The sequence below is a fragment of the Apteryx mantelli genome, chromosome 27 (assembly GCF_036417845.1).
Source record: "Apteryx mantelli isolate bAptMan1 chromosome 27, bAptMan1.hap1, whole genome shotgun sequence".
Classification (NCBI taxonomy): domain Eukaryota; kingdom Metazoa; phylum Chordata; class Aves; order Apterygiformes; family Apterygidae; genus Apteryx; species Apteryx mantelli.
The window spans coordinates 4,421,198-4,481,357 of record NC_090004.1 but is presented as its reverse complement, the minus strand read 5'-3'; the positions used below and the strand labels follow the sequence as shown (position 1 = coordinate 4,481,357).

The 60,160-nt window shown below is 55.3% G+C and overlaps 6 protein-coding genes across 9 annotated transcripts; 2 read left to right on the top strand and 4 right to left on the bottom strand.

The window, feature by feature from the left end:
- The first annotated feature begins 3,146 nt into the window (after positions 1 to 3,146).
- SFN (stratifin) lies at positions 3,147 to 4,306 on the top strand. The gene has a single exon (XM_013944000.2). The coding sequence runs from the start codon at positions 3,324 to 3,326 to the stop codon at positions 4,062 to 4,064; it is 741 nt and encodes a 246-aa protein (XP_013799454.2). The 5' UTR covers positions 3,147 to 3,323; the 3' UTR covers positions 4,065 to 4,306.
- Positions 4,307 to 8,550: 4,244 nt separating this feature from the next.
- On the bottom strand, positions 8,551 to 14,289 carry GPN2 (GPN-loop GTPase 2). 2 transcript variants are annotated; one of them, XM_067311697.1, is made up of 6 exons: positions 14,224 to 14,289; positions 13,093 to 13,538; positions 11,418 to 11,574; positions 10,536 to 10,696; positions 9,714 to 9,844; positions 8,551 to 9,195 (listed from the first exon to the last, which is right to left on the bottom strand). In XM_067311697.1, exons 2-6 carry the CDS (start codon positions 13,507 to 13,509, stop codon positions 9,123 to 9,125), a joined length of 939 nt encoding a protein of 312 aa, XP_067167798.1. In that variant the 5' UTR covers positions 13,510 to 13,538; positions 14,224 to 14,289; the 3' UTR covers positions 8,551 to 9,122. The 2 variants fall into 2 exon arrangements, with proteins under 2 accessions (XP_067167798.1, XP_067167797.1); XM_067311696.1 differs by having other exon boundaries at positions 13,093 to 13,678; positions 14,224 to 14,280.
- Positions 14,290 to 15,578: 1,289 nt separating this feature from the next.
- GPATCH3 (G-patch domain containing 3) lies at positions 15,579 to 20,307 on the bottom strand. The gene is made up of 7 exons (XM_067311694.1): positions 19,937 to 20,307; positions 19,149 to 19,570; positions 17,609 to 17,783; positions 17,154 to 17,213; positions 16,763 to 16,884; positions 16,381 to 16,508; positions 15,579 to 15,910 (listed from the first exon to the last, which is right to left on the bottom strand). The coding sequence occupies exons 1-7, from the start codon at positions 20,289 to 20,291 to the stop codon at positions 15,691 to 15,693; spliced, it is 1,482 nt and encodes a 493-aa protein (XP_067167795.1). The 5' UTR covers positions 20,292 to 20,307; the 3' UTR covers positions 15,579 to 15,690.
- A 2,849-nt stretch (positions 20,308 to 23,156) lies between these two features.
- On the bottom strand, positions 23,157 to 24,551 carry NR0B2 (nuclear receptor subfamily 0 group B member 2). The gene is made up of 2 exons (XM_013944002.2): positions 23,930 to 24,551; positions 23,157 to 23,437 (listed from the first exon to the last, which is right to left on the bottom strand). The coding sequence occupies exons 1-2, from the start codon at positions 24,471 to 24,473 to the stop codon at positions 23,157 to 23,159; spliced, it is 825 nt and encodes a 274-aa protein (XP_013799456.1). The 5' UTR covers positions 24,474 to 24,551.
- A 1,668-nt stretch (positions 24,552 to 26,219) lies between these two features.
- On the top strand, positions 26,220 to 36,829 carry NUDC (nuclear distribution C, dynein complex regulator). The gene is made up of 9 exons (XM_067311695.1): positions 26,220 to 26,369; positions 27,910 to 27,987; positions 30,845 to 31,048; positions 31,514 to 31,597; positions 31,959 to 32,072; positions 32,544 to 32,738; positions 33,350 to 33,433; positions 33,754 to 33,872; positions 35,684 to 36,829. Exons 1-9 carry the CDS (start codon positions 26,274 to 26,276, stop codon positions 35,733 to 35,735), a joined length of 1,026 nt encoding a protein of 341 aa, XP_067167796.1. The 5' UTR covers positions 26,220 to 26,273; the 3' UTR covers positions 35,736 to 36,829.
- A 6,300-nt stretch (positions 36,830 to 43,129) lies between these two features.
- On the bottom strand, positions 43,130 to 49,530 carry KDF1 (keratinocyte differentiation factor 1). Of its 3 annotated transcripts, none has more exons than XR_010886446.1 (4): positions 46,164 to 47,450; positions 45,174 to 45,248; positions 43,464 to 44,477; positions 43,130 to 43,254 (listed from the first exon to the last, which is right to left on the bottom strand). XR_010886446.1 is itself a non-coding variant. In XM_067311478.1 (4 exons), exons 2-4 carry the CDS (start codon positions 47,257 to 47,259, stop codon positions 44,395 to 44,397), a joined length of 1,254 nt encoding a protein of 417 aa, XP_067167579.1. In that variant the 5' UTR covers positions 47,260 to 47,277; positions 49,335 to 49,530; the 3' UTR covers positions 43,130 to 44,394. The 3 variants fall into 3 exon arrangements, 2 of the variants coding, with proteins under 2 accessions (XP_067167579.1, XP_067167580.1); XM_067311478.1 differs by adding an exon at positions 49,335 to 49,530 and having other exon boundaries at positions 43,130 to 44,477; positions 46,164 to 47,277; XM_067311479.1 differs by lacking the exons at positions 43,130 to 43,254; positions 43,464 to 44,477 and having other exon boundaries at positions 45,184 to 45,726.
- Between the last annotated feature and the right edge of the window lie 10,630 nt (positions 49,531 to 60,160).

The following is a 60,160-nucleotide window of genomic DNA, read 5'->3' as shown; positions in this document are numbered from 1 at the left end:
AGAGACTGGTGCAGCTGAGCCGAGGCCCTAGGTGGCCCCCGTGACTAGCCTTACTCCGCAGCGAAGGCGTCTCCCCGCCAGCACATCCTGGAAGATACCGGCTCGTATTCGAGCGGGCTTTCAAAACCAGCGGCTTCACGCAAGCGCGTCTACGGCCGAGGCCGCGGCCCGTTACGCAGCCGCTGCCCTTCGGAGAGCCCGTCGGAGCCGCTTCCGCCGCGTCCATGCGCCCGCAGGACTCCTCTCTCCAAGGCAGTTAGCGCGTGTTGAGAGTTTACCCTCCGAAACACTTTCCAGCGAGCTCTGTGTTTTCCGTTTTGTCTTAGCGCAGCTCTAGTTTTAGGGCGAAGGGGTTCGAGCCCCGTAGCAGCTTGACTGGTCGTCTCGGTGTAGGCTCTGCCCTTTCCCCGCTGCGCAGGCGGCAGCGCTGGAAGGACGCAGCGGAGGCTGGGTCCTCCGGCCGCAAACGCACCCGGTTCTCCAGCTGCAGCACAGCTGGACTTAACCCGCCAGCACAGCTTAGAGTCCAGTAGGATTTGCAATCTATTTTTGCCTCTTACTTTTGTAACAAAAATAAAGTTTCTCCTATTTACTGTACGCCAGCGTCTGGCTTCTGCTTTAGCAGGGCAGGGGAGTTCCTCCCCGCGGCTCGTGGCCGTGCACGCTCGCCCCGCGCAGGGTGGGGGAGCCGAGCCCCGCGGAGCCGGAGAGGCTTTGCCTGCCTCCGCCTCGGGCTGCGGCGGCCCAGGGCCGGGAGCCAAGAACTCCCTAAACTCGGCTTCGGCCCTAGCTGTGGCCTTAAGGCAAGTCTCGGCCTTCCTTAGCTTTGCATCCCCCTGCGAAGGGGGAAGGGGCGCAGGGAGAAGGAGGCTCGGAGCCCGGCCCCAGCTTGCCCGGAGCAGCGCGGAGACGTGCGGTGTCCCGCGCTCTCCCGCGGTCGGGACGCTCGGAGGTGCTTTCCGGGGTGAGCTCAGCGCGCTGATACTGTAGCTGAGCCGGCCCTGCAGCCTTTGCCTTAGTGGGACACACGGATCCGGGCTCTTCCCGTGGCCCAGCCTCTTGCTTTCATGAAACCGGTAGAGCAGAATGTTTTTGCAGCCTCTTAGCCAATTCCAGCCCAGTTTGGCAGCGGTTCAGCCCTGTTGGCAGGGGCTAATGGGAGACACCTGAGCTGTGGCCGAGCCCTCGAATGCCTTGTACCAGCTAGCTGCGCCGGGGGGGCCCCGGGGGTCTCCTCTCGGCTGGCCCCGGCGGAGAGGTCCCGGTCAGGGCAGAGCTGCCCGGCATGGATAAAGAGCCGGGCTAAGTGTTTCCCCCCATCCCCTGCGCGGGAGCGTTTTGCACTTCCTCGCAGAGCAGCAGAGCTGTTCTCCTGGGGTTTCCACAGGTCTCGCGCGTTTTCGGAGTGCGGCGGCTCCATGCTCGAGGCTACGGCGAGCCCCGCGCCTGCCGTCCCCTCCGGAGCGCGTCCCCGAGCGGGCGGGCAGGAAACGCGCTCGCTTAAAGCCAAATTGCCTCCTGCTTTCCCAAAGTGCCTCCGTGCGGTTTAGCGCTGGGTAATCTACTCCCGCGGCAGATTACGCTGAGCTGGGGCAGGATCCCTAATTGCCCGCCGAGGCTCCGCACGTGGTGCTCCTCTGGTGAGCGGCTGGAAAAAGCAGCGGGAAGGGCGGGCTGGAGCCGCCAGGAGGGTGTTGGACCCCTCCGGCAGGCAGGAATACGGCAAGGCCCAGCCGCCTTCTCCGGGTGCCCGGAGACTTATCTGGGCGGAGAGGTCCCGAATCCCCCTTGCCCCAGCGGGAAAGGCAGCGGTGGGAAGGGAGCGGGTGGTCTCGCTGCCGGAGGGATGGATGCAGCGGGAGCCGAGCAGCCGGGGTCTCACCGGGCCGGGGCGGCGCGGGGGGGGGGGAGACGCTGGCAGGGATGAGTCACGCAGCGAGCGACGCTGCTGAAACACCTCGCCTTGGCCCGGCGCCCCGCCGCGCGCCCGCCCCACCCTGCCCTTCCCGCACGGCTCCCGCACGGCAGCCGATAGCGCCGCCGATGAAAGCCGGCTCCGCCGCCCGGCGTTGGCCGCCGCGGAGCGTCCTGCCAGCAGCGGCGAGCGGCAGCCAGCGCCCTGCGTGTGGGAACAGGCTTAATCAGGCCGAGAGCGAAACTGCGGTGTAATGCGAAGCGCAGATCCTAATCTGGGCCGCGCGTTTCCAGGGGCGGCCGAGCACTGACAGCCAGGCTTGGTTTAAAAAAAAAAAGAAAAAGAAAGAAAAAGAAAAAGAAAAAGAAAAAGAAAAAGAAAAAGAAAAGAAAAAGAGAAAAAGAAAAAAAGGAAAGGAAAGGAAAGGAAAGGAAAGGAAAGGAAAGGAAAGGAAAGGAAAGGAAAGGAAAGGAAAGGAAAGGAAAGGAAAAATAAAAGCTCTTCAGTGGCCTTTTGAAGCGCTCCGAGAAGCCCCTGGCGAGCCGCTCGCCCGGCGGTGCCGACGTGGGACTTGCAGCCCCCGGGGCGCGGGAAAGTGCCGAAATGCCCCGCACAACCCCCCCCCCCCCACCCCCACCCCGGGAGCGCTGCCGGAGCCCGGCCGGCTTCTCCCTGCTGCGCTCCTCGTGTTCGGAGCTACGAGGCAGGTTCTGGTCGGGTCCGTCCTGCTGCCTGGCGGGCTGAAGAAAGGAGCCGCTTTCACCTTTAATTTGGGGGGGGGGGCCGGGAACGTCGCGGCCCCGGGACGGTGGCTGGGGCGGGTGGCCAGCCTCTGTGTCCCCATCCGTGGGAATAAACTCCTGCCCCTCCGGCCGTGGCGATTTCCAGGCAGTTAAGCACCGGAGCAAACCGGCACCGATTTGGGGGGGAGGGGGGGGAAAAAAACCCAAAAACCCTTTTGACGCCCTGGCCGCCCCCCCCGTGCCCCGTTTCCCGCGGCGAGCCAGGGGCGCCCCGCTCCCGCGACAGCTCCCGCCTGCCCCGCGTCCCCCGTTTCTCCCCCCGCGCCGGCGGGACGAGGACAGGGGGGTTCGGGAAAGCCCCCGCCGGCACCGGCCGCCCCGGAGCCAGGGCAGGGCGCGGGGCCGCCCCTCTCGCCCCTCTCGCTTTTTTTGCCCGGGGGGGGGTGTGGGGGGGGGATGAATCAGGGCAATTTGCCTTTTAAGGGGCGGCTGCGCGCGGCGGCCTCGTGGCTCCTCCCGCTCTCGCTCGGGGCTCCGACGCCCGGCCAAAAGCGAATCCCGGCGGCGGCGCTCGGCACAGGCTCCGACGGCTCCCCAAGGCGACCGGCCCGCTCCTCGCCGCTCCGTCTTCCCGCCCGCGTGTCCCCCCCGCACCGTCGCCGGCCATGGCAAGAAACCACCAGGTGCAGAAAGCCAAGCTGGCCGAGCAGGCTGAGCGCTACGAGGACATGGCGGACTTCATGAAGGCCGTGGTGGAGCACGGGGACGAGCTGTCCAACGAGGAGCGCAACCTGCTCTCCGTCGCCTACAAGAACGTGGTGGGCTGCCAGCGCTCCGCCTGGAGGGTCATCTCCAGCATCGAGCACAAGACCGAGGAGGGCGACGACAAAGCGCAGCTGGTGAACGAGTACCGGGAGAAGGTGGAAGGGGAGCTGAAGGGCGTCTGCAACGTCGTCCTGGGGCTGCTGGACAAGTATCTCGTCAAGAAGGCCGGCGACGCGGAGAGCAAGGTCTTCTACCTGAAGATGAAGGGCGACTACTTCCGATACCTGGCCGAGGTGGCCACCGGGGACGACCGCAAGGAGACGATAGACAGCGCCCAGAAAGCCTACCAAGAGGCCATGGACATCAGCAAAAAGGAGATGCAGCCCACGAACCCCATCCGCCTGGGGCTGGCGCTCAACTTCTCCGTCTTCCACTACGAGATCGCCAACGCCCCCGAGCAGGCCATCTCGCTGGCCAAGACCACCTTCGACGAGGCCATGGGGGACCTGCACACGCTCAGCGAAGACTCCTACAAGGACAGCACCCTCATCATGCAGCTGCTCAGGGACAACCTCACGTTATGGACAGCCGAGTGCGCCGGCGAAGACGGCGGCGAGGCCGGCGAAGAGCCCAAGAACTGAACGGCCCCCGCGGAGCCGCGGCCCGGCTCCCACCTCCTGCCTCCTCTGTTCTTCCGTCTTCTACTATAATTCCCTTTTTTTTTTTTTGTTTTTTTTTTTGGGGGGGAGGGGGCAAGGTGTCTCGGCTCCCAGCCGCTCTGCCTGCGGGTCCGGGCTCTCCAGCACCACCACGCCACCTCCAGCACCTTGTCCCGGGGAAACGGAGTGGGAGAGGGAGGTGGGATGCTCACATCCCCCCCCCCCCCCCCGAATTGCTGGCTCCCTGCGGTTTAACATTTCGGAGCCGGGGCTGGGGAGGGGGGAAAAGCCCGGCGGCTGCGGGGCGGCGCTGCGCTGCGCTTCGCTTGCTGTCGTGCCTTGCTCTGCGGCTTCCCCTTGCAGCGGGAGGAGGGGACGGGCCGGGGCCGAGCGGGTGCCCGAAGCCCCTGGGCGTCTCCAATAAAACTTCACGTGCACGGCTGCCTCTGGGCTCCGCGTCCTCTCTGCGCCCGCCGCCGCGCCGAGGAGGAGGAGGAGGAGGAGGAGGAGGAGGAAGGACATGGGGGAGTGGGGGTGGTGGGCCGGGGAGGGGGAAAAGGGCTTCCCAGAGGTTGGGGGGGGGGGGCACGATTGAGGTGCCCCTGGAGTGGGCTGCAGTGATTTCCCTCCCGCCCGGCCGAGGCGGCTTTTCCCGGTGATGCCCGTCCCCGTTTTCCCGCCGTGGCCCCCTCCCTGCCCGCGCGCAGGGCACCGCTCCCCCGAGCCGCGCAGGTCTCGGCACGAAAAATAATTAAGCGGCAAAGGGAGTCACGCCACCCCGGGCGAGCGATGAGCTCATCGGCTCAGCGCGGCAGGGCGGCAGAGGGATTTTGGTGGGAAAAGCCGGGCTGCCGGGAGCGGCCTGCCCGTGACTCAGCCCAGGCACCCCAGCCGCTCAGCAGCCCCGGCTCCGCGAGCGCATGGGCCCCGGAGCACCCCAAGACCCCCAACCCCCAGCGCCCGCCAGCCAGAGCAGGGCTTCTCCGCTGGGGAAACTGAGGCACAGCCGGGGCAGTGACCTGCACCCTTCCTACGGTGGCAGGGTGCAAAACTGCCCCCCCCTCGCGGGATGCTCAGCGGGGCCAGGCTGTGCTGGCTGCCCCTCTTGGCCCCCCCCCCCCCCCCCCCCGGGGAGCTGCCCCAGGTGTAACGAGGTTTGCGAGTGCTCTGCAGGGCCCGGCCTTGTGGGAACCCGCTTGCTGACGAAATGCTGTGGGAGCCGGGACTGCGCGAACCAGAACCTGTTTGCCCAGGATGTGGCGTCCCGCTCCGACCAATGCTGGGATTAACCCCTGAGACCCCCCCCCCCCACACACACACAGACACCCCCTGCTTTGCCCCCAGCTCCTGCCCCCCCCCCCCCCCAGCCCCGTCTCCCAGGCCCTTTTAGGAGCCCGGTCACAAAGCCGGGCGCTGCCTTTGCTGCGATTTGCCTGGTCCCAGCAAATCCGACTGGTTCCTGGGGGAAGCCAGCAAGGGACCTGAGCACACCCAGCCTGGGACCCAGCGGAAGCCTTGCAATTAGCCAAACTGGGCCAGCGTTGGCGATAACGAGCCAAAGGCCCACGGCTAAACCAGCGCCGGGTGCAAGGCCTGGAGGCGAGGGGGCAAACGGGGCCGGGGGGGGGGGGGTGTTTTTCGGTGCTTCCCGGGGTGCGCGGGCAGCTCTGCGCGGCGGGGCGGCTGCGTTGCACCCGGTGCTCGCGGCGGCTGTGCGATCCCGGCAGGATGCCGGGGCTCCCGCCGGCCGCTGAGGAGTTAACCGGGTGCCGCGCTGCAGCCTGATTTCGACAGCGCCGAAATTGCAGCGTGGCTGGGCCGTGTGGGAGGGAGGGATGTGCCGGTCCGGCAGCTTTTCGGGGCTGGGAAGGAACCCCAGGCCCCCGCGCCGCCTCCCGCGCATGGGGCGCTCCCGGGGCCGGCATGGGCAAGCTGAGGGAGCCTCTCGGCATCCCGGGAATCCGTGCCTGGCCCGGCTGCCAAATGCACAGCTATTTCGGTGCCTTGCTCTGCAATGCAGGCGCGAGGCTCGTGCCCTGCAGCACTGGGGGGGGGGGGTTCAGCCCTGCAAGGGAGCAGCTTTTGGGGTGCCGGTGGGAGCTGTGTGCAGAGCGCAGGGTGCTGCCCCATTTGAGGGGGCTACGAAAAGCAGCAGGAGCCGGTGAGGCAGGACTTTGCCCTGGTTGTGGAGCCGGGTCTGGGGCCGGCCGGCTCCTGGGAGCCACCTGTGGATCGCGGGGTGCCCGAGGGCTTTTGACGCCTCTGGGGCAAGCACCAGCCTCTGGCGGCAACGACAGGGAAAATTCTGGCTCTGTCCTGCCTTTCCGGACCAAGGGGAGGGGGATGCTCAAACCGCAGCTCCCCCATCCCAAAAAGCCCTAACTGCTGGGTGCAACCAGCGGCCGGGAGGGATGCGCTGGGCGCGCGCGAGGTCAGGGTGGGCTCCCCCCCCCCCCCGGCACCGTGCTTCCAGGGGCCTGGGCAGCCAGCACCAGCTCTGCAGAAATCCTGCCCCCTCCCCAGGGATTTGCCTCAATCCGGTGACTAATCCCGGTCGTTCGCCCCAGCCGGTTGCTCAACGAGAGCGAGAGGAGCCGGGCTGTCGCCTCCCTCGGCCCATCCCATCCCCGAGCAGGGAGGGTCCGGTTCAGACCCTGCTCCGGCCTCGCCACGGCCGTTTGCTTCGGTCGGGACCCCCCCCCCCCCCCAAATCTCCGAGCACGGGGAGCGACTGGCCGCGGCAGGGAGAAGAGAGGGAGCAAAGCGTCGAGTCAGCATTACCGGCGGCGCTTCAGCCGCTCGCTGAGCTGGGGCCGCGCAGGGCCCCTCCGTGCAAAACTGCTGAACCTCGCAGGATTTAGCTCGCTTGACCTCCGCGTTTCGCGGCTGGGACAAGGCAGAGGTTCTCTGAGCGCCAGGGTTTGTAGGCACCTTCGGTTTTCGTTTTCTCCGACACTGGCACAGCACCGCAGGGCTGGGGGGCAGATGCTGCGTGGGTATTAAAATAAAAGAGCCCAGCTGCCGCAAAAGCTTTGATGGCTCTTTCATAACTCCGGTTTGACCTGACAATACCCTTTTAAGCCTCCAAATCTCTCAAAGCCATCAAAATCAGCCATAAAATTCTCATTTTATAATCACTTCTCCCATCCCTTTGCAGCAACCACAGGGCTCAAAGACAAATGGGACAGAAGTCCGCGAGGCTGAAATGCAAGGGTGGAGTTTCAGCTCCGGTTTTTAGACTGGCTTTCAGCCTTTCAGCCTGAGATTGCACTGAAATGCAGCCACTGCGACCAGGAATACCCAGGAAAGTCCCTGTGTTTTTAGGAAAAGAGCTTAGGAACTGACAACAGAGAGCAGACAGGAATTTGACTTTTCTTTTTGAAATGGCCACGTAGCCTTTTAGCATGACTGAGCCGGTTGAAGTGCAAGTGTGTGTGTATGTGTGTATGCACAGCAGCGTGTGTCTTCTCACCCCGACCACCTCCTTGTTTGAATTTCCCCAAGTTCTGGTCACAAAGCTGTGAGATGCAAGAAAACGTAGTTTTAATTCTGTGCCTAGCTGCAGTCGCTGCCAGGCAAGACTCCACTCGCATTCACACGAACAGCGGCCCGCGATCGCTCTGCTGAGGGACTCGCCCCAGCTAAACTGTTCTGCAAGAAGCAGTCGTGTTATTTTATGCAAGATCTCAGGTAAAAAGCGAGGCGGAGGGGGCTGAGCACATTGCTGGGAGCCGGGATTCTCGTCTGCTCGCATCCGACACGCTGCGCGCAGGCTGCCAGGAGGTGCTTGCAGGGGCTCTGCGGGACACCTCGCCGCTCGAAGCACCCCGATTTACAAGAACCACCCCAGTTTACAGCACTGACTGTCCCAAGCGGCTGCCTGCAGCGGGGATGCAGGGTAGGTGGCACGTGAGGCCTGGCAGCAGCCGCCGTCACTGCCAGGAGGTGCAGCCAGCCGGCGAGAGGGAATGACGCAGGGAGCAGGGAAAGTCCCAGGACTTGGGATCTGAAGAAGCTGCTGTAAAAAGCAAGCCCAGAAAAAGGAAGGCAGACGAGGGCAGGCAACGCAGCAGCTGGGAAAGGGCCTTCATGCAAATGATGTGCTCCAACCTCCTGCTGACTCACACAGGGTCTTTCCTAATCAAAAGCCTACAAAAGCCGAGCTGGCAGTTTGTGCGTCGCTGTCAGCTCGCTGGGCGCACACCAAACGCCAGCGTTCAGCCCCTGGATAAGAGCGCACGGGAAGTGACCTGCTTTCACATCCCACACTCGCTCTTCCCCGCTCCCTCCAGCAAACGATTTGTCTGTTCTCAGGTAGATCATAGAGAAACGCGACGTCGCAAGCACGGAGCGTTTCTGCAAAGTACACAACACAACAGCTGCTGTGAAGTTCCCACCACAGGCTTTTTAGCCCCAGGCTTTGTAGCACTCTTAGTTTTATTTATTCAGGTTCAGCAAACTCGCCAGATGAAAGCGAGATGGAGAAGTGTTTTATTAAGAAAGAGTCCATCATTATTTACAAAAAAAGAAAAACAACCATCTTTCTGTCCTCCTTGGGACAGATTGGAGGCTTCTTAGCCTGGATGCTCCTCTCAGTATGAGGACCATGCAGGCCCCTCCTATGCAGTAAACCAAGAACTTCTGTTACAAGTCTCACTGTAGAAGAGATAGCTCAAACTGATTTTTCTCTCTCTGGATCTACCTTAGTCATGATGGGGAGGAGGAGACTTGGCAAAGGTCAGTCTCCTCTATCTTGCTTCTCTTCTCTTGCTAACCATGCCTTAACCTGGCTAAATATCTCTTGTTCCTAAGGAAAGACCTGGCTCGCCTTGCCCTCAGCCGTGGTGTGTCTGTAAACATGTTGCTCTGTGCTTTGGGGCGGAAGCACTAGAGGTCGAACCCTTACTGAAAGGGAGTCCAACTGCTGCCTGGAAAGGCTTTCACTTGGCCCGAGTCGCACGACACAGAGAATCCCTTAAACTCCTGGTAGGAAAAGGAGAGACGTTAAAAAAGCGAGCAGCTGTGGGAGAGGCAGGTGTGCTATATATCCATCACTTCTTCTTCCACGGCCTTGTCCTGAGATTGCACATACTTCTCCTGCACTGCAAGCGTGCTGATAACTCGCAAATCAAGGAAAACAAGACAGCAGGGGCTGGGCTCAAAGCACTCCTTTCTGCAAGGAGTTCTAACGCTCTCAGCAAGGAACCAACCCCAACATTAGCCTAAAGGCTGGCAGGAAGGCAGCAGTACTGGTAACAACATGCATCAGCTGAGTTATTTCTGGCTCTGGCTGATCACAAACCTGACAACTACGGAGGAATCGATTATATGGTTTGGACAAAGTAGAATAAAACAGTCCAAGTGAGCATGAATAAGAGGGAAGTTGTCAAAAGATTCCTCCCACATTTAAGATATTAATTAGCAACAAATGTGGTGGCTTTGGTGTGGACAACTGTCTGCCAAGATCTGGGCTGAGCCCTACCAACCTGTTGCACACATATCACCAAACAGCACCATGTTATGTTGCTAATAACCTGGGCCTGCAAACTGCCAGGTCCACGTTCAGCCCCCTTCCCCCAACCCATGAGAGATCAAAACTCAAAGCAATGGAGGATCGGTGGAGAAGGATACGAAGTAAAGTGGAAATCAGCTCCCACTGCTGCTGACATCAGAGCTTCAAGGCTCCTGTGCTCCTGGTCTCCGAAGGAATAGCCGTTGGCTTTGTCCACTGCCTGCATCACCCGCCGCATGCTCTCCTTATCCTGAAAGTAAAGGAGGTGACACACAGGGAGACTGATCCTTCCCTGGGGGCAAGAGCTAACACTATTTGCACTGGAGAGTGCGCCGATGAGCGTAATGTCGAGAAGCAAAAGGGACTGAACTGCAGACCGGGCTTCACCACAGATTTTCTCTGAGGCACTGAATACACGAGGTGCTGACACCCGCCGCCCTCTCACCTCCTTCTACCACCTCTCAGCGCATCTCCCTCTGTTGCCACTTCGGCAAATGATAAAATTAACATCTTAGCCCTTCCTCACAAATGTATCCCTCCCATCTTCTAATTATCTTGTGCTCCCTAATTTAACAATGTTTTAAGTAATACTTTGCCCAGAATTGAAATGCAGGTGCAGAAGAGATGTCCACTCCAGGACACAAGGCCTCCTTAGCCCCAATCTCATTAGCTTTTTCTTTTCCTTCGGCTGTCACAAACCATTTACAAGTCTGGGTGCATTTCACTGTCCTTCTCCACCCCTGTGTCTCCTAATATGGCTCTATTTCCTACAGCCAGGATTTTGGGGGCAGAGGCAGTGAGGGATTCTGGTGCATGACCTTGAAGATGCACCCTTTCTCCTGCCTGTCGGAAGCCCAGACATAACCTAGCTGCTACCGAATGTGCTGGCTACACGTCCAATGCTCCCTGTTCTCTCTACCCCACTCCTCCTGCTGCATCACCTGGACGTTGAGTGGAACGAAGGACACCAGGCTGTAGTCTTCAATCACCTCCACCAGCTTCTCATTGAGGCGGCGGTAATTTTTAAAGAAGGGGTCAGAAGCTAAATGGTCAACCAAGTAGGAGAGGTCCAGCACTTCTGTGTAATAATCCAGGTTGAAGGCTGCAAGGAAACACCAGCGAAGGACCTTCCAGCACCTGTCTCCAGAGCACAGCACCTCCAGAGCGTGATTCAGATCTCACATGGGCTAAACACACCCCAGAGGTGCCCATCTTTCTGCATGCACTAGAGCTTAGCATAACTGTGCTCCTAACTTATGATTAGGCGGGCCGGGGCCTTCCCCGCTGCGAGGCAGCACAAAGCCCTTCCAGGCTCTTCAGCAGGTGGGTTTCGGCAATGGGGATTCTCCCACAGCAACATGCACCTGATAAAGTGCAAATTGCAGCTTTGCCTTGCACACTCCTGCCAAATTTGGCTCACTTAGTTTAAATTAGTAGCAAGTATGGATGTTAAGGGGATCAAAAGCAGACAAGAAGTGCACCAGGCGGAGATTCAGTTACCCCAGCAGCACTGAGGCTGGGCAAAGTGAGAGAGCAGCAGCTGGTGACCGTGAGAAAAAGCAGACCGTGACACACACTGGTCTGATGCGCTGCCACTGTACCCTTTGTCAGTGCTGTTTCTCCTGCTTCCTGAGCAAGTACTTCTGAAGGCACTTTGCAGATATTGGGGCTTCCCCAGCCAGAACATGCCACCAAGAACCCAGCAAAATTTATACCCGTTCCCCGACCATCTTCCAGTCACACCGGTGCAATGCTGCAGCCGAGCAGCTAGTCTGCGTCTGACCCAGCCCAACTCCACGTCTCTCTCTGGCAAAGGCTCTTACCCAGCTTGCCATATTGTTCAATCAGGTCCATCTTGGAGAGGACGTTAACGTGGGGCAGTTCCACGTGCAGCATGGTGGAGAGCGAGGTGCAGAGGACAGAGATGAACTTGCCAGGATCCGTGCAGTAGTGGGAATCCACCAAGTGAACTGCAGCCAGCTGGACGGCAGAGGCACAAGGGGAGAGCACAAGGTCAGACACAGCGAAGAGTCCCTCCACTCGCTTTTGGGACAATCTAAGAAGTGGCTACAGGACAATCTGTTCAGACCCGATTACAACCACATAGGTTCCCACATAATGATATATATGTATATACGTGTGTATATATATATCCACATTTACACACATGGACCACCCAGGGAATTCAGGATCAAGGGTGCCGGCAAACAGAAAGGCCTGTGAGAAGACTTATACAGGAGTTAAGCTCCACCAGCAGTACTGAAAGACACTTCAACTTGCTACTGCTCTCCTGTTTCTCAGGACTTCTTTCTTTTGCGGGTGAAGCAAGGAAACACGCTTGTCTGAACTCTGCAGGTTTCTGGGGGTGGGAGTCGGGGTTAACTCTCATTTTGAATTACAGGGCTGCCGTGAGATTTCCACCTTCCCCACAGGAATGTTCACGCACGGTGTGCACTCAGTAGCAGTAACTGTAGTGCATCAGGCTCTGCTGGGAGAAACAATTGTCTTGTGGTTTGAAATAATAATTAATAATTAAATTAATGAGCAGTTTGATTCCCTGTGTTTCATGCAGCTGTAACAACGTGGTCTAAGATCTCTGTTAAGTTACTGCTTGTTACACAACATTGCTCAAACTCAGGGCTCTGTAGTCGAGTGTGGTTGAGTCACAGCTATGCTTCTGCAGCAGAAAAAGCAAGTTTAAAGCTCACAGGCAGGTGTAAGCACTAAACTGACCATCAAAAAAGGAGTGTAACTATCTCTTTTTAGCAACTGGAATTTCATGTCCATTTATTTGAATAAAAATCAATTCTAATGTGCAGATTCCCAGTGACATTCTCAGGCAAATGAACCTGCCTTTCTTGCTCGCACCATACATGGTTTGCACATTCATGGTTTGGCCCAAATGCAAAACAAATGCAACGTAGGCAAGTTAGCTTGGTTATGGGACTCTTCTCACCTACATTTCCTAATTTGCATCTTCCATTGTGCAAGAAAACACCCGGCACGTATTACAACGTGCACAGCGATTCGGGTTGGCTGCAGGAGTGGCAGGCAGGGCCTGAGATGACGCCCGACTTTCTCACAGTGCAGTGCCAAGGATTCCCACTTCCCCAGCACATGCATCTACCTCCCTGCTCCAGGATATAGCCCCACCTCAGATAAAACACATGAGCTCTGTAGAAAGGACCTGCGAGCAAAGCGAGAGTCTGGGAGGAAAGAATCCATGTTTCTACCCCTGCTAATGCCACTGTCAAAGTCCTGAACAAGTCACTGTTGTTGCCAATCCCTCCAAGCATAAAATGGGGGCAAAACTCCTCTTCTTCCCTGATAAACCCCTTCAACATGAAAGGACGAAGAGGTTAGTAAAGAAAACAGTCATTATTACCCGCATCCACAACCAAAAGCTCCAACCACATGGTATAAAACTCCTGAGTCCTTTGCATGAGCACGCACGGGTCCAGGTGGTGAACCCAGCCCCCTGCGAAGCCCCAAACCTACCCTGAAGTTCCACTTGGTCAACTGTGCGAAGACGTTCTTCAGGGCGTCGTGGTGGGTGTAGAGCTCCACCTGCCCCGGACAGTCAAACAAGTAGTAGTGACCCCTGAAGGCGGCCAGCTTCTCCTGCAGCCAGTCGAAGTTGGCTTCCAGGTACTCCATGCAGTAGATCAACCCGCCGTTGGGTCCCAGCTTCAAACTCTCCATCACGTCGGGCAGGGTGATGAGCTCGGAGATATCCACGGCGCATTGGTAGGGCGTCACCTCGTTGGCGGGGTCCAGGTTCACCACGACCACCCGGCGCCCGATCCTGGCCATGAACTCCTGCATGCCGTGGCAGTAGGTCGTCTTCCCCGAGCCCGGAGGCCCAATCACTACCTGCCCGAAGGCCAGGGAGGCCCCTTGGCTGTTTTCAGACATGTCGGCTCATTTCCTTCTCCTCCTATTAACTGCAAAAGGAGCAGCTCGGATTTACCGTTTTATTTGTGTTTATAAGAATGTGATCTGTTGGCCCTGAGCTCAGCAGGGAATTTGCACTCCGGGAGCAGGCAGAGGGGCAGGGAAAGCGCCGCTGCGTGACTGTGGCCACCTGCAGGACACAGCCCCGTGTCACGGCCGGGACATTATCCTGTGTCCCCTGTCACCCCCGTTATCCTGCCCAGCCTCTCCAGCAACGCCGCCGCCGCCAAATGCAGGTGCAAAACCCCAACGAGACCCCTGGGATGGTGCCTGGGGGACATGGGTTCCTGCCCGGGTTTGGGGGTGCCTTTTGCCCCGGCTGGGTCCTTCCTGACGTGACAACCCCCGTGTGTCCCTTCCCTGGCCCCAGCACATCCCCAGTCCCCTCTCCCCTTTTCCACCGTGTCCCCAGGCCGTTCCTGTGCCCCCATGTCCCCCCCTCCACCTCCCCTCTTCTCCATGTCCCCACGTCCCCCCTCCACATCCCCTCTTCTTCTCCATGTCCCCGTGTCCCTCGTCCCCCGATGTCCCTTCTCCACCCCCATGTCCCCTCCGCCCCCCACATCCTCCCCTGTCCCTTCTCCACCCCCATGTCCCCTCCGTCCCCCACATCCGCCCTGTCCCCGCTGCCCCCTGCCCCGCACCCGCCCCCGCAGGCCGCTCCCCGCCGCTCACCCCCCGCCGGCGGCCCGGGCCCGCTGCCGCCGCCGCCGCCGCGCCGGTGCCCCCGGCCCCACGTCCGGGCGGCCCCGCGGGCCCCGCGCGCCGCGTTCCGCCCGCCGGAGGCCGCCACCGCGGCGCCCCCTGGCGGCCGGCGGGACGCGCCGCTGCCGCTGCCGCCGCGGGACCCGAGGGCGCCGCGGGACGCCGAGCCCCGACCCCAGGGCGGCGGGTTCGCGTCCCGGCCCCGCCCGCGGGTGGCTGCGGCCCTCGCGGCGCTACGAAACAGAAGTTTCCCGCAAGGCCCCCAGATCCAGCGCCCCCCCCTTCACACAGGGGTCTGGTACAGCCCAGCGGGACAGAGCAGCTCAGCCGCGCTTCCCCTCGCAGGAGGGGTCCCAGCAGGGGAAAGACCCCACAGAGGTGACTTTCGTTACAGATTTTTCTTCCCAAAATATGAGAGCAGCAGGAGCAGGCTGCAAGCGACAGGACCAGCCCAAAGGCTCTGCAACAGCAGCCCAGCCCCGGATTTCAGGACCGACCAAGATAAACCCACCAGGGCTTGGGATTAGGAGCAGGCAGCCCCAGGGAGGGCACGGCGAGGAATACAGGGTTTTCCACAGCAAGAGTCATAACCTCCCCTCGAAGAGAGGCCTCAGCTTGCAAAGAAAAGGGAAACTGCTCTCTGCATGGTTCCCAATATGGCTAGAGCCTTAATGAAAGAGTCTGGAGTGCCTGGCCAGTCTAACGTGGCCAAGCCACAGCCTGCAGGCAGGGAGAATGCTAATGCATGTCTAATGCTGCAGTACAGGGTCACAAGGATGAAGGCTCTCACCAGAGGAGAGACTGGGGACTCTGCAGCCTGGGAAAGACTGCCTGTGTCAGGGAAATGGGCAGAACGTGGCCCTGCACGTCTGAGAGCCATGGAAGGAAGCACCGCTACGCCCAACCGCAGGGAGACGCCTCCCGCAGAACTCCTCCAAAGGCTGCCCTGACGTGTCTTTCATCAAGGCAAATTTCTCCTGGAATTGTAGGATCGTCACACCCAGGCAATGTGAGGCTGCGGGCCAGCAGCAAGCTTTCTGCAGGACAGTTACTGTGCCATGTCTGGCCTTGTCTGTACTTGTCCTCCCCTGGGTCTCAGGCAGCCATGAACTACGAGCTCCGATCTTCAGGCTGAACTGGCTACAGACCTAGAATACAAGCTTGGCTAATCCAGGCAGCAGCCCTCCTCCTAGTTTTGGCTTTAAAGCACCAGTCAGACACTCCCCATTCCCACTGAACAAATGGGATAAGCAGTGTTTCCCCTGGCTTGAAATGGTTCAAGTAAGGGGAAAAACCCACAAAGGCAATTTTTGTTACAACTCCATTTCTTCCAAAAATAAATATATTAACACCCTGCTCCAGATCCAAGACCAGCAGGAGCCAGCCTGCTGCCGGAGGGAGGCAGGACCAGTACAAAGGCTCTGTGATAGTCTGTGCTCAGTGCGATTGGGCACCGGGTCTCTCCTGAGCGCCACATGACGCCCGGACAAATGGCATGTCCTGTCTGTACTTCATGGCAGTGGGCGGCTGGCGCCTGAGCAGCAGATCACCACTGTCCATTGGCTCGGGGTCATCGTAGATGGTGGAGATGAGGATGGGACCATCCCGTCGGGGCTTCTTTACCTTGCTGAAGGTCGGCAGTTTCTCCCCATGGTACCTAGAGGGAAGCAGGAAGCATTGAGTCAGCACTGCTGAGGCAGTGGGAAACTCCTTTATACCCCAGCTCGTCTCCTTCACATTCTACAAGGTAGGAGCAGGCTGACACAGGGAGAAAAGGATTCTTGTCCTATTCCTGGCTGTGCGATGGCTCTGGAACAAAAGCCAGCCCTCACAGCATAACACAGTAATGCAACGGTTCCAGTCCTCCTGCTCTAATACCAAAAGCCCAGGGCATCGCAAGCCCCTTTCAAAGAGAGCTGGACTGTCAGACTCCGGGTCAGAAATGCAGTGCGCTGTGCTCCAGAGCACTGCGGCAGACCCTACTGCCTGCCGCACAGAGGAAGGCAGATCCCTGGGATGGCCTTCCAGTTCTGGCTCACACTCTGCTCCTTTCGCTGCCAGTTATCTGCCCTATCAACCCAGGGAAAGTCTTGAACACGCGCCGGCAGGACAGGGTTGGGTACTTACCCCAGCCCCCTCTTGCATCTGGGATTCTGACCCTCGTTGTCCAAAGCTTCGGCCATTCCCGAGTTGCTGCTCCCCAGGCCCAGCCCCTCAGTCCAGCCCTGCTGCTCTAGCACCTTCCTGCCAATGCCCTGGGAGGAGAAAAAGTTGATCCATGTTAGCTTGCCCCAGTTCCAAGGCAGGACGAGCCCAGTTATGATCCAGGGTGACTTCAGGAGTTCTGCAGAGATGCTGGACAAATCCCCATCCTCACCTGCCCAGAACCCTTCTCCCCCACCACATGTCCAAGCCCTTTGCTCCCCCAAGACCCACATCCTTTAAGCATCACCACCGCAGCCATTCCTGGCCTGCCCCATCCACACCAGAGTGCATATCCAAAGCTCACCTTGGTGTATTTCTCAAAGGTCCCAACCTGTTGCCCTGAAACAGATCCATCCTCCAAGCCGTCACGGAGTCTCTGCTCCAGCCACATCTGGACCGAGTCCCGAGCATCCTTATCTCCCCCATCTAGGAAGAAAGAAGCTAAAATCAGAGCAGCACAGCTCGGAAAACTCTTTCACTGCTGTGACTTCCCCCAGAGCGCCAAGCAGCAAGGAGGCAGAACCTGTTCCTTTTGGCAAGTCTCACTGCCAGACAAGAAAAATGTTGTTTTAACTACTCTGACATCTTGGACGCTTTCAAAGGATGACAGAGCCAGAGGTCCCCATTGCAGAAATTCTGCAGGCTCAGAATTCCCTATTTCCACCATTTCCTAGGAGGGTTTTCAGTTCAGATACCTTTGTCATAGTAGATGCTCATGTCCACGTCCCAGTCGTCCGCAGTCTGCTCATCGAAGTCTGCCAAGAGAAGGAAACTGTCAGTTTTGGTGATAACTGTGAAAGCCTGATACAGAAGACCAGTCTGATAGGTGCAGAGCCCCCCATTTTCCCCAGCAAAATGAAAAGGAAAGGGTATTCGGGATGCCACAAACCACAGTGTCTACATAAAAGGCTGCCAGTAGGACCAGAGGGGTCTCTGGCCATTGGATCAAACGACTACATGCTTTGTGAGAAAGGGAAGGTTTAAAACATGCTGGCAAGGTGCCTGCATCTGCAGCTGAACAGGAATAATCATACAGGGTTACATCTGATTTACCTGCTACTGCAGGACTAGGCCCCCAAGCCAGTCTGGGCACCCAGACTGTGGCAGCTAGTTTGTGGCTCAGTCTTGAGACAAACACCATCGACATTACCTCCGTTCTCCTCCTGCCAGTACTGAGCATCTGTGTAGAAGACCAGCCCAGAGCCGCCCTTCTCCCACTTCAGCTCAATCTCCTCTTCAAAGAGCCGCTCCTCCATGCGGTCCTGTTTGGTCACATCCTCATGCAGAGCCTCGTGTCGCTCCCATTCCTCACAGGTATCGTTGTCCTGCAAAAGAACCAGTGAAAGGTGAGTGATAGCGACAGCACACGGCCCAGCCTCCTCCCCGTTTCCCTGACCCTCACGGTCCATCGCAATGCCTTCCCTGCGAAACAGCTTCGTCAACAGAGCGCGTTCCAGCCTGCTGTTTTCAGGCACTAACATGACTGGCACTGATGACCTGATTCCGCTGACTAATGCCATCTTCAGAGTCAGCAGACAGAAGTGATGAAAAATACCACATCACACCCACTTCACAGCAGCTTTTCAGCAGCATAGCCAATCCGTAACACAAAGATGCCCATTTAAGGAGCAGGCGTGTTGTACGTAAAGTCAGCACTAGCGACAAATTAATTCCAGTCAAGCTGATCCTTAAGAAAGATTGTATCAATTCAAGAGAAGCAGCTTGCTGGCAGAGCCATATATCAGACTGACAGCTTTGCTGCTGGCTGCCCAGTTTTGGGCACAGCCCTTCACGAAGACATTAACCAACTAAAGAACAGCCAAAAGAATGACTAGAGATCCAGGAAACAGAGCCTGTGAGAAAAGGCTAGAGGAGTCAAGTTGTTTAGTCTGGAAGAGAAAAGACTGAAGGCAGCTGTTGAATAAGAAATTTGTAAAGAAGGGAACAAAGTGTTCTCTGTGTCTGCTGTTGCTAGGATAACCTAATGGAATAAAATTGCAGCAAGGAAGATTGGGCGTTTAAGTTTTTCCTGATGTATAATGGTGAGGACAGCTAAGAACGGGAATGGCTTGCCCGGGGATTGTACTACCTCTCTAATGACAGAGGTCTACGAGAACAGGCTAGGCAAGTGTCTGTCAGGTGGGGGGAGCGAGATAGTCTGCGGAGAGCCTGTCCAGCCCAGTTCTCTAGGAATCTTTGTCAGGAAACCCATTTTTCTCAGGACACAGAATGACTAATCACAGGGGCATCCAAAGTCAAGCATTTGTACAGCTTCACATGTCGTTTTGAGAATGCTAATGTGCTTCCAAATCTCCAGCCACATCATTTACAAGCAACAGCAGAGCCAGCACAATCTGCCAAGTAGCAGGGCAGAGATCTCCACCTGCAGCACTAGTGTCAGCCTGTGCTTGTTCTTTTGGGCCAAGCCCTTTGAGCTGAACAATTTTGTTCCCCTAAAACTGGCCTGATACAAACAACCAGCTTCCAAGACATTAATGTCAATGCTGTTATGTGCGACAAGGGCTCGGTGCACCAAGATGTGAACAACTGCGTTTTAATGCCATTTTCAGACAAACAATCTATACAATACAATTAAAAAATTAAAAATAAGCTGAAAGAGTTCTACTGATCCTCCCTGCTTTACAGCCGTAATTATTAACCTTAGATGTTAACAGGAGAAATCCACTTACATCATCTGAGTGTGACTCTTCTGCTTCCTCCTTCTCCAGTCCCTCCCCATCTTCCTCAGCAGTGACCGGACTAGACATCTCAGACCTTGCCACAGGCCCCTCGTCCTCTGTGATCTCGTCCCCTGCTGCAGTATAAACTCCTTCTTCTCCCGTAACCGTCTCAGTGTCCTGGTATTCAAAAGGCACATTCCCATACCTACGGGATGAGCCTGTCTTGGGAAAATCCAGCTGCAATTTCTTGATAATCCGGGGAGGCAGCCTGCAGGCTCGGATCAACTCCAGAAAAACTTTCAAGGGTGTTCCCACGTTCCCGTGAGGCATGAACGCAGGGGGGTTTAACTCCGGCAGCCGCTTCAAATCCGCCTCAGTGACAGAATCGCTCGCAGCCATCTTATCACCTCTGTACGGAAACGTCTCCGCACCTGGAGGAGAGAGGCCATGATTTCAGAGGGGAGTGGGGGGGGACAAACACACACACGGGGGACACACCACCAGAGACGGGATAAACCAGGCGCCTTGCCGGACAAGCACCAGCCTCAAGTGTTTTATAGATGGAAAAGATGAATGAAGCCAGAACAGACTGCGCCAAACCCATAATGGATTTAAGGCAGGGAGCAAACTCCATGAGGGGTTTTAACCATCCAGTAGACAGAGACATGGGTTGGCTGCTAGGGCCTGGAGGGAGAAATCCAGTGCCAAACGGGTCCGAACGATTCTCCCCCCCCCTCTCCCAGGCCCATGAGGGGAAGCAAGGCCTAGCCCAGGCCCCCCAGTGAGGCCCGGCCTACCTGTACCGGGGCTGAGGCGGACCCTGTGGACAAGGCAGCGCCCAGGCAGCCAGGCCCCGCCGGGTCCGAGCCAGCGGCGCCCCGAGTACATGCGGACGAGGCGGCGGGCGCGGCCGGGCCGCACGGCCACCAGGCAGGAGCAAGTGCGCGGCGCCGCGGCCTCCCTGCCGCTCGCCGCCGCCGGCCGCTCGGGCCGGTGCCGGTAGTGGAAGCAGAGGAAACCGCCGGCCTCGATGAACTGGCTGAAGTAGTGGCGGAGCTGGGCGGAGCGCAGCGCGGCCGGGATGCCGCTCACCAAGCAGTAGCTGGCGGCGGCAGCGCCGCCATTACCGGCGCCACAGCTGGGCGCCGCCATCTTGTCGCCCCGCCCGGAGGTGGCCGGGCTGGCGCGCGACGCCGCGCGTCACTACGGCACGGCGCGCGGGGATGACGTAAGTGCCCCCACACACCGAGGGCAGGGCGCCCTCTGGTGGTAAGGGGGCAGCGCTGCACCCCGCGGCGCGGCCCCACGGGGGAGGTCGCGGGCTCTGGGGGGACCAGGCCCCAATGGGGGGCAGTCATGGGCCCTGGGGTGTCTGGGCCCCGATGGGGGTCACAGGCCCGGGGGTGGGAACCAGTCCCCAGTGGGGGGGGGGGGTCACAGACCCTGGGGAGGCAAACGGCCCTGGGGGCACCAGGCCCTGGCGGAGGGGTCACGGCCCTGGGGTGGCCGGGCCCCAATGTGGGGTCAGGGCTCCCGGGGATAACCAGACCCTCATGCGGTCATGGGCTCTGGGGGGTGGACAGGCCCCAACGTGGGGTCACAGGCCCTGAGGGAGGCAGGCCCCCCCCCCCGTGCAGTGCAGCCCCATGCATGGGGTCCTGGCCTTGCTCTCGGTAAAGTCCCGTGATGGAGGGGACAGCGGGGTGGCCCTGTGCTGTCACAACCCCTCGCTAGTGCCTGGCACTAGCCATGCTGGATGGGCGAACCCTCAGAGCTTCCCCATCCCTGGGGATGGCCGGACAGGCAGCACGAGGTTCCGGAGGCTTTTCCCCCCATGCCAAAACGGTTACCTGCCTGGTTCTGGGTAGCCACAGTGATGGCACCATTTGGCATCTTGTGTGCCGTGACTCACGTGGGTGTCACCTTGCTGCGTAGCTGAAGGCTGCCGGTGGCTGCTGTGGGCCTTCTGAAACCATTTGGTGACTCACACACTCCGTTTCTCATGGAAAATGGCTGTCATGGGGCTGAGATCATGCTGGAATAGATCCGTCACTTGTTCGCTGTTCAGCGGCAGAGGGGAGGGCTGAAGGAACTCATAGACAGAATGGTCCTTCCTCCCACCAGGCTGCTGGCTAAATTTCAAGGTGTGTTTCAACTGCAGCAACACCCCCATCTTCCAGCTGCACCCACACTGAGTCAGGCTCCCTGAGACACCGCGTGCACCCAAACCTGTGCTGGGACAGCTCATCCTGGGGAAAGGAGGAAGCCTGAGCCCACAGCAAAGGCCTCAGCCCCCAGAGCAGTGCTGGGAAGGTGAAAGGGGAAAGGGAGGTTTTGTGTGACTTTACTGGACACCTCAGCGGGGTAAGTTATGGCAAACGGGATGGTCTGTGCGTCTCCGTCAGTAGCTGTGTGCACATCCAGGTGAGTCACAGCATCAGCCTCCCACATCCCCGCTGCATCTGGCTGAGAGCCCTTAGGGTGAGACTCATACGCTTGAAAAAAAGGAGTGACAAGTGGAAAGGCTGCAGTTTTGCTGCCTCTGCTAATTTCTATCTACTGGGTGCACAAAGGATTTTCTGCTGCAGGGCTGTTAATCAGACAACTCTTGCTAGCAACGATTACAAACAATACTCACTGTGTCCACATCGCAACGCTCCCATGTGATGACAAAGCAGAATGATTTTTATGGAGAGCCTCTGGGGAAGGTCTCTGTCCCTTGTCATTCAAGTGTCATTTGTGCACCAGACCTGCAGCAGGTCTTTCTAACCCCATAGAAAGTGAAGCCGCAAAATTTATCACCATCTCCGAAAAAGTCACCAACATTTTCCAGAATGCAAAACATTTTATTAAAAAAATAATTTACTGCCTCTTATATACAAACCACAAGAACATTCACTTATAAAATACTGACATCTGAACTCATTGTGAAAGCTGTAGACAGAAGGAGCGAGCTTTCCAGACTTGCTACATGTGCAACCAGCTGTAACTCAAGGAAGGAATGTTTTGTTCTACCACTAAAATAGCTCTATTTGTTTCTGCAGTGTGTACCATGGGTCACTTATTGTCATGCAAATGGAGTTAAGCTGACAGCCTAAGCCATCCTCAATATTGTGAAAAGCACCCATATAGTATATAAGATGAAGTTAAGATGAAGTCCCTGGTGCTCATGCAGCATTATGTGCAATAGATTTGGCTACTCTTAAGTAATCCATTGCTCTGAGAGAAATCCTGTTGTATTTCTTGGCATTACGAAGAAAAGATAAAACTCAATCTAAGAAAAGGCAGAAGGGCTGAATTTGACTGTTTGCACATCCTTTAAGCTTTTAAACTGGCCTTTTCCCTCTTGGTGTCTGAGGAAAAGGTTGAGTATTTCTAAAATTTCATGCACAATAGACATACACTGAGACTTCACTAGGGCCTTATTCCATGGTGTTTGCACTTGGCAATACCCAGATCAGTGATTCCACTGAAGACACATTATTCAGCGTACCTAAATACTAAATACTGCAGAATCAAGCCGTTTGGACAGTTAGTTGAGATCAAATCTCATCCCATTGGAGTTAACAGCAAAACAAACATTGATTTCAATGGGGCCAAGTGTTCACCAAGTGAAAAAATATGGACCAGGCTCTAACCCGAGCTACACTGTGTCGCAGGACTGGTGTGTTTGCAGGCAGCTGAGCAGCGCTTGCTACAGAACAGGGAAACAAACCTGTCGCGCACACACGCACACATTCTCCCTGCAACAGCCTGGCTCTGAGACTGGCACAGACTGAGCAATAGCTGCTGTAAACATCTGCTGAATCAAAGCGATTTGTCTGTGTTCTGCATCCTAGCTGAAAATTACAGCCACTGGAGCTGTTCCTCAGTCCTAACGAAGCACACACAAAGCCAGTTCTCTGCAGAGTCCAGAGCACCTGCCTAAACCCCGCTCCCAGATTCACTTTGCCGCCCTGTGACACTTGACTCGGGGAGCAGGTGACGTCTGTGGAGCTGACGGCTGAGCACAGTTGCTCAAAGCGCCATGCGCGACGAAGGAGCCAGCTGCCTGCTGGTTATTTCATACAGCATTTCTGCGATGAGCTCGACAATATCTGCGTTGCCGATGACTGGCCTGAAGAAGAGGTCTGTGATGAGCGCGGGAGGGATGGATTTCAAGGTGGAGGCAATCAGCAAGATGCGGGCAAAGCGGCCCTGGTCCTCAGGGTGCAGGGGCCGCAGGACTTCTTGCAGCGCTCTCTGGGCTTCCCGCTGGAGGCTCTCAATGTACAGGGAGGCCTTCAGCCCTGGGACATCTATCAAGAGAAAGGAGGGAAAAGCCAGTGAAGAGGGAGGCTAGAAAACAGCTCCAGTTTCTCCTATTCCCCTTCCCTTCAACTACCTCTGATAGGATCTCCGAGTGCCACATTAATTAGACGCAGCACTGCTGAGATGTAGCCACTTTGGGGCTGCTGAGCAGCAGCCGTTTTGAGGTAGTAAAAATAGTTCACAGGGTAAACCCATGCTTGGCAAAATAAGCGCTGAGGTCCTTACTGTCTGCAGGCTAGGCAAGGTTTCTGGATTTTAGCACTACATTCAACATCCCTCCTCCCCGCTTCCCAACAGTAAGCAGCATTATGTAATAACAGGTATCAATGATAAGATAACCAGCCCTCTTCTCCTCTCCCGTGCACGCTCCTGCCCATGCTCTGAACCAGTCCGCACCAGGAGATGTGTTTTTAGCTGCTCATGCATGCGGGGCCTTCTCTCCCCACCGACAGATAGGGCTGTGAGGGTTCGGCACTCACCAGGGTTAAAGAGAATGGCACCCTTCAGGTAGGCATACTCCTTTGGGCTCAGATCCAGGCTCCAAAAGGTGTTCAGGCAGCACTGCAGCCGCTGCACTGCGGCCAGCGTGGGTTGCATCCGCTCGGGCTCCTGCTGTTTGCTTTGGCCGTCGAGAAGGATCTTCTTGAGCATGCTGGGGGCCGGGGTCTCCATCACCTCGAACGTCACCATCTCCTGGACCAGCCCCAGCAGGAAGAGGGGGACCCAGCAGCTGTCCAGCAGCAAGAGCTGGTCCTCTCGGGGCAGCAGTTGGAAGGAAGGTAGGTTTTTCATGAAGCTGACGGTTTTCACCAGCACGTCGGAGGCCGCCTGGCAGGTGACGTGGGGTGTGCGGAGGCAGACGGTCCGGCGCTGGTGGCACAGGCAGCGCTGGTGGGCCGGACCGCAGCTGACCCGGCTGTGGTTCAGGTTCTGGCTGAGGAGGGTGTAGAGGATGGCGGTGCGGTTGTCCTCGCCGTGGCACTGGCACCTCTCGCAGTCCACGTCCATGCTGCTGGTTGTCATAGCCGAGCTGGGCGCCTGGATCCTCAGCGAAATTCAGCTCCTGCTGTAGCAGAGGGAGGAGATCCGAAAAGCAGCAGGGCACCCTCGCAACCCCCCCGCGTCAGCCAAAGCTCCCGGGGCGCAGTCTGTCCTCCCAGCTCTGCCAGCCCATGGCTGTTATAACCAGCTCTTCTTATAAGGCTCAGTCACAAGTGAAACACCCCTTCACAGCCTTGACCGCTCTGTGATTAAGCGGTCCTCATTAAAAAAAAAAAAAAAAAAAAAAAAAGCCGTCCCTGGACTGATTGGCTGGAGTGAGCGAGTTCTCCACATGGCGTCAATGGCCGTTTTCTCAATGAATTGCCAGCGGGGCCGGCAGCGCAGGGACAGGACAGCAGGTTGGGCGGCCTTATCACGATTACCCAAACAGTATAAACAAAGTCATTAACCCAGCCTGTACCATGGCACCAAGGCCCCGCCGTGTAATCAGGCAGTACTATATGGCAGGTGTCACTGCCAGGAAGTTCACACACACACACACGGCACTTGTCTGGAGCGAGGACCCTGGTGCAAACGGCCTGCCTGCTCCGGCCTTGGAAAGAGCAACCTGGAAGTCATTTTATCAGCAGATGTTTGCCTAACCTTGTTGACAATGGACTTGTGTTGTCACAGTTAAGGAAGAGAAATCCAGTGAACTAAAAGACTATAGTATTCGATCTGAGGCAGGGCCCAAAGGATCCTGTGTCACGAGGGAAACACAAGGCAGGGCAGGGTCAGGCTCTTACAGTTTTGCCTTGACTTGCCAGATGGTTTTATCACTTGATGAACAGAAGTTGGTCTAGAAAAGTCTGGCAGCACCTAGTTACTTATTTCAAGGGGTCCAGTGACAAAGGGAGGATTTTCTATAGCAGGAAGAAACCAGTGAGTCAGAAGACCTCACCCTCCCTCGGGTTAAGACACCTCATCCCAAAGAAAGGCTGGCTACAAGACTTGTAGTAAAACGGAAGGGGAATCCTATGTAGGAAGCTGGGGGAAGAGATGCAAGTGCAAGAGAAAGTGGATCCTTTGGCCCGTGCCGATAAGCAGATCACTGAGGGGGGCTGCAAAGGCCTTAGGCAGCCACGGCTTCTTTGCATCTCAACAGCAGCGCTCCACAAAGCCGCTCTGCGCCACAGCGCTCTTCACCATCTCAACACATCACCTTAAACTTGTTGAATTTTAGGCCTCCGTCCCCCCGGTCTGGCCTTGGAAGCGCCAGAATGGTTCATTGCGGCTCTGGCTGAATTAATGCCAGAACGGAATTAAGTCGTGGCAGGACTCAGCCCGCACTCGGGCGCATTACCAGGGGATTGAGACCAAAACCAGGAGGGCAGAACAAGGCTGGGTTTAGACAGGAGCCACCTCAGGGCAAGGAGGCAGAGGGGTCCCAGCAGCCCTGACCCTCGGCTGTGCCCCCTGCCCTTTGACCTCGGGGAAGCAGTCCCTCTCCTGTGACCCCCCCCCTCCGCAAGGGCGCCATGGCCCTCTGCCCTTTGACCCCTGACCCGCCCCTCCCCGGGGGCACGCGGCCCCGCCGAGCTTTCTGGAAAGGCCCAGACCGGCCGTCGCTATAGCAACCAAGCCCCGCGCCACCGGTCCCGCCTCCCTGCGGCGGATTGGGCACCGCAACGGCCAATCCGCGAAGAGAGCGGGGCGGCCGGGAGCTCAGGATTGGCGGGTGGGTCGCGCGCGTGCGCGCACCGCCTTCCGCTCGCGCCGCTTCCGGTTCCGGGCGCCGGCGTGAGGGGGCTCAGGCGGCTGTTGGCGGCGGCGGCGGTCACCATGGGGCTCAGCGCGGAGGAGGCGGCGGAGCAGGAGGACCGCTTCGACGGCATGCTCCTGGCCATGGCCCAGCAGCACCAGGGCGGCGTGCGCGAGGTAGCGCCGCCGGGCCAGAGCCAGGGCCAGGGCCCAGGCCGGGGCGGCGGGAGCTTTTACGTGTTCCCGGGGGGGCGGAGCGAGTGGGGGAGGGGGCGGGCCCCGGGGGAGGGGGCGGAGGCGGCCCGGCCTCCCGGGGCGTGGGTCTCCGTGAGCCCCGGGCCCTCCCCGGTGGGCACGTGTGTCCTCCCACCCCGTAATTTGGGGTTCCGGCTCTCGGCGCTCCGTCCGGGAAAGGCCGTAGCGGCTCTGGGCTCCGCCAGCCCCTGGGGGATCCGTAGCCTAGGAGGCGCGGGGGGGGGGGGGCGCTAATTAGCGCCGTGCTAATGAGGGCCCGAGGGGCTCCAGTCATGCACCTCAGCTTCCTGTCGCCTCCCGCGACTGTCTCATCCCCCCCGAACCCCTGAGCAGCTGGAGCTTCCCACGAGTGGGGCATTCGCTGTCGTTAATACCGTGGGCTTGCTGAAGGCTCTAGACATGTGCAGAAAGGCAGATCCCTGTCCCTATTGCAACGAAACTAGACACTGCATGGGGAGGATCAAGCCGATTTGTCACATTTTCTCAGCACGACTGCCTGAGAGCTGCCCCGTGAGACCTGATGTGTGTTGGCTGCAATCATAAAATAAGCAGAAGTATGCCTAGGCACGAATGCAGTTCCCCTCCTCACTGTAGGTGCACTACTGTTACTCTCTGCACTCGCATTTTCTGATGTGACTCTTGCTGGAGACTGCTCAGAGGGTCTAGGTGATGACATGCAGAAGAACTAGATTACTACAGTGCTGGGGAATATCACCCACCCATATGTGGTCTGGGGAGATAATAACAGTTCTTCATACTGTGGTGAAGCTACTGACAAAGACGTTATTCCTGGAAAAGAAGAAAGACATACCATATCCACTGAGACTATGCATTTCTTGCAGGTGTATTCTGGCATGCCAGTTCATAACTACTGATTCATCAACGATACCTGACAGGCAGTTCTGTCTTGTCGCATGTCTTGCAGTGCACAGACCACTGTCCATTGCTTCTAGGCTGTTAGTGGGTAGCAAACACGTTAGTTTTTTGTAAAAGCAAACAATGCACAGAGCTGGGGAAGGTGGGTTTACAAGCTCTAAGAGTTTAGGCAACCAAAGAAGTGAATTTATGGTATATGTGTGTATATATATACATGCATGTGTATTATTAAAAAATATCTGAAGTTCCAGCATCAGATGGGTCTACGTAACAGCTTGGGATTTCAAAGTTGATGCATCTCCAGGGGAAGATGACCTGAGAATGAACTTACCCTTTCTTCATGTAAAACACAAATGCCTCTTCTGAAAATTGGGAATCCATAAGCTAGATCTCCACAAAAGTCCTTAGTTGTTTTGCTGGGAAACAGTCATGGGTTTGATTTTAATATCCTAACACAGACATAGATAGGAAGTACAAAGAAGAATAAAGACTGCTGAGGAGACAGGAGATGGCTGGGAGTGATCTGGTCTCACTGTTCTTTTTTTTTTCTCTTTACACCCCCTCCCCCCAACGCTTCCTCAACCAGCTTGTGAACACATTCTTTAGTTTCCTGAGGCGTAAAACTGATTTCTTCACCGGCGGAGAAGATGGAGTAGCAGAAAAGGTAAAAAAAACCCAAAAAACAAAAAAACCCACAAGCTTTTGTATTTTCTAACTTACATACTAACCATGTCTGTTGCATGCTAAGACTTCCCTTCCTGAACAACTCAGAGCATTCCTTCCAATGCACCTGGGGATTAGTAGTCTGTGATGCTGATGAAATACATCCCTGAAACAAGGTAATAATAAGCTGCCCCTATCTGAGGTGAGGCATGATTGCCTGTTCGAATGATACCAATGGTGCAGGTTTTTGCCACGCTCTGGCCAAAGGCCTGTTTGAAAAGCAAATCTGCCAGACGCTCTGACTTAACGGTGACAGACACTGCAGTATTGATAACCCCGGGTAACCTTGTTTGTTCATCTCAGAAAAATTACAAAGTCCACATCCCTGCACATGCGGCTGCCCCTTTGTCTCGGTGCTGCAGTATTTGTACGGACTGAACATGCCAGGGAGCAAGCCCGAGGGTCGAGGCTGCCTTTTTGGCCTTAGAGAACTGAATATCTCTGATATCTAGTGGGTATTCCTGACCCAACTCGAGGGCTGTAAAACTAACTAGTTTCACTGTAGTGAAATAAGGACCAGAGCATTCAAACATCAATTAGCCAGATTTTCTGAAGTTTTCTTGCTTGTGCTTACCAGCGTAACAACAGTTCCCCTTTCTTTCAGATTGTTGACTCCTTTGACGCTGTTGTATAGGTGCTGGCTGTTTACTGTATGCCCCTCACCTGCCCTCCTGGCTTTCAAACTGCGGGTGATTACAGCAGGTCTTACAAGGAAGCTGATATTAATTGGGGGGTCTGATACTTTTAGATCCTATAGTCAGCTTGGTTTGTGGTGTAGGATTGAGGAAAAATGCTGGAATACATGCCTTTGGTAAGAACTTTCTGGATTACTGGAACTTTCCAGACAGCAAAGCAGGAACTGCTGCCATGTTGAATGTTAGCAAAGATGATTGCTGATGCTGTGTATAACATACTCTGTCTAGTCTGTAAAATGGAAAAACTAAAGCAGTGAAGGCATGGGAAGGTGGATGGTTTCAAAGTAAGAATGGGATGAAGCCTATTGCTATTTTCCTTAGACTAGTGAGCAAATCTTCCAAATTTCCTGGGGACTGTATACTCCTAGGGAATGAAAACCTAAGTAGCATTATGTTTTAGTAGAATTTCAGAGATTAGCACTGACAGATGCTGTTGGGGGTCCTGACTACTGTTGTGGGAAATAACATTGCAAATCCATGTCTTATTGTGCTATCTGTAAAAGAAAAGTGTTAGTGTCCTTGGGTGGTGTCTGTTAAAATGCTCTGTGGTCCTCTGAAAAGGTGCTGAATACAAAGAGTCTCTTAACTTGCCTCTGACACCATAGTAACCACAACAAAAAATGAAGAAGTTATTCTCCCCTGTCCTGCTTGTCCTTTGGTATCAAAGAGATACAAAAAGGAGAGGGTGGGAAAGGCATAATCCTTTATGTGGTGCCATTTCAGAAGCCTTCCTGGTGTAGAATGAGGGGGTGATGTGACATGTTGAGGGAAATGCAGTGTGTGCACACTGACACACTCGGGCAAGTTGAATAGCTTTGCTCGCTGTGGATTGTCCTGCAGTTCGGAACAGAGGCTGGGAGATGCATGTCTTGATTTCTGTATCCTAGGAGACGCTGGACTCAAGTTGTGTAAATAAATCTTGCTTTTCTTTTTAAAAGCAAAGCAGAAATAATTGGTGGTTGGTTACAAAACTACATGAGGCCTGGCTGCTCTGAACTACTTTGGAAAAGTGCTGATTCCTCACCAAAGTTCCTGGGATACATATAAGCCAGTGCCTGAAACCCTTGTCTGAAAATTCGCTCCACTTTGATTTCTGTCTATATTGTCTCGTGGAGCAGAACTTAGATCTTATACGTGCTGCTTTGCACAGTTCTGATGGCATTATCGACCACAGGGTAATTGCTCTGGCTTCCTGCCTGCGTACTCAGCTTTCCCTCTGAGCAGTGCAGCCGTTTGCATCAGAGACCTGGAGATTTTGCTTTTTATAGTCACAACAAGATGAGATGTTGGAGATATCTTTAGAGTCAAGATTTATGTAGGAACTGGCTCCCAAATAGTACAATGAGTTTTTCAAATGTTTCTCCTGTAAGTCATGACAGTGGTGTTAAAGTAATGCCTAGCTATTTCTGCTCCCTGCCATTTGCTGTTGCAGTAGTAGCAACATTTCAAGGACCTTTATATCTCTTTAGGGCAAAGGTCTTGTCCTCGTTTTATTTTGTAATCTAAATATTAATTTGAGAAGAATCTCCCTCCCATGCCTGGGAAAAGCCCAGATGTGGAAAAGGTCTGTTATACTTCATCTGGAGAACATGCTACTGCAGTAGCATACCAAACTTGGATGCCTTCCCTCTGGAGAGCTCAGAGTGCTTTGAAACGAGTTTTTGAAGCCTTGCAACTCTCAGAGAGAGATTAAGAAATACATCACCTTAAACCAGAAGTGGGTACAGAAACTAGGGTCCAATGTCTCCTTGCCCCCAGCTTTCCTAGACATGCTGGGTTGCTGTCAAATGGCTAAATTAGACAACTGCTGGTCCTGCTGGGATTGCACAAAGTACAGAACAAATGGAGAATCTTTATTTTTTTGTTGTTCATGGAAATATGCTCCCTGTATGAAGACCTACTAGGTAGGGTTACATTTAAATATTTTGACCCCCCCCCCCCAGCTTTTCAATCAAAATTGGGTGAAAATGAAGGGAAAAGTCACGACAGACTATGACTAACAAATGTGCTCATGCTTCTCAGTAAATAGTAGGGAGTTGACGGTTCATTTAGGTTTGAAAACATGATTTTTAAAACCCTTTGTTACGTGTTCCTGTTTTTCAGCTGATCACAGATACCTTCAACCATCACAACAAGCTAGCTCAGAAGGAGCGGAAGGAAAAAAAGGCTCGCCAAGAGGCAGAACGGCGTGAAAAGGCAGAGAGAGCTGCTAAACTTGCTAAGGAAACAAAGCAGGAAGCTAACGAGCCAAGGATTAAGGAGCTTACGGATGAGGAAGCAGAAAGGCTGCAGCTAGAAATCGATCAGGTGAGAGCAACATTTGGTGCGTGCGTGTGCCATCTGGGTCTGGGCTGTCTTCTCAGTTGGCCTGTGCGCAGGTTGGGTAGCAGTGAGTGGTGTAAATGGCTCAGACTTGTTCTTCTGCAGCGTCCAGGCCAGCAGGCTGGAGCAGTCAGTGCGTTTCTAATCTGACTTAGGCCTAACTATTGCATTTTTGTATGGGTTCTCCCATAAGTCACTTTGCCCTCCTGCCCTCAGCAAGCGATCTCATTATAGCAATGCCCTCTGCTATGGTGATCAAAGTGTGTGAGGACCAAGGGAGTTCTCCCTTGGCAGTAGGGCTTTCCTGTAACACTGGGTTCGGTCAGTCTTGGGTGTAGTTCTGTGTCCTGTTTCTGTAGTTTCAGCTGAAGAGGCTGAGGCCACCTAGCGTCAGATCAGTAACACAGAGTGCTGACGCTATTTGAGCATGTTCATTCTCTTTTTAAACAGAAAAAAGAGGCACAAGGAGAGATAAACAGTGTCTCAGTGAAATCCTCGGAGGATGAAAGTGAGTCTTCAGAGTCCAACAAACAGGTAAAGCTCATCTAAGGACTTTATTTTAGCTGAGAGAAACGTTTCAGGACAGCTGTGAGAACTCTTGTGAGCCTGAGGGAATGTCCTGTCTGCCTGTCTTTGAAAATATGCACTGAAGATGATCTTGCCTTCTGTGCTGTGCCCTTGTCATAACACACCTCATTTCCAAAGGCTTCAACACTTTTTTTTTCTTTTGTAATCATGTTTTAACAGAGATCTTTTCATTTTGGACTAAGTTTGTGAATATCAAATACATGCAGCTGACTTGAGAATCTCATAAAAATCTAGAACTGTTGTTACAAGTGAAGGATATATGCAGTTTTGAAAAGTCTCTTTCTTTACATTTCAATTGGTTGTTTAGGAAACAGATGATGAGGAGGAAGATGAGAAGGATAAAGGAAAACTTAAGCCCAATTCTGGCAATGGAGCTGACCTTCCAAATTACAGATGGACACAGACCCTTTCAGAACTGGACGTAAGTGTTGCCTTAGATCCAGGATCTGAGGAATTCTAGCTGTGAAGTACAAGCAGGTGCTGGTAAGAACAATGGAGCTGATGCTCCGTAACAAGCTCTATATCTCAGTTGCCCATGTAAGGTTGTTAGCAGTAGTTACCAGCAGCATTTCAACTGCTGGGAGAGAGCTTGGTAACTGAATGGAATTCCCAGAAGCTTTAGCTAACTTTGCCTAAACACTAGTCATGTTTAAATGAGACATTAAAATCTGCTTACCTTTTTATGGTCCCTTTGAGGAACATTGGCTGTCCTGTTGCCAAGCTTATGCTTATATCTTTTTACCTCCTGCATATGCATTACTCAGAGAAAAGTTATTTTGTGCTCTGTCTCACGCTCATGAAGCCAAGGCAGTAAGTCTTAGAACAGCGGCGCAAGAGGGTAAGGAGTGACTTCACTGCTTTGCTCCTCAAATCTGATCTCTCTCTGGTCCAGCTGGCCATCCCTTTCAAGGTGAGCTTCCGGTTGAAGGGGAAGGATGTGATGGTGGACATCCAGAGACGACGTCTCAAAGTTGGCCTGAAGGGCCATTCGCCTGTCATTGATGGAGAGCTTTTCAATGAAGTGAAGGTGGAGGAGAGCTCCTGGCTGATAGAGGATGGCAAAACAGTCACTGTGCACCTGGAAAAGGTATAACAGAATGAATCAGGGAGGATTCAGGCTTGTCTGCCACTTCTGTAGGGAAATAAGGATCTGACAAAACCCTTTAAAGCAATGAGCTTTGTAAGCTGAAATGGAAGAACTGTGTTAGTCCTTGGTACAATGTCAGTGATGCTGTTGGGAGCAGGGTGTTGCAGTGTGTTTGCCTGTGTTTTCAGCCTAACTTCATGCTAATCCAGGATACCTGATGGCTTGCTCAGTAGTTCAGGAAAAGCTGGAGGGCAATCAGTCATTTTAAAGTTGCTCCTTATTGAAATAATGCCATGTTTTGATGTTAGTAATGGTAAAATCCAGGGACAGACCTTATTTCTGCTAGTGTTCTTCGAAGGCCTTTCCAGGTGATCTGTTTGTAATCCTGTTTATGCCATGCCAAACAGAGGTTCTCAGATCTGCTGGTTGTAGGAATTCAGGCTACCTAAAGTGGTTAGGAATGAAAGAACATATCTATTTTCAGTTTGTCCTGACAGTTAAAGAGCTGACAAACAAGGTTTAATTCCAACATCTTTTCACTGTGACTGAAGCAAAATTCCTAGAGCAAGCCAAGAGAAAGTAAAATATTTTTTGCTTCTTCATCCCTTCAGATCAACAAGATGGAATGGTGGAACAAACTAGTCTCCACAGACCCAGAAATCAACACCAAGAAAATTAATCCAGAGAACTCAAAGGTAAGGATTCCCTCTGATTTACTGAATAGAACTTTCTCGTAAATGTGCTCAACCCAGCTTACATTCTGCTTTTAGTTCTTTGTTCTACCAGCATAAAAAAAATAGTGGGAGTACTGCTGCATATGATCTATCATATAATGTAAATGCCCCCAAAGCTTCAAATGAGTGCAGCTGAGTCTACAGATTAGTGTCTATATGTGTATGTCTGGAGCCTGTGTGTGGCATAGTGTAACCTCGGTGTATGCAGGTTCTCTGCAAGCAGAGCGTGTGTATGGATTGAGCCAGGTCATTCCAATTTTGATAAAAGTCCTTGGTTTCAGTTGTCAGACCTGGATAGCGAGACTCGCAGTATGGTGGAGAAAATGATGTATGATCAGCGACAGAAATCCATGGGCCTCCCCACGTCTGATGAACAGAAGAAGCAAGACATTTTGAAAAAGTGCGTAAACCTAATTAATTTGTGGGTACTTGCTCTCCCAAACCCCTCTGCCCTTCTTCCTTCACACAAATATGTGAAATGCAACTGAACAGGAAACAGGTTTGGCCTTGAGTCCTACCTGTCTTTGTGTCTACAGTTACATAGTTATTGAATTATTGGCCAACCACTACTGTCTATAAAAGCCAGTGGGGGTAGAAAGCATAATGGGAAATTCTGGGAACAGCCTACCTTCAGCATTCTCTTAATCTGCTGATTTCAAGTCCAGAAAGCATGTTTGAGGCTGGAGGTACCATCTGGACTGAACTTTAACATGGTCTTGATTGTCTTCTAATCTCCCTCTGCTTAGTAGCCCAGATTATCTCCCCTCCCCACACACCTGCCATCAGACAGCTGTCTCCAAGCCAATAGCATTTTTATGTTTTTATTGCCCTGTTTGGCATAAATGCACCTTGGCAGGGAAATTACTCAATGGAGCTCCCAAGGTCATGAGGGAAGGGGTGGGGGTAACTCTGGGTCAGGCAGCTTCCCCAGTAAGTGCAAACCTACATCTTATCTCAGGGTTGGAAGTAGGATTAGTGTAGCAGGCTTGTCTCCTGCTCCTGTCTCCTCTTTTCCTTGATTTACCAGCACTGGCAGAAGCTTTGCTTTGATTGACACGCAGTGTCTTGGGCTGAGTTCAGGGTAGGGCGAGACAGTGTTTTAGAGCAATGACCACACTTACTCGGTGTCTTTCTGTTGAGTTAGCAGAATGGGAGGTGGTCCTTGCCTCCTGGGAAGTGCACGTACAGGAGAGCTCATTGGCAAGGTCACTCGTTCAGTACTCTCTAAGTTTGGTGTCTGTGTTGGCTAGTAGAAAACGGATACAAACTTTAGACTTTGTTCAGGCCAAAGTGGACTCCCAGCAACTTCCGTTTGAATCCTGATCTCTGCCAGTGAAGCCCTCCTGGCTGCTAAACAAGGACGCTATTCTCGCAGTGCATATTTCCATGGAAATGGAAAGTGGAATGCCATGGTGGCATTTCAGGGGAAACCATGCCATGTGTGCACCCCCCCCCAGGATTAGGTGTTGTATCCCTTGATGAACTGCAGGGCAGAGGAGGAAGGCAGGGGCTTCTGCATGCACAAATCACTCGCAAGCGCAGTGTGTTGTTCTCAGAACTTTCTGATGTGGCAACCAGAGTTCAAATAGTCATATCTGCTGGGATTGCGGTTCATTTGAAATCAGGTTGTATCTAATCCTAAATCAGGGAATCTGATTTCTCTGGTCACTTCCTTCATTAGTTTTCACTATCACAGCTTTGGAGACATTCCCCATGTCTCCAGTAAGTTTAAGGTAACATGTTTAAGCTTAAGTCATAATCTCCTCTGCCCTGCAATCAGTGTCGTAGCTGCTACGTGTCTGTCCGACAGGTAGCAGTTAAAGGGTGTGCATCTGATAATTAATAATTCACGTGCCTGCACTTGCTGGCCTTGATGTCTGGTAGGACTGCTGATACCACTGACATGGGGAAAAAGCATTTGTAGTAGGGGGAATCTGTTCCGAGGAGCTCAGCAAAACAGTCCCTGCTGTGGAGGGTGGGAAGGGAAGCAAAGCCCAGCTCGATAGCGCAGGAACTAAGGATGCATTACCTCTATCTCCCCTGGGAGAAGGCAGCCTCGCATCTGGAAAGCAGAACGTGAGAAGGCTGTAGGGACTGACTTGAATGGGGTTGAGGGGGGCGCCAAGCTCAAGCACTGTGTGTCTCTAAACAGAGCTGTTTTGTGGCTACTGCTGGCTCATACCCAAGCTCCTGTTTTTGTTTTCTTTGCAGGTTCATGGAACAGCATCCAGAAATGGACTTTTCAAAGGCTAAATTCAACTGAGCCCTCCCCTTCTCCCCCCTCTTTCAGTCAGCCCATTGAATGGGGCAGGATTTGTATTGCAGGATATGTAGGGATCCCTTACCTTGGGCAAGTAAACACTTCCAGCATCCCCACCTGAGCTTGCTGTGGAGGCAGCTTTGTGAAGTTGTCCTCTGTTGTCCTGTGTTGAGCAGAATGCAAGGCCACAGAATTGGCCTGCAGCAGCGCATCAGTTGGAGCCATCTGTAACACTTCCCGTACGGCAGTTAGGGGAGAAGGAGGGGCTACAGCAGCAAAAAAAGGGTGTTAGGTCTACAAGAGCCAGACTTAAGAGGTTTTGGGACATATCCTTAATATATTGCTTAGCTTAATTTCCTGAGTCTTCAGAGCTGTTAATCCACTCTTAACCATTTTGGTTCTGGCAGGAGGTACTCTTGGGTTTTACTCCCTTCCCCCTTGACTTTCCTGCTCTCCTGTGAAAACAGATCCTGCTTATTTTGTAAAGGGTACTTAGCCCATCACTCTGCTTCTGCCTCCTTGGGCCTTGGAAAGGAAACATGCTAGTAAGAACCAGCTATTGCAGTAGAGAAAGAAAGACACTGCTCCTGCTCTGAACCAGTCTGCTTCATGTAGCAGAGGGCATCATACTACTTTCCAGAAACTGAATGGGGAAATGTAAAACTGGTTCCCCTGTTCTCATGTGTAATGGATTCAAGGTTAAATCACATTCAAACAGAGGGTTTAGCAGCTGAACTGCACTCAGGTGCCTTCCTCCTTTGCTGCTGCTGTACTTTCCAAAGTGGAACAGATTAAACTCTGCAGGGCTCTTGGCAGCGTCTGCCATCATGGCTGGAGAGGTTGACCTGCTGCCCTATGGAAAGGGAGGGCTGGAAAGCCTGTGGTCAAGGACAGGGTGTGGGGGAAAGGGGGGTCTTTAAGGGGTGCTGTTCTTGCTGGGAGTGTGTCTCCTGCCTCTTTTCCAAGAGCCTCTCTCCCTGCTGACCACTGACAGGCATCACTGCGTTCTCAGAGCTCCTGCTGATGAGTGGCATTACTCTGCATGTTCGTATCTTTGTTAAAACTGCAGTGCAACATAAAGAAAAAAGTGGCATATTTCCAGGTAGAGCGTGTGATTTCTCCTGCAGAAGAGATCCAAGCGGCCTGCGCAGGCTTGGATGTGACCTGGAAGGGGATAATGGCAGTGCCTAGGGAGCCTGCCTGGCAGGGGCTGGGGCTGCACGCTACAGCTGCTGGTAAAGACCTCTTGGGCTGCCTGCTGTGACTGAATGCTCCCCAGCTAAGGAGGGGCAGCTAGAGCTGAGTGTCTCTTGCTCAGAAGTGCTGACTAATTTCAGACCCGGCTCACACACTTTGTCTGTGATGACCAAGGTCCGTCACTCCAGGCTCCGCTCTCTGCTTAGCAGCGTGTGACTCCACTGAGGAAGCCACCTTGCTTTATGACAAGCTAATAAGGAAAAGATTCTGTATCCGATGGGTCCTGAAAGCCTGGGCTCCCATCAGTCCTTCGCAGGCTACCCCAAAATCCTGTTGCTGTGCTTAGTTCTCACCTCTGCCCCCCTGCCCCCCCCCCCCCCAAGATATTTCCATCTCCTACCAGAGGGAGTGGGCATAAACAGCTGAAAAACCTCCTTGGGCAAAGTCCATCCTGGCAGTGCACCTCACTTGTTTGTTTTTATTTTTGAGTTGTAGGACACTCTTTGCATTTAGTCTCCCCGTTTTACAGGCTCTCTGGGTCAAAAAGCAGCAGCCACCCAGTTGAGCAGTGGCCTTGGGGGTGTGCATGGCCCCAGGTCTGGGCAGCTGCCGTTGGGCTGCTGTGCTTTGCAGCTCGCTGCCTGGGGGCGGGTTGTAGCAGGGGTCTGAGAGGAGCTCTGCTCTGGTTCTTCCCGCCTGCTAATCTTACGGTTGATCTTACAGGTGTGCATTTGCCCTTCTGTGCTTTGGCACTGATAAAACAGTAGAGGGTCTCACGTTACTGTAAAAAAGCCAGATTGTGTGTTGGCTGCTTCCGCGCTTAGGCCTGGAGTGAGTATACCTGCTCAAGTCTGCTCTTACCCACCGGGGCGCGTGAGCAGGAGTGGGGTGCCCAAGCTGTTCTGGGGATGGGGCAAGCCTTTCCCCCTCCTCAGCTGCGCGCTGGAGAGGGGAGGCCACGGCGTGCAGCTCCAGTGCTCCCTGGAGTTGGTGGAACAGCAGGAGAGACGGGGTTGGGCTCTGCACCTGCAGCGGGATCTGCATCCAGCCGCCAGCCCCTCCTAAGGAGCAAGCACAGACAGGCACCAGGGCAGCAAACAGGGACGGGTCGTAAACCTGCACAGTTTATGGCACCACCCAAAGCCCAAACTGTAGCTTTGTTACTTCCCGCTTACCACCTCACCCCGTCTAACCAACGCTGGGAACCCTGAGTCCGGCCTGATCAAGCAAAAGCTCAGGCCAAATCTAAAGGCAGATCACCAGTGGCTGCCTGGATCTGGGATCCGGTGACGCAGGCCCCAGCCAGGGCCGTTTGCAATGGCAGAAGGCATGGGATTAGCCGCTTGAATCCCAACTCACTGTTACACAGAGCGATGCTGCCTGTTGGAAACGCAGAGCTGCCTTGAGTTTTGATGAGGTGACTCCCAAACCGAAATCTCTACAGCTGTTCTTGCCCCCTGCCCTGCAGGATCTTGGCACGTGTGAGCATACAGCAGCGGTTGGTGTAACTGTGACTTTGAAATTCCCAAGTTTTCCAGTTCAGGCTGGCTTGAGTCTGCGTTCTTGTTGGCTTCACTTGCAGGGGGCTGTGGGTGATGGGCCCTGGACTGCACGTTGGGTAGCAGCAGCTGAGCAGGCTAAGAGAGGACAGAGAAAAGGCAGTGGCAGGAACCCTAGAGGAAGCTGGGGGGGATTTTTGCAGGGGAGAAGGAGTCTTTCAAACAAGTAAAGAAAAAAACCCAACCAACCAACCCCTCCTGGGAGAACTGGGCCATGATTTCAGCTCTCACCTGTAAGCCAGGTGAATGTCCTGGGCTGTGTTTGTGAACTGCAGTTGACCTGAGCACTACCCTGGACTTCAACCCTTCCAGCCAGCGGAACAGAAGGTGTTTCTCCTGCCGGCCTTGTCCTGTGCAAACTACCCAGCTGCCATTGACTTTCTCTGGGCCGAGCTGAACCAAACCCACCCTTTTGCTTCCAAAAGGCAGCTTCCTCCTGGAACAAACTACACAAGGGTAGCACAGTTCTGGTCCCAGCTGCTGCAAAAGTGACTTACAAATTGCAAATACCCTCACTCAGCATGACCACAATCTGTGGCCTTCTTCTCTGTGGTTAAGGCAGGGAAACTCTGGATACCACAAGGGACATCGGGAGCCAAGTCTTACAAAAGCCTCCGTGTCTCGATTCCTAGCAAATGCCCCCCTGCCCAAGCCCTGACAGCCAGAGCAGGGCTCTGAACTAGGGTGCTATGAGATGAAGGTCCCTTCGCCTTTCCGCATCTGTTTCAAATTACCTGGAGAAGCTGTTCCAGTGCTGCCACCCTCCGGAGCAGAGGCTGCCAGCACACCCCAGAGGTCTTCGCCGCCGCCTGGGTGCAGCAGGTCTCACCTAAAGCACAGTCAGTGCGAGGGAGCCGTGGGTGCTGGCTCCAGAGATCACCCCCAAGCAAGGCAACTCCGTACCGCAGCGAGCAGCCAGGCTGGGGAAGGGGGCACAGTTAGTGCCACTTCCCCCACGGCTCGGAGCTGCAACAGGAGGGTTAGAGCTGAGGGAGAGGCCCCGGGCTCCCCAAGCGCTGCTGGGGTCCCCGCGGTGCCACGGGGCCTTGCGGAGGTGGCCCTTGAAAGGGGCATTCGCACCTCTCCTAAGAAAACTCAACTCCCCCTTCTCAGGGCTTTCAAAAACAAAGCCTCAAAGGCAAGCAGGGTCTGCAGAGGGCTTCCCCATGCTTCAAAGCTTCCCCTGATCTAACACCAGACTTTGGCTTAGCTTTTATTAATAAATACTGCAGCTCAGATCATTTGGGAAATGGCCTAGGCTGCAGGACTGCTTTGAGAAAAGCACTGAAATAGCAAAAGCCCAAAGAAGGAAACAGAGGTACCTGATGTTTAACATTACTGCTTACTTTGAAGAGAAGCCATAGCTCCTCTGCTACTGCTGCAAGCTTCTAACGACCAGGCTGTAAAAGAATTTAGGGTAAATCCATCTGTTTTCTAACTTCTAAGCCACACTAAAATAAATCATTCAGCAGTTCAAGGTTTGGATAGGGCAGATGACTTTCTTTAACATTCAAAACATATGGTATGCATCTTTTCCTATCAATCAATCAGAGTTACTGATCTTTCTAAACCCCCAAACTAAGAAACCAGTGACAGTCAAGCGAATCAGACCATACAGTGTGTTGGATCCTACCAAAGGCACCCGATCGGGCCTCACTGTACTAAAGAGCACCACTTTTACAGCATGGCAAGGACATGTGCATGCTATGACTCTGGAGACTTCTGGCAAAACCAAGCCCAAAACAAATCAAAGTCTTCAGGGAAACGAAGGTGCTGAGTCAGGCTCCCAAAAGGAAGTGCGTGCGCAAAACGAGCCGCTCACCCTCTCCCGAAGCTGCACTCAGCTGGCTGAAGGGCTCTCATATTTGTAAGATCTCTGCCTTGGCAACCCAGTCTCTCTGTAGATCACTCAACAGCCCACTCGACACAAAAGCTCAGAGCAAAACCCACCACAGTAACAGCCAAGACAGCTTGATTGACAGCAAACATGACTTTCAGCAGACAAAAAAACCCTGTGGAGGTGTGAGTGAGGAAAACTGTGATAGATGCAGCAAAGTAACCCTTAAGAGCAAGAACGAGAGTTACTGAACGTGAAACTCAAAGCAGAGAGAGATCAACTGCGAGATCACAGTTCTAAATACAAAGTTTTCAAACATTTACAGAAATTGCAACAATCTTACAGCAGCATAAGCTACACATTGAGCCGAGGTAGTTTTAAACAAGCCAGCTAGTGAGAAAACAGTGCTTTGGGGCAGGGAATGAGCTCTCGCGCTGTGTATGCGCAGAACCCGGCAGGCAGAGCCGCACTGAACAGTGGTCGGATCCAAGGCTTTAGAAACAGCCTTCTCCTGAGTATTAAATGGGCCCAAAGAAAATAGAAGTGATGATGTATATTATTAACAGCCACTCTGGGCCATTCGAACTGTTTGAATTAGCGGTGAGGGAAGACTAATCTCTTCCAGGAAGAGCTCTGGTGAAATTCAGATAGCAACTGGGCAGGCACCAAGCGGAAAAGCGTGGCTCAGACTTGCAGGAGGAACTAGCAAGGCAGCTTAGGAGCAGGTGGGGACAGTGAAGATGGCTCTGTTTACCAACAGACTGGTCCTAGGGCTCTGGTTGCAAAATATCCTCTCCGGCAGACCCTTTCCAGCCGAGAGCAGGCAGCGCTTGCTTACCTGTTCAAGGGTTTCAGTTCCTTCCGGGAAACGCGTCTCCTCTGTGACTGCAGCAGAGGCTGCCCGCTGGCGAAGGGCAGTCAGTCAGCTTGAACTGCAGCCTTCGTTCAGGGAAACTGGGGCAGAAGAGGCAGAGGACCACACACGGGAAGAGCCCAACTTCCGCCAGTCTGCAGAGACTAGGCAAGAATCATGCTCTCTAATGGACCTCGCTTTACAAAGGAAAAAGAGGGGTTTGGCGCCAACGCTTCACACCGTGCACCCTGTTCTCTTGCAGGGGCAATGGTCACTCCGACAGCACCCATGTCCTTGCCGGGGAAAACGCAAGCTGAAACTATCTCCCTGCCTTTCTCCATCAGGGAGGGCAAGGGAAGGTCAGCTGCAGGGAATGGAGCTTTGCAGATTATCTGCTGAGGTTTTTTTTAAACCTGAATTAGAAAGTGCAAAACTGGTCCTTCAAGTCAGAGGGTCAGGCAAGCATGAGACTAACCCAGCCTCCTTCCTCATCCCCACCAAGCAGATCCTGCCCCTCTGTTAAGAACAGCGGCTGCTCCAGGGTGATTACAAGGAACACAAGTGCATTGGGTTGCATTTTCTAGCGAGACGCGTATACGCCACAGGGAACTAGTTGGAAACTCTTCCCCCCAGGTTCTGTTTTTCTGGCCTTCAGTTCCAGCATCACCCCTCAGGGAAGGTCCACACTTCCCTGCATGCAAACAGGCACCTCCCCAGAGGCTCCTTGATTTGCAGCCAGCTTCTCCGTGCCCCAGACAGGCAGCTTTGCCAAACAGACAGGAAGATTTTCATCCACGTGCTGCTGTCTGCTGCTGGAAAGGCAGAGATCAGTCTCCCCCGCACACCCTCCCCTCCTGGCCTGGACTCCCTCGGCAGAGGGATGCTCTCACAGATCTGCTCCAGGCAGGAATGTAAAGACACACAGCACAGGTAAGGAGCACATCTTTCGCTTTATAAAAAAGACCGAATCAGATGTTAAGGAGTGCAAAAGAATCCCATAAGACACCACAGGTGCACCAGCTTCCAGGACCAGCAGGCTGACAGTCTTCCACTTGGTGAATTTTTGATTTCTTTTTTTTTTTTTTTTTGCAAGCTTAATCCACACACATTCACTCTTAGTACACAGACTATACAAAAAGCAATGTGCTATTTCACCTGTAATGGCTATTGGCAGCTCTCTGCAAAGTCCCTCCTCTCCCCTTGTCTCCAAAGCTCCACTGCACAGACTGCATAGCTGCGTGTCAGTGTGACCCACGCTGATGCCTCAGTGCACAGGTTTAAGTAAACTTGTCCAAATATGGATTTACAAATACATTCAGAAGCAGGAAGTCAAACGGGACCATCAGTAAATGTAGCATTTGGAAGGAGGTCACCAAATACAGCCAGTCTGGGAATCCCAGGCTGGCCTCGCTTTGGGTCTCTTCCTCGCATAAACATGGCTTTTCCACAAATCAACAGCTTTAAACACAAAGCAGGGAGAGGAGGAACCCAAATCAAAGCCGCAGTCACCCCTTCATTTTCAGTATCTCTCTCAGTCACTGTCTCAAGGTGTGGTCTTGGTGATGTCCATGATTTATAAAAGCATGCTCTGAAATGTGAGCAGTTTGCAAAACCAGAGACTAACAAAAACTGTAGGGTTCAAAGTGCTTTGGCCAGTTAAATAAGCTTGACTGCTTACGCGAGGAATTAAATCCGTTTCCCCCCTACCCAACCTTTTGAAGAGTAAACACAGGCTATGAACTAAAGGCACATTTCAGTTCAATTGAGGCATATTTCAATTTCATTAAGGCATAAAAATAGGGTCTACACCAAAGCACGGGACCTATTTTGGCTTCCCTCTCCCCCAAAACACTGGGTGCGTTTATTCCATTGCTGGTGAATTCAGCTACCCATTTTCTGTTCATGTACAAGGGCACCTGAATGTATAAACAAGTTCCATGGCTTCACATGTTTACTTTCTGATAAACAAGCAAGTGGCAACACCAGTAAGGTAGGGCTTCCTCCTGCTGCAGCCCTCAAGGTCGTCTGGCTTCGAGCCTTCAGGATAGCAATAACACATCTCGTGCTTGTTACTGGCTGTTAAAGGAGAGCAAAGGGAAGAAGGCATTGAGTTCCCACAGGGGAAAGGCAGGAGCGAGCAGTTCGTCGCAGACGCTTTGGAGACGCTTTCACAGGGAGGCTTTCCTTTCCGAGCAAACACCTTCTCAGGGAGTTTCTAGCAGAGTGGTCAAACAGCCCAGTTCATAATTACAAAAAAAAAAAAATGAACCAATTATTCCACTCACCTGCCACAACCCAAGCTCAAGGCTCTCCCCAGCAGTCAGTGGGAAATCAAGCACAAGGGGGAAACGCGGAGGGCCTGGCAGAGGAGTGAGAAAGAGCTGACTGGCGTGCAAGCCACAGATCAACACTTGCAATTTTCTAACACCTCGTGCTGGTAGTTCACATCAGATTGGCAGCGACCGCAAAGCTGATCTCCACGGTCTGTTTGGTAACTGGGAGACAAGAGCTGGGTAGCAGTCCAGGCACTTCGTCCCCCCTGGAACTGGCACTGATTGACTATCGTAGGAGACATGCCAAGAGGCCAAAGATTAAATGAACTGCATTAACTGAACCTTCTCCTTCCAAGATAGCAGGAGATGACACCACTAAAGGTCAGCAGGAAGATGGCATATCCAGCTACTGTAAATACCATGGATAGAGGACTTACATTTCTGGGACCACAAAGCCAGCAATTTTAAGTAGCGATCTAGGCGCCTAGAGAGCAGGGTGCTGCTAATACCTTGGCTTTCACCTCAGGGTTGTGACAAACAGAGACACCACATGATTATTCACTCCCCAAGTTAACTTATGCAATGCCAAAAAGCAAAAACTGTACAGCAGATTCTCAAAGCAGGGAAAGAGCTGGGCCACTGAGGTCATTGAAGCTAAATGCCAAAAATGGAAATAAAATCCAGTACTTCCTTGTTCATCTTCTCCTCCCAGGGCAGACAGTCCACCTTCCAAGCTCATTAGATCCACAGTTCATTTCCATGATGTTCGATATTGTCCAAAAAAACCAATGCAACTCAGAGAAGAGGAGAAGAATGGCTTCAACAAAGGATAAGAGCAGACTGGAAAAAAAAAATAGTGGCCTAGCATGCTCTGTACTGAAAGGGTAGAAATCGGATTGCTGCAAGGCCTTGTAGCGCCTGCCTGCTACTTCCGTCCTTTTCCTTAACAATACACCTGAAGCAGAGGTGCCCCAGATGAGTCAGTCTCTGTGTCTTGGAAAGAGGAGTCTCTGCTCGTTGGAGATCCTTGGAGAGGAAAGAGAAGAGAAGGTGACATCAGACAATGTGAACTGTAGCAGCCAAGCGCCTGGATGTTAAGCAAGTAGCTGCCACAAAGGCCTTTGTGTATCATGAGGGAGGAGAAAGCCACACAAAGCCCACAGGCAGGGAACAACCCTGCCTGTATTGTAGCCACCTTCCTGTTTTTATGCAGGAGAAAACTTGTCTTTTAGCCCTGGGCAGCTCTTTGGAGTGGAGCATGAAACACAGTGAGGATCAGAGCTCAGGGGACGGCCATTCAGTCTCTCCTCCTGCTTCCCTTTAGTACGTTTCCCTTCATTCCCAGGATAACCCAGCTGTGACTGAAGCTGGTTGCATCCCAAATATAACCTGCCTTCCCTCAAACTTTGTCAGGGTATCTGGAGACTGAAAGCTCTCAGGCCAAGCACTGTGCACAGAGCGAGCACTCCATACCTCAGTTTCATTCTCCTTCCCAAGGACAAACCCGTGTGGGCAGACCCCAACCTTCTGGGCCCCCTTCATTCCTGAAGCTCAGTAGAGCTATGCACCTTACAATAACCCAAGAGCCAGATGTTGGATCAGCCTTTGCAGATGATGAAAACCGAGCTTCCCATATGGGAAGCCTGGGCATTCCCCTCATTCCTGCTAGATGCCCTCCTCAGCGATGCCTCTGCAGCTAAGACCCACAGACAGGTACGTTACCTGCACTGCTATGCCGCCTCATATTCCTGGCTATCACATCTGCTGGCGTTTCCTCCGATATTTGCACAGCCAAGTCTGGAAAGAAAAGCAAGAAGGCCTGATACAGGAAAGGATGGGCAGCTATGACTCAAGAGTAAAGGTACCTGTCAGGAGATGTATAGGGCTCTCCCTCAGAAGGCACCACCCTTGGGTAATAGGAGAGGTGGTGTGGTATTCTTCAGATTGCTTCCACCATTGTCTTGGTAATCTGAGCTTTATAGCCCTTAAATACAAGGAGGGCACAGCAACCCTACTGCTAAACTGGGAAGGACAAGAGCCAACCAGCTTCCTTTGTTATTCCTGGATATCTCCTTGCCCCCACGGTGAGCTTTTCAAGATCCTTCTACCACAGACTCTCTTGCAAGCTATTCTGGAGGTCAGTAGATTCAGGCTACTCCAGGCATCAAGCACTCACGCTGTGGAAACAGCTCCTCTCTGCACAGATGCATACTGGCTTCTCCTCACGCCAGTGAGCAGGAGAATCTCAGCTCTGAAAGGGCTCCGTCACGATAGTCTAAGGGTGGCATTAGCAAAGAACATTGGTAAAGCATGGGGAAGAGAGCCAGCTTAGTAACTGGACATCCTCTGGCACTAGCCAGCTTGTCTGGTCATACCAGTTAAGCTTGACTCATGGTCTCTCTACCTAGCTTGGAGGTGAGGAGGAGAGCCAGAATTATCACAGAAGCAGCAGAATAAGCCCTTGTATTACTCAGTGCAAGCTTCACTGACAGTAAAGATAGTATCAAGAAAGCCACGATGCAATGACTGATGAGAAGCAGGTCTCCAGTAATAAGCAAGCCATCTCCATTCGCACATCGCAGAAAAATAAGCTCAGCCTGAAGACAGAGATCAGTTTTCAACCCCACTCCATTGCCAACTACAAGCACCCACATCTCTATGGCTTTGATACCTATCATATTGAAGCTGTAACACCAAGGAACCTGCACATACCATCTTGGCTGATGACCATGGACTCCAGCATGGTTTCATTACCGCTGTCCGGTGGGTTGCCTCTGCTGGACTTCTCCTCGTGGCTCTGGCTGGCTGGGATAGAAATATGGGGCCGGACCCTACTTTTCCGGGTGCTGATGCGTATGATGCCTCGGACCAGCCTGCATTCAGCATCCTGCTCATCCAGGTTGTAGTCCTGAGTTATGCTATTGATGAGGTCCGAGATCTTGTTGGTCTTCTCCAGGAAGACCGTGTCTGATGTGCATTTGGCCAGCTCATCAATCTGGTGGACACTGAAGAGCTCCGTGAGTTTCTTGAAGATCAGGACGTCAATCTCCCTGCTGGACATGGAGCCGTTCAGCTCGCTGATGTCCAGGTCGGACTCGTGAAATGAGTAATACTCCTCCGAACTCCGGTGGCTGCTGGGGAGTGGTGGCTTTTCTATGCTATTCCTTAAGGGCTTATCTGGCAGCAGCTCTTTGCAGCATGAATCTGAATCCAGATGGTGACTGGGGCTCCTGTTTTGATAGACAGGAATGCCCTTTAGTTTCACATCTGGGTAACTGAAACTGCTACCCATGCTGGTCTTTTTGATCTGGTTCCCATTCTTCTCAGTGGGAGAGATGTTGGCGGGGCTGTTTGGCAGTCGCCCATTATAATCTCCGTTCTTTCCATCATCAGTGGAGGTCTCAGCAGGCCCTGGATAGGTGATACAGACACTGCAGTCCTGAAAGCAGCCCCCACAGGTCACTATACAACAGAAAACAGCCTTGTATGTGTTCCAGGCCTGAGACAGAGAGGAACAGCATAAGCTCTGGGTTTGGGGAGCCTCTGCTGTACCAGAGATAAAGGTAATTGTTTCTGCCTCTCTCCCGTTAGAGTCTTTGAGGTCAGCTTTGCGACCTTTCCTGTCCCGCATTTGCTGGGCTCTGCTGCGGCTCTGTTTGATTTCAGGCGTAGAGCCACTGAACACCTCCAGACTGACATCGCTTTCCTTGGATGGTCTGCTCCGCAGGGGCACAGCCTCCTGGTAGGACTGGTTCATCCGGTGATGGCTGTTTAGGTTTTGGGGGAGTCCTGTTTTCCGGCCCAGCATGGCTCACCGCTCAGGCACCTGAAGAACAAGGTCTCAAGTCAAACAAAGCATTTGTTGCCAGTCAAACCCTAGCAAGCTGTTGATCGACAGAGGGGGAGAAGGTCCCAACACTCAAATTCAGTGATTCTCAAATTCAACATTTCAATTATTTACAGTAATATTTTGCATTAGGGCTCATGCTGTTCTCATTTGTCACATAGACAGGGACATTTGCCTGCATTTAAGAGTTCTCTGACTACTATAGTTTTGCTGCTTCCTTACAGAAGATGCTTGAATCAGAAGAGATGTTTCAAAAGGGCAACTTTTAAGACATCAAAATCTCTGTAACCTTCAGAAGAGTTTTTCTGAACACAGCTGGAAGAAGAGTCAGGCTCCAGAGCCGTTGTTCCAAAGGCAATAAATGAGCAACACAGCTGTAGGTGGAGCCGGCTGGCTCACAGGCTCTAAAGGGAAAGTATCTTTTTTTAAACAACTTCCCCTGTGTCTTGCATTCTTTGGGATTAAGCTGGGCTCTAACAACACTTATCTATTTCAAAACACATCAGGCCTAAGAGGAGATGACAAGCAATCAATCGTTATGCAAGTTGCCAATTCAGACTCCAGATTATACGATGTTATTCAAATTTAGAGGATTTAGCAATGACAGCGCTACTAACGCTGAAGATTTTGCCAGCCATGCTAAGGCTGTGTTATGTTAAAGAACGATGTCTTCATCTGGATTAAAAGAAAGATACAGTTGAGAAATCAATCTCAAATCACGCCTCACGGGAGCAAAACTTTTACAAGGCCCTAACGCAGAAATCACCTACCAGACTACCTACTCAACCGTTTTTTTCATTGCCGCTATACTAATACAATTACCCGAGGCCTGGACACAGGAGTAAGCTATTTTTACAGGGTACTATTATCACCATGTAGCTGCACAGATCTAACAGAGTCTGGCACATTAAATCTCCCTACTATAAAGACAGCTCAGCACTGGGCAACAGCTAGGGAAGTCAGGTCAAGGCTATCAGACTCTGCTTTTGCTTTCATCCCGGTCAATGATGGGCTCCTAAATTGTCCATAGTTTCTAAGCTTCTTGGCTAACACTGCTTTCACCCCTGAGAGATCCTTTCTAATACCAATTAGGAAAAATCATAAGCAGTGAGAGCCCAGCCGTAGCGTAGTGTTTTTGGACTGTCCCTGCTGCTCTAGTATATACTTTCTACAGGGCACCTCAAATCTGTCCTACCTCGCTAGAGCACTGCCATTTTTCTTAAAGCCTTGCCCCCACAAAGAAGCAGACAGACTGAAAATGCTCCACAGGCGGTTATATCACACCACTGCTCTCCAGGAACATTTCAGCTCCATTAGCTTATAAAATTTATAAGTAGCACATGTCCCAAGAGCTTCCTTTGCACATTCCTGGACGATACGTTAAATATAAAACCCCCAGACGCTCCAATTCCTCTAAGTACTGAGCAGACAGAGCTCTCAGAAAACAGCATCAGCTGAAAGTTTTGATTGCTTTCACATCAGAACAGCAGGTTTTTTCCTCAGCTTTGTCATTTTTTAATGCAGTCAAAAATAAAAATTAAAAACAACCACATTTGAGCCAATCTACGCACAGAACTCCTTCCTAGGATGCTTGCTGTAATACTGAGGTCTCATCAAGAGATCCAACGTATGCATTGCCCATGAACAGTCATTTATATAGCAATTATTATCCTGAAATTTCAAAGCATCTTTGATATAGGGGAGAATATTATCTCTGTTCTACAGAAACAGACTTGCTGGCACAGAGATTAAACAACTTGCCCAACACTGCAGAAAACTCCAGCAGCATCAGGCGTAACATACACCTCCAGCTTCAAACGCTGCGCTCCCCCCCTTCGAATCGCAGCACACGTTTCTCGGACTACCAGATCACGCGTCTGAAAAGTTCTCAGCAAGCGCATACAAAACACAGCTCAGGGATTCAGCAGGTTCGTCCTGGCGCAAGCAAAAGACTAGACCAAAACACACAGCCAGCCGCTTAACACAGCCACACACAGAAACTTGGGCTAAAATTCACAGGCCAAGCTAATACTTACAATATAGTTGGGAGCTTGCTTTGCTCTCACGCAGGCACTTTGTCTGAATCAAGAAGATCCTTCTAAAGAACTTCAGCATCTGTTTCAGAGGAGCGATGTGGAGATTCACGTAGAGTTTGCGCATCTAAGAGTTACCCAGGGTCTAAGATCTTCATTGTTCAGAGGACAGGATTTCCTTTGAAAGATTTTAAAAAGCTAAATTCAGCTGCAAATCTTAATAAAGCCACACTGGTTTGCCAATAACCGTATCAGCACTGTTTTTTAGAAGCTAGGGAAGTCAAAGCATTACATTAAAAAGGGGCCAGAGTACCTAAATTCATGAGGTAAGATTTATGCCTTTCTCACCATTTATAGATACGACTTCTCCAAAACATGCAGAAAGATCACTGGCTTTTACACTTTTCTAGGCAGCCTGGCTGCTGCCGGGAGCCCGAACCTGCTCTGCAATCGCGGCTCGCAGACTCCTAACTGCTCTGCTGACCCCGGGCAGCGACAGGGACCCCGGCCCCGAACGGCACGGACCAAGCCCCTCCGCTGCGCTCCCGCTTCCTCCCTCCTGTCCGTTTAGGAAACGAACGGTCCGGCCAAGGAACTGCCTCTCACCAAAGGCCCCCCCGATTTTAGCCGAAAACCAGGGCTCTGCCGCAGCGCAGAGAAACAAAATTTGGCAAGTTCCCCCTGACCAACGAAGCGGTGCGAGCGGCGACCCACCCGCACAGGGCCCCGCTGCCCCCAGACCCCGGCTGACGGGCCGGTTCTCAGAGAGGCCGAAGCCGGTAGACGCGGGAGGGGGGCGACAGCCCGCGCCCCGCTGACCCCGCCGCGAGGGCCACGAGCGTCCCCGGCACCGGGCTCGCCACCAGTGCTCCCCCCGCGGCTTTTCGGGCCTAGAAAGCCAAAGAGCAGGGGCCGGGCCCAGCCAGCCCCCCCGGCCAACCGGGGAGGGGGCAGAGAAGGCCCCGGGGCAGCGGGAGGGGACGGAGCCGGGGGGGGGGAGGGCAGGGACAGCCGGGGTCTGGGCGGGTCCCGGTCCTCCAGCCCCGGGGGGGGGGGGTGAACCGGGCTCACGGGGGAGCCCCGGGGCACACGGGGGGGGGGAGGGGGGTGTCTCACGGGAGGCGGCCGGTCTCACCGGGGGGGGGGGGGTCCGGTCTCACACAGGCCCCGCCAGCTGCGGGGAAGGGGAAGCGCCCCCCGCCCCGGTCGCGGCCTGGCGCTGCCCCCGGGCCTGGGGGAGGCCGGCCCCGTCGGGGGAAGCCCCGAGCGGCGGCGGGCGCTGCCGGGGGCTCGGGGACACGGAGGCGGCGGCGACGCAGGCCCCCCCCCCCGCCCCGGCGTTACCTGCCGAGCCAGGTGAACGGCGTCCGGCCCCGCCCTCACCTGAGCCAGGTGGGCCCACGTGACCCGGCGCCTACGGGCCGCCGCGAGGGACAGCAGGCCTCCATAGGCGAAACTCCTCCCCCCCCCCCGGCACACTGCCCCGCCCGCTGCCGCGCTCCCTGTCGCCAGCGGGGCTGCCCCGAGGGTGCCGGGATCCCTGTCCCTGGGGATTCCCGTCCCTAAGGATCCCTGTTCCTGAGGATCCTTGTCCCTGGGGGACCCCTGTTCCTGAGGATCCCTGTCCCAAAAGGTCCTTGTCCCAAAGGGTCCTTGTCCCAAATGGTCCCTGTCCTGAATGGTCACTGACCCTAAGGATCTCTTTCCCAAAGGGTCCCTGTCCCTGAGGATCCATGTCCCAAAGGGTCCCCATCTCTAAGAATCCGTGTCCTCAAGGGTCTCTGTCCCTGAGGATCCCTGTCCCTAAGGATCCCTGTTCCTAAAGATCCCACTCCCTGAGCATCTGTGTCCCAAAGGGTCCCCATCCCTAAGGATCTGTGTCCCTGAGAGTCTCTGTCCCTGAGGATCCCTGTTCCTGAGGTTCGCCATCCCCAAGGATCCTCATCCTGAGGATTTCTATCCCCAAAGATCCCTTCCCTCAGGATCCCTGTCCCCAAAGATCCTCACCCCAAGGATCTCCGCCTCTAAGGATTCCCATCCCCAAGGATCATTGTCCCCAAGGATCCCCTTCCTGGAGGATCCCTATCCCTAAGGATCCCTGTCCCCAAGGATCCCCCCATCTGCATCGCAGCAGCCCTTGTTGCTTTAATTCCCGTGTCCCTTGCAGGTAAAAACACCAAGAACACACAGGGCTGCAGGACCCACGTTCCCGCAGCGCTCCGAGATCCCTGCCGGGAGCCGCTGAACAAGAGCACCGGGATATTCCCTCTCCAATACACGGCCACACGGAAAAGAAGAGGCAGTTTCTCCTTTCCCTGGGTTTGGCCGAGGAATCGCAGCGCCTTCTCGGGGGCCGCGTCGCTGCCGCCTGCCCCAGCAGCCCGCCGGGGTCGCACCCGAGCCGCTCTCCCGCGCGCCCCGCTCCCGGCTCCCGGCCTGCTGCACACCCGCCAGAGAACAGATCGAAATCGGTGCATGTGTGACAGCAGCAGCGCGTGTCCCCCGAGGTCCCGTGGGGAGCGTGAGAAGCGCGCCCAGGGAGCGGCGGCTCCTGGCCCTGCGGAGGGGGCCCTGGACCCCCGGTCTCACCCCGCTCCCGTTATCCACCCCAGCCCTGCCTCCGCTTTTATTTCGGAAAGGCGTTGCGCGGTCCCCAGCCTGGGAGCCGCTGCTGAGTGCGGCTGGAAACCGGCACAGGCTGCTGCCACCCCGAGCCGGATGGGTAACGCGCGGCACCGCTGGGCAGGTCGCCCTCTCCCGCAGCGGTCCGGCCCTTTTGCAGAAAGACACCGTGCTGGAGAAAAAAAAAAAAAAGGAAAAACAACAAAAGGAAGGAGCCTCTGCTTCTGAGGATCCCGTGCTCAGTGCCCAGGCGCCCCCTCCCGCTCCCGCACGCCCCGGGCCCTGCCAGGCGGCTCCGCTCCTCTAGTCCGATTTTCTGCCGCTCGGTGACTCACCGGCTCACTTGGAAAAGCTGGTGATTCACCCTTGGGGTCGCATCCTTCCCGGGAGATTTGGGCAAAGGAAGGGAATGGGGGGGGTGTGGAGTGGGCCGCGGCGGAGGCCAGGAGCAGGCAGGATTCCAGCCTGTGTCGTTTCCCCCGCTGGGGCTTCGTTTGCCCGAAGCGCTGCTTGGAAATGCCTCGTCTCCCTCTTTGCCAGGTGCCCCGGAGGCGGATCCCGGCTGCGAAACGTCTCCCAGCGCTGCCCATCGGTTTGCGCCATGCTCCGGCATGAGGCCTGCTGCGATGCTCCGCTCCTCGGGGCCAGCACCCCGTTCTGGGCTCTGCTCCACTTGGCTCCTGCCACTCCCACGGTGCCAGCTGCTGTTCGGAGCGGGACGGGACTGCCTGTGCCTTGAACCCCTTCGTCCTCGTCGCTCGCACCGACCTTGCTCCATGCAGCGTCCTGGCCACGGACCATGACAAACTTCAGTTTTTTCCAAATTACTGGCAGATTCTCTCCACTTTTCCCCCCCTTCCCAGCTCTGGGACGCCTCCTTGGCTCCTGCCATCCACCCCGGCTGCCTGGGGAAGTCCCGGGCTGGGAAAGGTTGCCCTGCACTCGGAGCGAACAACTTCGCTCTGTGCAAGCGGCCCCTTGTTAGGAGACGGGAGAATCGGCTGCGCGGACGCGTCGCTCCCTGGCCAGACGCCCCGGCCGAGGCTCCATCTGAACCCGGGCAAGCCGGAGAGAGACGGCAACGGCGTTAATTAGTTAATGGCTATAACAGGGCTTCACTTTTCTGGAGGGGCAGGACGGTGCGAGAGGAAGCGAAGCAACCGGGACGCGCGGGAGCGGGGGGAACGGGCTGGGTTATCGCCGAAGCACAGGCAGCCGAAGCGGATTAAACGCATTCCCACAAATCGCCTAATCTCTAACGGCCGATTTGCTCGGAACAAAGCGGCTAAACAACTCCCCTGCTCGGAAAAGGGCCCGTGGGCGGCGGGGGGCTCAGGAGCCGGGTAGCGCCGTGGGGCGACAGGCAGCGCCGCTGCGGGATTCACGGCGGCACCTCGGCTCAGGATCTTTGCCGTCCGCGAGCCGCCGTTGTACGCGGAGCGCCCGCGCGAGGAGCAAAGCTCTCAAAACGGCTTTTGCATCAAAGAGGTTTATTCTGAGCGCTGCTAAATTCAGACTCCTCCGATAAATTATTAATAGCTTGTCAGCCCAGGGCAAGATCCTGCAGCAGCGCAGGACGGTTTCCAGGACTCGGGGAGTAACTTTTCCCACTGGGAGGTGGAGGGACAGGGGCTATTTCTTGCATTTCTCTGTTATTTGCTTGTACTGGACAAGGCGGCGAGTCCTTCCTGCCTTTTCCAGCCTCACCTGCTGCCTTTTGGGGCCCTGCAAGGAGACGGGGTGAGCCCGAGCTGCGCTCCTGCGGGGTCCGACTGAGCAGCCCCGTCGGGCCAGCGCGGGCCGTGCGTAGTCCGTCTGCTGCCGAGCGGAGCCAGGTAGAGCCGCGTCCCCCCGTCCCGGCGCGCTGCGCCACCGCGAGCTGCTCGTACAGCCGCCCGGCGCCCTGGGTGCAGGAGCCGCTGCGATCTGCGTGCCCCTAAATGAGGTCGCCTCCGGGAGGGCTGGAGCCGGGAAGCCTCCCTCTCCCGGCCCTGCTGCGAGGTGTGAGGCATCTCGCAGGGAAAAAAAAGGTGCCAAGTGCGAAAAGCACTGAAGAGCAGCAAAAGCAGCCCCTGGTTTTTGCTATTAGAGCACTGGCCCTTAGCAGCTGGGGTGGCAGGAGTGGGAAAAAGCACAACAGGGCTGCCAAGGTTAACGGGAACGTTTCCGTGCTGGGTTTGGATGCAAGTGCTGGGCTCGCTGGCCGGTGCCAAAGGGGAAAAGGAAACGCTCGGCGCTGATGGAGGCATCCCCTCTCCGGGGGGCATTGCGCTGCACATGGTCATCCCCCCCCTTTCCACCTGCAAGGTCCTGGGGTCCCCACGTGGTCCTTGACAAAGTCGTGGCTGGGCCTCGCTCGCTCGCAGTGGCTCCGGAGAGCAGGGCAGCTGCCCTCGGACGGGCAGAGAAGGGCTTTCGGTGCTGGGGGATGAGCCGGGCAGCGGGAGCCGGGCTGCTGGAGGCGAGGGCAGCGGGAATGCAGCCGCGAGCCGGGCACCAGCCCCCAGCGCTGACACAGCAGCCTCCGACGCGGCCCCGATGCCCGACCGGCACGTGGCAGCGCTGGCAAAAGCAGGGATTCAGCACAGCGCAGAACCAGCGCCGGCTGCTTCTTTTCCCTAAGGTGGGACAAGCAAAGCAGCCACCGGATCACGCAGGGTGGGGGCGACCGCCCTCGCGGGGCCGGATACGGGCCCGTCTGGAACAGTATTTTTTCTTTAAGCTTTTTTTTTTCGCTCCTCTCTGGGGGCAGGATGAGACCTTGGCATCCCTTTACTGTCCCCCCTGCTGCTTTGATGCGAAACACAAGCAGGCTGTGCACACCCTTAGAGCGGGACACGTCGGAGGAGCAGACCCCGGGAACGGGCGGAAGCGCCGCGGCTCGCGCCAAGCCCCCCCCCGGCGGCGGGCCGTGCCACCTCCTCTCGGCCCGCTCGGAGCTCTCTTAACGATGCTTTATGTAACGAGGACGCTGGCAGCGCCGCCGCTCTGACGGCAGGAGCGTCTGCCATCAAGGACGCGCCGTCCTAGCGCCGCGTCCGCTCTCCCACGCAGGCACCAGCATCCCCAGACGAGCGCCAGAAGCTTCTCTGGCTGCCTCAAGACACAGATCCAGCCTTTCCCAGTAACCCTTCCCGGGCCAGCCTTTCCCATTAATCCTTCCCCGTAACCCTCCCAAGTGTCCCTTTTCCCAGTGCAGCCTTTCCCAGTAACCCCCCCAGCACATCCCAGTAATCCTTCCCAGTGCAGCCATCCCAGTGACCCCCCAGCACATCCCAGTAACCCTTCCCAGTGCAGCCATCCGAGGGACCCCCCAGCACATCCCAGTAACCTTTCCCAGTGCAGCCACCCCAGTGACCCCCCAGCACATCCCAGTAACCCTTCCCAGTGCAGCCACCCCAGTGACCACCCAGCACATCCCAGTAACCCTTCCCAGTGCAGCCACCCCAGTGACCCCCCAGCACATCCCAGTAATCCTTCCCAGTGCAGCCATCCGAGGGACCCCCCAGCACATCCCATTAACCCCTCCCAGCGCAGCCATCCCAGGGACTCCCCCAGCACATCCCAGTAACCCTTCCCGGTCCAGCCACCCTGGTGCTTCCCCAGCACATCCCAGGAACCCTTCCCAGTGCAGCCATCCCAGGGACTCCCCCAGCACATCCCAGGAACCCTTCCCAGTGCAGCCATCCCAGGGACTCCCCCAGCACATCCCAGTAACCCTTCCCAGTGCAGCCACCCCGGTGCTTCCCCAGCACATCCCATTAACCCTTCCCAGCGCAGCCACCCTGGTGCTTCCCCAGCACATCCCATTAACCCTTCCCAGCGCAGCCATCCCAGGGACCCCCCAGCACATCCCAGTAACTCTTCCCAGTGCAGCCTTTCCCAGTAACCCCCCCAGCACATCCCAGTAACCCTTCCCATCCCGGCCTTTCCCAGGGACCCTCCTCAGCACATCCCAGTAACCCTTCCCAGCGCAGCCACCCTGGTGCTTCCCCAGCACATCCCAGTAACCCTTCCCATCCCGGCCTTTCCCAGGCACCCTCCCCACCGCGGTCACCCCAGCGACTCCCGAGCAGGGCAGAAGCTTTCCAGAGCCCCGGTGCCGCTCCGACCGGGGCTGCGCCCGGCGCTGCGGCCGGTCCGTGCCGTGCCGTGCCGGTGCCACCGCCCGCGGCGGGGCGGGGCGGGGCGGGGCCGATCCGTACCGCGCCGGTGCCGGTGCCGGTGCCGCCCCCGGGCTATATAGCGGCGGCGCGGCGCGGCGCGGCCCCGTTACCATGGCGGCGGCGGCGGCGGCGGGCGGCGAGCAGCATCCCGAGCGCGGCGGCGGCGGCGGCGGCAGCAGCGGCGGCAGCAGCAGCAGCCCCGGCGGCGGCGGCGGCGGGTCGGTGGAGCTGGCGGCGGCGCGGCGGCGGCTGCTGGCGGCCGAGGGGCGGCGGCGGGCGGCGGCGGAGCTGGAGGGCCGCGTGCGGCAGGTGCACTGCGCGCTGCGCCACGCCGAGCTGCGCCTGGCCGCCCGCGCCGAGAGCCTCGGCCGCCTGGGCGCCGGCGTGGCGCAGGCGCAGCTGGCGCTGGCGGCGCAGGGGCAGCGGCTGCAGAAGGGGCTGCGGCGCCGCGCGCGCCCCCGCCCCGCCGCGCTGCTCGCCGCCGCGCGCGCCCTGCGCAGCTGCGTGCCCTGGGCCGCCGCCCGCCCGCGCGCCGCCCGCCCGCCGCCGCCGAGCCGCGCAGCCCGGCCTGAGCGGGGGGGGAGCGGGGCGTCTGCGGGGCCCTGAGGGACCCTGCAGGGTTGGGGGGACCCTGCAGGGTCTGGGGTCCTGTGTGGGTGGGGGGTGCCCTGAGGGACCCTGCAGGGTCTGGGGGACGTTTTGGGGTTGAGGGGGGCCCAGGGGACCCTGCAGGGTCTGGGGGACGTTTTGGGGTTGGGGGGGGGGACCCAGGGGACCCTGCAGGGTCTGGGGTCCCCTAGGACAGTGCCCTGAGGGACCCTGCAGGGTCTAGGGGACGTTTTGGGGTTGGGGGGGGACCCAGAGGACCCTGCAGGGTCTGGGGTCCCCTAGGACAGTGCCCTGAGGGACCCTGAAGGGTCTGGGGGACCCTTTGGGGTTGAGGGGAGCCCAGGGGACCCTGCAGGGGCTGGGGTCCCCTAGGACAGTGCCCTGAGGGACCCTGCAGGGTTGGGGGGACCCTGCAGGGTCTAGGGAACGTTTTGGGGTTGGGAGGGGGGGCCCAGGGGACCCTGCGGGGTCTGGGGTCCCCTAGGAGGGTGTCCTGAGGGACCCTGCAGGGTCTGGGGTCCTGGGTGGGTGGGGGGTGCCCTGAGGGACCCTGCAGGGTCTGGGGGACGTTTTGGGGTTGGGGGGGGGACCCAGGGGACCCTGCAGGGTCTGGGGTCCCCTAGGACAGTGCCCTGAGGGACCCTGCAGGGTCTGGGGTCCCCTAGGACGGTGCCCTGAAGGACCCTGCAGGGTCTAGGGGACCCTTTGGGGTTGAGGGGGGCCCAGGGGACCCAGCAGGGTCTGGGGTCCCCTAGGAGGGTGTCCTGAGGGACCCTGCAGCGTCTAGGGGATGTTTTGGGGTTGGGAGGGGGGGGCCCAGGGGACCCAGCAGGGTCTGGAGTGTCCTGGGGAAGGGTCCCTCAGGACCTGGGGGGGGGACTTAGAGGGACCCTGCAGGGTCTGGGGTCCTTGGAGAGCCCTGGGGGGTCTGGGGGCTACAGGGGACCCTGCAGGGTCTAGGGGGTCTTTGGGGTTGAGGGGCCCCAGGGCATGCTATGGGGTTTGGGGTGCCTTGTGGGCAGGGGGTCCCTGGGGGGGACCCTAGGGGATGTGGGGGGACCTGCAGGGTCTGGGGGCAGTGTAGGGGATCTGCTCTCGTCACCCCGCTCCAGGGTCGCCTCTCAAAGGCGAGCGGGTTGAGAGCAGCCCCGTTGCCCCCCGGGAGGTGTCGCCGGGACCCCAGCCCCCAGGACGCTGGTGGGACCCGCACCTCGCGTCGGGGCTGGGGGCAGGAGCCCGGCCTTGACGCAGCCCCCCGCAAGGCTCGCTGGAGGAATCGAGGGGCCCCGGACAGCGTTTTCGGCTGCGGACTGCGCAACGCCGCGGGGACAGAGCGCCGAAGAGGACCAGCTCTCGCCACGTTTGCCTCCCACGGGGCTCGGCCCGCGGCTGGATTTTTAGGAGCGGGCGGATGACACTCGAAGCCCCTCCGTGCTGACGTTCCTGCTCCGAAGCAACAGTCCGGCCGGGCACCCCGGTACCTCCGAATGTAACCGCGCGGCAGATCGCGGCCTTGCGGCGGCGGCGCCGAGGGCTCCGGAGGCACGGCAAGGCGGAGGTAGGCTGAGGACTCGGCATCCCCCTCCGGGCAGAAGCCTCGGCCCCGCTGTCCCCCCGCCACCGGGACCAGCCTGCCCCGCTGACCCCAAAACTGCCTCGGGAGGGGGGACTGGTGCCCCGAGCCAGCCCACAGCGAGCATCGCTCCTGCGCCGGCACCGCTGCGGCGGCCGGGCTGGCAAAGCCCTCTGCAAGCTTTCGCTGGACATACAGAGCCGCAACGTCTGCAACGCCCGGGCAAAAAGCGTTAATCGACCCCGCAAACGAGCTGCGGAAACGGGGGGGCCCGGACGTGTCCCGCTTTGCTGCGCCAAGCTTTCGCGGTGGCTTGTCCTCAACGCTGCATGAATTCCTCCCTCGAGCCGGAAGATCGTCACCCACCCCTCTTTTTTTTTTTCTTTTATTAAACCCGAAGACTTGGGCGTTTGGGGGTGGCGGGGGGGGATTTTCCTGACTCATGAGCGTGTAGAGGTTACCTTGACGTGAGAGACAGCAGGTCTGTTATGTAACGCTCGCTCGCTCCTCGCGGCCGTGCCGGCTGGCGCTGCAGCCGGGCTCGCGCGCCCAACGCGGCGCTGCCCGTCCTCTGCGCGGGCGATGCTGGAAGCGGGCGCCGGCGTCAGTAAACTTTGATATATTTTATTCGCTCTACGCAGCGTCTTTAGGTGTTGGCTGGAATACGACGGGGAGGGTGATTAGAACAGGGATTAGCAACTAAGCCTCCGTAATGACACGTAATTAATACCGGAGTGGATTTCTCCGATAACTCACTTCTTCCTTGCTCCACTTGTGTTGGGGGCTCGGAAAATGTGGAAAATGGTTCCCTGCATCAGAAAATCCCATTTTGGGCATGGAGGCTGCTGAGGCCTCTGCTGGGCACCACGTATATATATGTACACGGATGAGTCTGTCCTCCAGCGTCAGCAGGGACATGAAAGGGCAGCAGAGCGAGGAGGGTCCGAGCCATCGGCTTGGCTTCAGGGTGACTTCCAGGCAGGAGACAGCGCTAGCTGGGAGTTTGTCTTTTCTCCATTAATCGCCGCTTTTAGGTGATGATTTCTGTGCACCGCGTTCCCCGTTTTTTAATGCTGCCCTGCTCTGAGCTCGCAGATGCTCTCGGCGAGGGGGAGTTAAACGCTGCTTTCGGGGCAACGCAGCCGCCATTCATGTGCGAATCTCATAGCGTAAAGCCGAAGGGAAAACTCCCCCTCCTTGCAGTCACCTTTTCTCGCGCTTTCCCTGCATCCCACCTCCTGTATCCCTGCTCTCACCACACCGGGGGATGTATCACCTCCTGGCTTAGCAAGCGGTAGGAGAGCTCCTGTTCCCTGGGCTCTTCCTTGCTCACGCTAACCCCCTTACCCCCCCCGGCCTTTTACCAAACCGCTGCACACCCCAGGCTTTCCCCTGCGTGCGCAGCCCCAATCCCAAGCAGGCAGCGTCCTCCCGGAGCAGGCAGAGAGCACGATGTTTATAGCAGCTTACAGGTTTCAGCCAGGGGAAGGGACACGTTATCTCTCTCCCAGGCTTTCATTAATAGTATGAAATGCACAGCTTGGGCTTAAATCCTTTGCTTTTTTTTTTCCTCCCTGGTGATTATTTGCAAATCAGCTTTTGACCTGATTGTAGCAGAACCTACTTAAAGGAATTGCAGGGAAAGACCTTAAAAAAAAAAAATCCTCTCCATTGAACCAGCGAGACCAAAATCATTCAAAATCCTTCGATACAGCAACTCCCTCCCCACCCTTGAGTCTCAGGACAGTTACTGTCTCATCGCAGTTTGTGTTTCTGCAGCAGCTTTTTGCTGGGAGACTGAACATTAAATTCATTACGCTTCCCAGACGGAAGTCACACGCTCATTCCCATTCCGCTAA

Excerpts from the sequence above, each read along its gene's own strand:
- GPN2 (XM_067311697.1), bottom strand. The coding sequence starts at position 13,509 with ATGTCTGAAAACAGCCAAGGGGCCTCCCTGGCCTTCGGGCAGGTAGTG. Across the intron at positions 11,575-13,092 it reads TGACCAAGTGGAACTTCAGG|CTGGCTGCAGTTCACTTGGT; the intron begins GTAGGTTTGGGG and ends TCTGCCGTCCAG. Across the intron at positions 10,697-11,417 it reads TGAACAATATGGCAAGCTGG|CCTTCAACCTGGATTATTAC; the intron begins GTAAGAGCCTTT and ends GTTTCCTTGCAG.
- SFN (XM_013944000.2), top strand. The coding sequence starts at position 3,324 with ATGGCAAGAAACCACCAGGTGCAGAAAGCCAAGCTGGCCGAGCAGGCT.
- NR0B2 (XM_013944002.2), bottom strand. The coding sequence starts at position 24,473 with ATGACAACCAGCAGCATGGACGTGGACTGCGAGAGGTGCCAGTGCCAC. Across the intron at positions 23,438-23,929 it reads TGCCATTCTCTTTAACCCTG|ATGTCCCAGGGCTGAAGGCC; the intron begins GTGAGTGCCGAA and ends TTCTCTTGATAG.
- NUDC (XM_067311695.1), top strand. The coding sequence starts at position 26,274 with ATGGGGCTCAGCGCGGAGGAGGCGGCGGAGCAGGAGGACCGCTTCGAC. Across the intron at positions 32,073-32,543 it reads AGACCCTTTCAGAACTGGAC|CTGGCCATCCCTTTCAAGGT; the intron begins GTAAGTGTTGCC and ends TCTCTGGTCCAG. Across the intron at positions 33,873-35,683 it reads AAGCAAGACATTTTGAAAAA|GTTCATGGAACAGCATCCAG; the intron begins GTGCGTAAACCT and ends TTTTCTTTGCAG.
- GPATCH3 (XM_067311694.1), bottom strand. The coding sequence starts at position 20,291 with ATGGCGGCGCCCAGCTGTGGCGCCGGTAATGGCGGCGCTGCCGCCGCC. Across the intron at positions 16,509-16,762 it reads CCTTTGAGAAATACACCAAG|GGCATTGGCAGGAAGGTGCT; the intron begins GTGAGCTTTGGA and ends TTCTCCTCCCAG. Across the intron at positions 15,911-16,380 it reads AGATGCAAGAGGGGGCTGGG|GTACCATGGGGAGAAACTGC; the intron begins GTAAGTACCCAA and ends GCTTCCCTCTAG.
- KDF1 (XM_067311478.1), bottom strand. The coding sequence starts at position 47,259 with ATGCTGGGCCGGAAAACAGGACTCCCCCAAAACCTAAACAGCCATCAC. Across the intron at positions 45,249-46,163 it reads CATGGTCATCAGCCAAGATG|ACTTGGCTGTGCAAATATCG; the intron begins GTATGTGCAGGT and ends TTTTCTTTCCAG. Across the intron at positions 44,478-45,173 it reads GAGGCGGCATAGCAGTGCAG|GATCTCCAACGAGCAGAGAC; the intron begins GTAACGTACCTG and ends TTCCTCTCCAAG.